The 60948-nt window shown below is 40.7% G+C and overlaps 2 protein-coding genes across 3 annotated transcripts; both read right to left on the bottom strand.

Annotated features, from left to right (window-relative positions):
• Positions 1 to 7807: 7807 nt before the first annotated feature.
• PSMD3 (proteasome 26S subunit, non-ATPase 3) lies at positions 7808 to 17992 on the bottom strand. The gene is made up of 12 exons (XM_063300666.1): positions 17741 to 17992; positions 15265 to 15455; positions 14888 to 15025; positions 13902 to 14038; positions 13610 to 13800; positions 12577 to 12680; positions 12201 to 12315; positions 11165 to 11284; positions 10766 to 10869; positions 10186 to 10341; positions 9362 to 9412; positions 7808 to 8523 (listed from the first exon to the last, which is right to left on the bottom strand). Exons 1-12 carry the CDS (start codon positions 17919 to 17921, stop codon positions 8446 to 8448), a joined length of 1566 nt encoding a protein of 521 aa, XP_063156736.1. The 5' UTR covers positions 17922 to 17992; the 3' UTR covers positions 7808 to 8445.
• Positions 17993 to 19636: 1644 nt separating this feature from the next.
• GSDMA (gasdermin A) lies at positions 19637 to 45410 on the bottom strand. Of its 2 annotated transcripts, XM_063300665.1 has the most exons (13): positions 45308 to 45410; positions 45023 to 45116; positions 40654 to 40890; positions 36432 to 36612; positions 35503 to 35668; positions 35299 to 35389; positions 31136 to 31174; positions 29730 to 29756; positions 29154 to 29189; positions 27839 to 27981; positions 25867 to 26017; positions 24295 to 24368; positions 19637 to 23738 (listed from the first exon to the last, which is right to left on the bottom strand). In XM_063300665.1, the coding sequence occupies exons 3-13, from the start codon at positions 40868 to 40870 to the stop codon at positions 23496 to 23498; spliced, it is 1368 nt and encodes a 455-aa protein (XP_063156735.1). In that variant the 5' UTR covers positions 40871 to 40890; positions 45023 to 45116; positions 45308 to 45410; the 3' UTR covers positions 19637 to 23495. The 2 variants fall into 2 exon arrangements, with proteins under 2 accessions (XP_063156735.1, XP_063156734.1); XM_063300664.1 differs by lacking the exons at positions 45023 to 45116; positions 45308 to 45410 and having other exon boundaries at positions 40654 to 41271.
• Between the last annotated feature and the right edge of the window lie 15538 nt (positions 45411 to 60948).

Genomic DNA, 60948 nt, shown 5'->3' with positions numbered 1-60948 from the left:
CCCTCCTTACAGCCTTTTGCGCAATAGCTAAATATAGCCCAAGCTGCACTGTATTTAAATTTGCCGTGTTCTGCTGCATCCGATGTAGAATGGCTAGATTAGGCAACCATTTTGTCCCCTGGGCTATTACTCTCCTGAACTCTTAATAATACCTTCTCACTCCGTGACTACACATGCTGGGTGTAGGACTGATATTTACTGGGGATAAAGATTGGAGGAATGGAATGGGTAAAGAATGTACGTTGCATATTGTAGTGGTTATGGTGTTCTTGTTTTTTTGCTTGAGCCAATGCAACAAAATCTCATTTTAATGTACACTTTGGTGTATAGTGAAATGACAATAAAAGTTTATCTATCTGTCTATCAATATGTATTTGCATTATGCTCTTGCACAGTTCTTATTCATATATGGAAGGGTTGTACAGGAAGATTTATCTCTTGGTTGTGTTTACATTTTCAGCAGAAATGCCTCAATTTCAGCAGTGAGCAGAGAGTGAAATGGCTCTGACTATATAATTTGCAGCGAATGAGATAAAAAGAATGCCCCCCTCCCCAAAGGTGTAGAAAATGCAGAGCTGGCTGATTAATTGTTTGATTCAGCACAAGGCGACTTCTTATATTCACACTTCAGTAGGTATACTAGTCTGTGATTATGTGTTTGAAATATGTCTAGGTTGCATGTTGAAGAGTATTTTTAATATCGTGCAATTTTGAAGAGGAGAAACCAACCTCTGCCCCCCTCCCTGTGCTATTTAAATAACTTCTGAAATGAAGCGCCACCTTGAGGACTGCTGTGAAAAGACTGGTGTGATAATCTGCGACAGTATTTGTTACACAGAAAGAGTGTCATCAGGAAAAGCCTTTTGGATGACTGAAACTACAGGCTGATTCCCTGAACATCCTGTGATCAGTCCAGATTGGGAAATCCTGGACAATCTCAAATTCCCCTCCTGGCCAGGATGTAGGGGGAGGGAAGCAACAAACCGATGTGAACCAATCCATCCTGAAAAGCTTTCATAATGAAATCACAGCTAGGATGATCAGATGTGTGTGAAGTCACAGGGAGCCTTCTAATGTACAGAATTAGCAAAACTTGGGAATGTTGGATAAACTTTAGGAAGATGGGAACTGCCACTATGATGTCAAGTGATAGCCTTTTGCGCAATAGCTATGTATAGCCCAAGGTGCACTGTATTTAAATGTGCCATGTTCATGCTTTCATTCACAACTAAATAGTCCCCTCTTATATTTGAATTAAGATCTTATAACTTAATAATAAACAAATATGTGATCCTGGTTTGTTATGGTGTTAATTAAATGTCATCCATCATAATTCCTAGTTCAGAACTAATGGGGAACTCTACCAAACTTTAACTAGGGTGTCTATTGGTTAAAGCCAGTGCCTAACAGAAAATACATATGATGAAAGTGTATAGATATGATCATACTTCAGAGAATTCTATTTTGGAGAGTTTCATTTCCAAATTCTTATTTAGCAAGCTAGTGTGACTTCCAAAAAATCACACAATATTTCTGATGTCATTAGTGGCTATTACGCCTTCTTCTCCAGCATTATTTGATCTCTGTATCTAGACAATATATGATGTCCATCCCGCATAAGTATGTAATTAAGGCTTCAGCTCAACCTTACCAAGACCAGCTGTGAGTTTTGTGCTTCATGGTTCCTGGAATTGGAGAGATTTCATCTTGGCTCTGGGCTCACTCAGATTCAGGGCACAATTTGGGGATCTTCCTGGGCTCATAGCTCCTGAAATTATGAAGGGGAACTTTGTACAACTTCATCTTGTGTGCCAATTGTGTCTGTTTTTGGATTGGGGGTGGGGGGCTTGCTCATGATTACTCACACCTTAGTCACTTCCCAGTGGGATTATTGCAACATGCTTTACATGGGGCTGCCTTTGAAGACCATCCAGAAGCTTCATCATTTGGTTCAGAATGCAGTAGAGTGGTAGTTATGGATGTTCCTCTTTATATCCTTGTTATGTCCATTTTGTTGTTGTTTATTCATTCAGTTGCTTCTGACTCTTCATGACTTCATGGAACGCCAGAGCTTCCTGTCAGTCGTCAACACCCCCAGCTCCCCCAGGGACGAGTCCGTCACCTCTAGAATATCATCCATCCATCTTGCCCTTGGTTGGCCCCTCTTCCTTTTGCCTTCCACTTTCCCTAGCATCATCTTCTTCTCCAGGGTGTCCTGTCTTCTCATTATGTGGCCAAAGTACTTCAGTTTTGCCTTTAATATCGTTCCCTCAAGTGAGCAGTCTGGCTTTATTTCCTGGAGTATGGACTGGTTTGATCTTCTTGCAGTCCAAGGCACTCTCAGAATTTTCCTCCAACACCACAGTTCAAAAGCATCGATCTTCCTTCGCTCAGCCTTCCTCATGGTCCAGCTCTCACAGCCATATGTTACTACTGGGAACACCATTGCTTTAACTATGCAGACCTTTGTTGTCAGTGTGATGTCTCTGCTCTTAACTATTTTATTGAGGTTTGTCATTGCTCTTCTCCCAAGGATTAAGCATCTTCTGATTTCCTGACTGCAGTCAGCATCTGCAGTAATCTTTGCACCTAGAAATACATGTTACACCTCTATTCTGTGGCCTGCATTGGCTTCCTGTAGGTTTTCAGGTGCAATTCAAGATGCTGGTTATTGCCTATGAAGTCCTGCATGGCATAGGACAGGGGTATTTGTGGGACCGCCTTCTCCCCAAATATCTGCCCATTCCACATGCTCCAATGGGGAGGTCATACTCCAGGTCCGTTCTCTAAAACAATGTCACCTTGTGGGACCCAAGAAACATGCCCCTAACCTCCCCAATACACGCTTGGACCTGACCCTGCATGCCTTTAGAAAGGCATTTAAGACCTGGCTCTTTCCCTGGGCATGGGGGCCAGGGCCAGTAGAATTCTCAGTTGGTGAGTTGTATTTTAGTCCCAATTGCCATTTAATTATTTTAGTTTGCTTCAATGCATGTGTGTTTTTTGTTTGCATTTTTAATGATTATGTATGCTGCCCAGAGTCACATCATTTGAGATGGGCGTCCATATACATGTTCTAAATAAATAAATAAAACTGTTTTTACAGAACAGAAATCAACATGATGGTTAGTTAACTGCCACTGAGTTGCTCCCAACCCCTAGTAACTGTATAGGCAAACATGATGCTTGGAATGATGTCCTGTCTCTGGTAATAATCCATTAGCATTTCCAAGAACATTCTAAGAATGTTTTAAGGTGGCATCTATCCACCTGATCTGCTGTCTTCCCCTTCTACTGCCTAAGTGTGGCCAACATAGTTGCCTGCTGATACTATTTAAAAGTGTAACAGCAGAAGTTAAGCTTTTTTTAAAAATGCGGCAATTTGTGCTTGTTTAGAAAGTTCAACATTACTCCACTGGAAGTCTTGATTTATGCACGATGAAGAACATTAAGATATACCTGTGACTTTCAAAATGCTTTTTGGAAATCCTGTATCAAATGCTCCACATCAGATGTGATCATAATGAAATAAGAAGACAGATCCTTTTTGGAGGAATTAAATTAAAAAACAGCAGCAACAACAGAAAGTAAGTAGGAATTAATATTCCCACAATGAAAGCAATGAGGTTCTCCGTGGACCTGCATAAGGATCAATATACAGTAAAATTCACAACTAATCTGGAGACAGGTTTGAGTAACGAGATGGACAAATCTGCCGATGATGCCAGTTGTTGCATCATCATGCAAGTAATGATAAAATACATATTAGCTGGGTACAGTGGTATTTATGCAATATAAACTAGGAATTGTTAACACTATGATGGTTCAACTTCTAAAGAGAAGGAAAGAAGAGTTTATATGAATGTTAAATATAATTTCTAGAATGTTAATAAACATAGAGATGTGGCCATAAGTATTGGTGCCACTTTTTCCTAAAGAATCCCAACTCGTCATGAAATACAAGTAGTCCTTACTTAACAACCATTCGTTTAGTGATGGTTCGGACTTGCGAAGGTGCTGAAAAAAAATGGCTTATGACCAGTCCTCACACTTACAACCATTGCAGTGTCCCTGAAGTCACATGATCACAATTTGGGTGCTTGGCAACTGGTTCACATTCATGACTGTCACAATGTCCTGTGGTCACGTGATTGCCATTTTCGACCTTCCCAGCCAGCTTCTGGCAAGCAAAATCAATGGGGAACCATGTGATTCACTTAATGACCATGTGGTTTGCTTAATGTCTGCAGTGATTCACTTAACGACCGCTGCAAAAAAGATCGTAAAATCGGGTTGGATCTGCTTGATGACCACTTCACTTAGCAACCAAAATTCCGATCCCAATTGTGGTTGTTAAGCAAGGATTACCTGTAAGTTGAAATTGACACAAGTAAATTACATCCACCATTCCATATTCCATAGTCCATAGAGCAGACACTTTGCTTTTATGACTTAACATATTCTTCTAAATAATAAAACAAATGAAAATGGTATGGACATAATTATTGGTACCCCTTAGAAGTTAAAAGACATTATTGGATTTTAGTGATCTCTCAAGCAGACTATCTACTTTAATTAGTATCACAGGTGTCTTCAACCTCATCTCACAGGGCTGTAGTGGTGGGGAAAATAGGAGGAGGAAGGAGTATTAAGTATGTTTGCCGCCTTGAGTTATTTATAAAAATAATAAAGGTGGGATAAAAATTAATTAAATAAATAAATAGTCAGTCTATTTGGATGGAGAAAAGTACTCAGGCATTTTGTGTCATTTTGTGCAGGAGAGTGAACATGGACAAGTGAAAGAAAAGCAGAGAGTTGTCTGAGGAGGGAAGGAAGAGGTCAATAGTCAAGCATAGTAGCAGTAAAGGCTACAAAACCATCCCCAAAGAGTTTCATGTTCCTGTGACCATGGTTGCAAATAATCAAGAGGTTTAAGGTCCATGGGACTGTAGACAACCTCCCTGGATGTGGCCACAAGAGGGAAATTGACTCCAGGTTGAACAGGAGAGTTTGAATGGTGGAGAAAGATCCAGGGAAAACTTCAAAACAGATCCTGGCTGACCTCCAAGGTCATGGTACAACAATATCAAGTTACACCATTCATCACTGTCTAACTGAAAGTGACCTCCATTGTAGAGGAACCAGGACCATCCCACTTTTGAAAGACAGACACAAAAAAGCCAAACTGAAGTTTGCTAAAATGCATGTTGAAAAGCCACAATCCTTCTGGGAGAACATCCTTTGGACAGATGAAACAAAATTAGAGCTTTTTGGTAAGTCACAGCAGTTCTATGTTCACAGAAGGACAACAATGCTCTTACCATCCCTACTGCGAAACATGGAACTGCTCCATAATGTTATGGGGTTGCTTTGCTGTCTCTGGCAGCAGATGCCTTGAATCTGTGCAGGACACAATGAAATCAGAAGATTATCAAGGTATTCTGGAGCAAAACATAATGCAGCTCTGTCTCAGTTGCAGGTCATGGGTTCTTCACCAAGATATATTTAAGAGGATCCGAGAATGGTAGAAAAGCAAACATTGGACTGTTCTGAAGTGGCCTGCTATGAGTCCTGTTCGGAATCCAATAACACATCTATGGAAAGAGCTGAAACTCACAGTTGGAAGAAGGAACCCATCAAACCCAAGGGAACGGGTGCAGTTTGCTCAACAAGAGTGGGACAAATTGCCAATTGAGAAGTGTAGAAGTCTTATTCAGAGCTACAGAAAGTAGTTGATTGCCTCAAAAGGGCATGGTACAAACTACCAGGTTAGGAGTAACCAATAATTCTGTTCATGCCATTGTCATTCGTTTTGTTATTTACAAGTGTATGTTAAGTGATACAACAAAATCAAAGTGTCTGCTCTATAGACTATGGAATAACAAATGACTTGTGTCAGGTTTAACTCATTTCACAGCAAATTGCGATTCTTTGGGAAAAAGTGGAGGGATGCCAATACTTTTGGCCGTGTCTGTAAGGTTACTTGAATTGTACAGTTAAAGCTAAGTATGGCATTGATAGACAATTGCAAAATGTGTTCAATTATTTTATAATATAAAAAAAGGTTTCTATCTTTGAGCTTAATGCTTAATACTAAGGTCTCAACTGTATTGTTATTTATTATTGTTTATTAACGTTAAAGGAAAAAAAGAAAAAGAAAGAAAAATGAGCTGCTTGGAAAAATAGGTATGTGATTTCTATCTTCCCTTTTCTTTATACTCTGACCAATTTGCAGTATTCATAAACATTTAGACCCCATATTGTAAATGTTCATATTTGCCTTGCTGTGTGATGTATTGGATATAGGGAAACCATTCTTGCTTGAATTTGGTTAAACTTCTGTTGTGGATATATACTGTCAGTTTTGCCATTGCTGCATATTTGCCAAGCTTAAATTCCAATCAGATATTGTTGGTATTGGTATCTTTCTTCCAATATGGGGCAGTGTTTATTCTTGCAGCCATGAGCATGCATCTCAGTAAATTATGATATTTCTTCTTAATATATTCTGGAATTATAGCTAGTTAAAATATGATTTCATTTCAAATGTAATTTCCAAAATTCTCTAGATGGCACTGTGTATCTTTCCAATACTTTTGCGATTTTTTGCGTTATCTACCACGTGGTAAAATGTTCCTTCTGTTCCATGGCATTTCCAACATTTGTTACTGTATGATTTATCCCTCTTGGAAATTATTGACTAAGTTGTGTAGCATACGTGAAACATTTTATACCAATTTTCTTCTAGATTATAACTTGAGAGTGAATTTTATGGATTTGGTCCATAGTTCTTCCCATTGTTGTATGTGACGGTTTCTTTAAATTTTGCATCCATTTTATCATGCAATTTTTAAATTTATTCTATCTCCATGTCATATCTGAGTAGGTATTTATATATGTGCCCTAACAGATGCTATTATTTTGTGTAAGCCTTTCAAATACTGTCAGTTTTCTTAATGTCCTTCCCTCATTCTTAAGATCAGATTTTATCCTTCCAGCAATTTCTAAGTACATCAATCATGGTATATTCTGACCTTCACTGAGTTAATTCTTGCTGTGTCTTTAATCTATTCATGGAGTCTGAATGAACCATATCTACATATGTAATTACATTTTTCTTATCGTAATTATCTCCAACATGGAAAGCATTTGAAGGAGAGGCTAATGACTGGCTTATTATCTTCCTTATGGAATTCCATGCTTTTATCAAACGTCGTCCTCTTCTATGTCTCTGTACTATAAATATTTATGGACTCCATTGGCTAGGCCAATGCCTTTCAGTACTGATGTTCTACTATTTGGGAATTTTTTCCACTCTGTTAACCATGAGGCAACTTCCTTTATGATAAAATTTAAAAGTGCAAGACCACCTCTGTCTTTTGAGTCTTGTAAAATTTTTAATTTAACTCTCTTTTCCCACTCCCATTGTAACTTTATTGATAATTTCTTGCCATCCTTGTAAGGTTTTCTGAGATTGGAACTGGCACCATTTGAAACAAGTAATTTATCTTGGGTAATGTATTTTGAATGAACAAATGAATGAATGAATTTTGATAATTGCAACTGATCCTAACCAATTTGGCTTTAAATGTCTCTACCTTTCAGGATCTCTTTTGATTTCTTGCCATAATTTGGCATAGTTTTTTTTAATGTATGTCTTGATTACTATCTGTCACATGCTGACCAAAGTATTTCACTGGTGTTCCAAGGTGAAATGTCTCCTGGTGTAAAGTATTTGTAATTATTTTTGTTGTTTGGATGGTTATTCAAGATAGCAGAAACTAGAGAAATGCAAGAAAAAGACCCATCACATTTCTCCACTTGTTTTTATTTTAAAAATCTTGTTTTCATTCATTAGCCGATTTGTTTCTGTAATGATTTCAACGGAAGCTAAGGCTGTATTCCACTGCCTCTAACACTGGCAATTTCTCATCAAAGAGCACGATATTTTTAGGCATACCAATATCAATCAGGGGAAAAAAAAATAGAGCTTGAATTCCCATGTTTCCAGTGACTCCACTGTTAGATCTGAGTAAACGTTAGTTCTACTTAATATTCCATACAAGAGGCATTTTATTTTCCTCAAACTTTTATTTAAAAGTCCTAAACAAAATTTGACAAGATCTGTCACTGAAATTACTATGTCAGCTGGAGCAGAACTCCAGGAAGGACAACACTGGATTAGTCTGGCCCTTTGTAGGGAACATTTATGACTGAAAAACCATGGTGACCTTTAGTTCAGAAGCAAGAATCAAGCCCCCTTGATCTGGGGTCCCGTTTTTCCTTCTGCAGCAGCTAGAGGATTTCTTTTTTGTACCGCCCGCAACATGCAGAATATAGAAAGAAGGGCAAGTTCTGGTTTTCAGCCAATAGGTAAGGTTTTGTATTGGAGAACAAAACAAACAAACAAACCCTCGCAAACAAATGTCCCCCCCCACCCAGAGATCAAGGGAAACCGTCGTCGTCATCCTCTGCCATTTCCTTGGCAAATTCTAGATCTTGCTGCTCGCGCTCCCGGCGCTCCTGCAAAGCGAAGGTTACAGTAGGGTTTAGTACCATTTAGTTGCTATATGGCAAAACTTAGTTTCTGTGCAAATTACAGCAAAGGCCACCTTCCCCACAAACAGCTAAAACTTTGTAATGCCAGTTTCAACAAGGCCCACAGAAAAGACTTTTTTTTTGTATTTCTCGTCTTTTTAAGTTGCTTATACGGCTGACAGACTGCAGAGAGAGAAATGCATTTTAAATGTTTCTGAGGTATTTAATTGAATGCTTGACATACGTATTTGAGGAATTACATTCCTCATGGTGCATACTCTGTTTTCTAAGTCTGAGAAAAGGGAGGGAGGGTGGCTGGTAAACCCAAGGACTTAAATGCGTCATAATGTTCGAGCAACAGCAGTGCCTCCTTTTGTCAGGAGTCTGTAGGAACACCATTGTGGTATGCTGGGCCCAAGGATATATGACCACAGCTTAAATTTCTGTGTCAGAAAAAGACGAATTCTGTAAAATAATAAATAAACTTCTGTAAATTAAGCTACATCGCCCCATTTAATTAACATTTTTTGTTATTTTGCAAGGGAATAGTCTAGTACAAGAGGCAGTAACATGATACCAGAGATACCTCTAGATGATATCAAAATTAAACATTAATTTTAAAAAGATGTTTGAAATCTCACAACTCAAGTTTATGAGATTTCAACAAGCCGTTTTGTATTTAAATCCTATAAGGTTTCAGCAATTTAATGTTCTAATGCCATCAAACAACAGGGCCTAGTTCATTAAGATTACCAGCCCATAATCTAGTGCAAAACGATGCCCCAACTAAGGAGCTTTCTGTGTGATTGCCAGGAAACCTCACCTCTGCAGACTCCAAGTCCTTGTTATAAGATTTTGGGGGGAACCTCATTGCCTAGGGATGGGAGAAAATGAAAAGAGCAAACACCAATAAGTTAAAGGTAAATTTCACGAAGAAAGCTCAGAGGAAGAATACCTGTGGAAATCTTCAATGGCAGAGGCAAAGGAACAGTTCAAAAGAGAAATGTTCTAGCTTTTCCACTTGAGACTGGTGGACAAATCCTATGTATATTTCCTTACTATGTCTTTGGTGAAAGGAACTGAATTCTCAGTCTGCTAGAATTTCTTCCCAGAATTGGAGAGTTCCCCACCTTCCCCAGATCTTGGTGGGAAAAAAACACTTAATACTTACATGGGCTTTTAGAGATCTTAAAGGGCTTCAAACATAGGTGATAACCCTTCAAGACTGCTTCACTATAGAGAAAACTACACATGGTATTAACTGGAGGATCAAAGCTCCCTTCTTTTCAACCTTGTGCAGACAACGAACACACTCAGAAACCCCCTGTGGAGTTCTGATGCACACTGGATCTTTCACCTCATACAGCCTGCAGGCAGCTCCCTGGCACCCCAAAACTGCATTTGCAGCAAAATGACCAAGTTCTGACCTTTGTGATTTTTGCCCTTTTTGAGGGTGTGGGGGCAGTTTGCCTCTGAGAGGCCTCCTACTCCATCCCCATCCTCAGCACACACTCCAGAAACTCCATCCTCAAAGTGTATGAGAAAAATTTGGCCTTCCCCCTCCAGTGATGTGACCACATCACTGGATGACCTGGGAGGCTGAAGTGTGGCTCCCAACTCCTTAAACACCGACCACCCGTGCCTTACCTTGACAGACATATTGTGAATGTCGAGGCAGAAGGAAATACGCTGGTGGAAGGCAAGCTGGGGCTCCCGTGTGGAATAGATGTCAGTCATCTCCTTTGACTGGACATACCCTTTCTCATGATTAATGCTAGCTTCAATCACACCATCTCGAATAGCCTGGAAATCAAGGCACAACAATGGTTAGGTAGCCCTCGGATGACTACTCAGGTGAGCAAGGCAAGAAGCAGATGTTCACAGCTTGTTTGGGAAAACAACTTTTAGAAAGAGCTTACTGAACCTAAGTCTTCTGAACAGTCCAGATACAGAGTTGCAGACTTATGCTGTTTGCTAATGGAAAGGAAGAAATGTTATCCAATTCTATGTTATTAATACCAAAGGCCTAATATGATGCTGGGTATTAAAAACAGACAAAGTTAAAACAATCAGCAGCGGCCTTTGAACACTTTATTTTGGAATTTTCCAAATAACCAAGGCCCAAAGTAAATTTCTCCATCACAAAGACTGGGACCTCGTGGCTTTCAAGTGCAACCCAGTTGCTCAGTACGTTTGGAAGAAGATTGTAAACCACACAGTCCCTCACCTTGGCAACAATGAACTCCGCATCCTCTGGGCTATCCAACTGCAACTTCTGAGCTATATCAGCTAAGGATATGCGTGAATACGAAAGGCTGATCATGCGAACACCTGCATAAGATGTAAAAGAAAATCAGTGCCAATATATATAGGATAGGAGCACAAAAGTCAAAAAAGAAGAGGGAAGACAAACTAGTAAATATGATTTTTTCTTTCTACTCAAAAGGGGCATTCATAAAAGCAGGAATTGGTTCAATCCTGAGATCCTCTTCAGAAAGACGGCAAGAAAGTAAAATGAGAGGATAAATTCAGTAGCAACTAGAAAAATTGATGCATCTCCAAGATAGAATTTTAAGCTGCATATTGCCACCAGAAGGAAAACTACAAGGAATTAACGGCTTCTTACCTGTTTTGATCACATTGTGTCTCAACCGGATGATGAGGGTGTAGGTTCCATCTGCTTGGAACTTGTCACCAAACTGATCGAGAACCTGGTTGAACTTGGCCAGATTTCCTGTTCGAACAGCTGTCAAAAGGATGCAAGAGAGGATTAAGCTGAAGAGCTCAGTGAGCATATGTGAAGAATGTTCATGCCTGTGGGTGAGCACCTGCAGCCTCAGAATTCTGATTTCTGTGTGTGTGTGTGTGTATTCCCTATATATAATATATTCCTTTCCTTGCTGATGCTTTGGGTCTACATGTAAACGAATGCAGAGGCTTTGCTGCACATTGGAAGCATGTTCACAAAACAAAATCTTCATTAAACAGGAGGCATCAAGTCTACATTTGTTCTTGAGGTTCCTTCAGATATTAATGTTTGTGATTTAATATCTGACTATTTACTCAAGAGTTCATGCATTGCATATAAATAATGTAATGAATAGTTACAACCATGAGAAACTTTGACGGAATAATCACATACTTTTGATCGCAGTAAATGTAATTCATGACATCACTTTTTTCAAACAATGCAGTTTTTTGGCAACTTTTTGAACCCAATAGATGTCAAAGTAAGGGGGGGAGTATATATGCATTCTACACCTCATATAGTTCTACACCATCTTTCCATGTAATTTGTGTAGAATCACTTGCAGGAGCTGGGAACAACAAGGCTTCCTCTCTTTCTGTCTCTGTTGCAGACTGCTAGTTTCCCATTGCCATTAACAGTGGGAAATAAGTAATCTTGAGCTCCAGAAATTGGTACCATCAGTACATTAGTCTGGGCAAACATATTTCTGATACCAATAGTGGCTACTGGCTGTCCAGTGGGAATTTCCATGCTTCCTGAGATCATCTGAGCAGGTTTGCCTACAGCTGTGAGCTTCTCCATCAGTGACTCAGAGTTTCATATTCTTCTGCTTGCGCTCCAATTTTTTGGAATGCACTCTCTGAAAGTCAAGGGCCCTAACATCTTTTCATAGGATTGTTACGATAATACTTACCCTGTGTCAAAAGGAAGTAGGGCATGAGTGATCTTTTCAGAGACGGCTGCCGAAACTGCAGTCTATCTGGAATCTCACCTAGTAGCAACTCCACCACAATCAGCAACTTATGAACCTAACCATGGGTGCAACACATCAGTTGGTCCAGTTAGTAAGCACAGAGTGCATGCAAATGACAAAATACTTGTCACCAGCTCATAGCACCATCTGGAGCAGTGTTTCTCAGCCTTGGCCACGGGAAGATGTATGGACTTCAACTCCCAGAATTCCCCAGCCAGCATGGGGCTGGCTGGGAAATTCTGGGAGCTGAAGTCCACACATCTTCCCGTGGCCAAGGTTGAGAAACACTGTTTTAGAAAATTCAACTCCCACTCACTGTCTGTTTGAAGCCAACAGCTGTATGCTGGGGTGCTTTCCGGAGCGCATTCGTCATGGTTCTCCGAGCTTCAGAATATTCTAACTGGATGGCTTTGATCCGGCCTGCAAAGAAGAACAACTAAGCGCTAGGAAGGATTAGTGCAAATGTTAACGCTAAGGCTGCCCTGAGATACGTTTCCCCCCTTCCCTCCATGATGTGAATTTGTGCTGCATTACTAAACTAGAAGAAGGAATCAAGAATAGCTGGGAGATTCCTCAAGGAAGAGGAATTCAATCAAATGGGGGCTACACTGTAATAATCCTAGGGGACTTTTTAGCACAAAGAGATCCTGCTAGTACATATTCTCAGTATAGCTTGAGGCAAGCAAGCAGGGGCTGTGAATATTGTACACTCCAATATTTGCACCTCTCTGAATTTTGTGATGCGATATTTTGATAAATAAATGTACATGAAGCACACATATACACACCCTGGAAATCAGGTCTGAATTTTCAATGAGATGTTTTACTTAAAAAAAATTATAAGCTGATGTAGAAACAAACTTGTATTAAAAAAAGTGAAGTTGTGGCTACTGAACAAGAATAATCCAGATTCATTACAGTTTTGCAATCTCTAGAGGTGGGCAAATTTAACTTTTTAGAGTGGCTAAGACCATGGTAGGTAGGGTGATATTTTATTTTAGGATGCATTCTGCAATTTCTCTATATTTCCCACTGCAAAATGGAAACGAATCATGCTGCCAGTTTACAGCCATTGTGGCCTGAATGTTTCCAGAAGCCAGAGAAAAGGCTCTAGTGGCAATACATAACCCAGGGGCCCAGGCTGTCTGTCCCTAATGCAGTGTCCAAGGTTCCCCATTCCTGTGCCAAAGAGGTGTTAATATTAACTTATTAACAATAAGTTAATATGCACAAGTCCTTGTGTTTTGCTTCTGTGGTCAAAAACAGTAAATAAGCCCACCCCTGCCAAACTATAATCAAGCACACTGTATAGTATTTTATATCAAAAAGGACCAACTGTTTCCTCTTACCAGTGTAGTAGAGGTACCTGGCCCATTCGTTATTGTTTGCCTGCTCAGGGAACACTGATTTGGAGACCAATTTTTCTGCCTGATCATAGAGGTCATAATGAAGGTAGTTCCTGAGCAGCAGATTTAGCAGAGTAGCCTGTCCATCTGCATCATGCCGGAGCGTTGCTGTCCTTAAACGGGCATGAAGGAAGCTTTAAAAGGAAAAGAAATGGAGAGAGGCTGTGTCACCAGGAAAGTACAAAGGAGGGGAAAAAAAAGAACTAGGGTAACATCCAGATGCTTCCAGATTTACCTCCTGACCACATCCAACTTATTCAAAAACTCATAGATACGAGCATGGTAATAGTAACACTTGGCCACGACCAGATCAAGGGCACGGCGATTTTGAGGGCTTATTTTTTGCATCAGATCATCTGAAACCTTCTGGGCCTGGAGCAAGGAAAGAGACAGTGTGAAAAGCATACAAGGCTCCAGAGGAGGTTTTACATAACACTACTAAGTGCTGATCAGTACGCAACTCTTACACTTCCTGTCTGGTCTGCAAAAAGCACCCGAGATTATCTTTTAAGTCCTTCCTAAGTCATTTTAGTAAAAAGCAATAACAACTTACTCATTTGGACACGAGGATCCTGTGCTGCATCTAAGTGAACTTCACTCATGTCCATTTTGAGTTTCTAATCCCTGCTATTGTAAAAATCCCGTACGGTGAGATATTAAATTATAGCATCCAGTCTACTCAATATGGCTCGATTTTTCTGGCTATGCATATATTAACATGTGTATAATAATTCCCACAAAATAGATAAATGTCAGGGTTGGGAAAAACAGTTCATATGGTACTTGAATGAAGAGGTGTGGTAGGGTACAACGTGTAAGAAGAGGGAATTGGACCAGTGCCAAAGGCCATTCTGCAAAATTATCACTAGTTATTTGATTATCTGACCACAATGTTACGGCTTATTAGAATCTGTAGAGGATATAATGTCCCTGTCATTGATACATTTCTCCCTTGCTAATACCATGGTTCATGGTTGTGCATTCAGCATCTCTCCTGTATATGAATGTCAGTCGGATATGTGTGGAATGTATTAGATAACAGCACCTAATTTTCCTGTTTTAATTCCCTGCTCTTTCTTCCACCCAGCATTCCTGGGAGTTGAAGTCCACACAGCTCAAAGTTGCCAAGGTTGAGAAACAGTGACCTAGGTCCATGCATGATCCCTGGCAAGTCTTTGCTTTCAATCAGGAAACAACACATATGGAATGTCAGGCCATTACCTCTTGGTAGCGTTTGCTATTCATCAGATAGATGACCAGGAGTAGCTGGAGATATGCTTCTACTTCTGGCAAGAGAGGAGTGGCAGCTGCCTTCCCTGTGCGGGGCCGGAACTGTAGGTCCACTTCTGTGTCCATGGGCTATTGAGCGACAGAAGATAGACAGATCGATCGATCAAGTCAATGGAAGGATGGAATTCCTGCCTCCTCCTCTTCTCATAAAAGCCTATACACCAATGGCTTAGGACCGCATGTTTCCCACTTCCATAATTCACCATTTAAGTGATCTTTAAATTGATCAGAGATGATACATGCCAGTCCTCCTAGAATTCAGTGGGAATACCCAGCCCACATCCCACCTCCACCTCCTCTGAACTTGCCTCCTCCAGGAAGCCGATGAGGAAGTCCCGCACAGCACTGTTAGATGTGAAAAAGCCATTGATGGCTTTCTGGAGCACGTTGGGGTTGAGGCGACGGGAAGTGGAGGGCAAAGCTCTGAGGGCACGCAGGACATAGCGTGGTTCCTTCCCTGATACAGCTTTCTCAAGTTGCTTCACATGTTCTTTGATGTCTGCAAGGCACAATAAAGGAAGGTAGCTCAACAAGGATAGCTTAACAGTATAGTGTGGGAGGAAGTGCCCACCACTGACTGGAGCAACTTAATATTCATACAGCAAAAACTTACACCAAGTCACCAAAATATAACAAAGTCCTATTGTTTTATTGTGTATGCTTTGGATTCTAAGTAATAATTCTGACGCTATTTTAAACCAATAGCGGACTTGCTCAAATTCCTGACTATCAAAGCTATTCATAATATGGAAAAACGTTTAGAGCAACTGTGAATTAAGCCACGACGGATACTGGCTTCTGGGTTAGGATGCAGATTTCAGTATCCTCTAAAGCAGTGTTTCTCAATCTCAGCAACTTTAAGATGTGTGGACTCCAACTCCCAGAATTCCACAGTCAGCCTGTTGGCTGGAAAATTCTGGGAGTTGGAGTCAACACTTCTTAAAGTTGCTGAGACCGAGAAACACTGCTCTAAAGCCTTCATACTAGCATTTCAGTTAACATATTACTACAGCTCAGTTTGAAGACTTTACCGCCATTGCTAGATGAATAATAATAATAAAATACAAGTGAGCAAATACCAACATTATGTTGAAGTGCGGGAGTCCCATGGGGTACCCATGGATGATGGAAACTGAATGCTGGCACTGCTGCAGATTGATCTGATAATGAAACATATTTTCAGGGATTGGACCTCAGTTGTGGACTGTTTTTCCAGAGAGACTTACCTAGTACAGGTAGTCTTTGCTTAAGGACCACAATTGGGACTGGAATTTCAGTTGCTAAGTGAAGCAGTCATTAAGTGAATCCAACCTGATTTTATAACCTTTTGTGGTGGTTGTTAAGCGAACCAAGTGGTCATTAAGTGAATAACACAGTTCCCCATTGATTTTGCTTGTCAAAAGCTGGCTGGGAAGGTTGAAAATGGCCATCACATGACCACGTGACACTGTGACGGTCATAAATGCAAACCAGTTGCCAAGCTCCCAAATTGTGATCATATGAACACAGGGATACCACAACAGTCGTAAGCGTGAGGACTGGTCACAAGTAGGTTTTTCCAGCATCGTGGTAAGTCAGAACAATCACTAAATGAATGATTATTAAGCAAGGACTACCTGTACTCATGTTGTGGTACTCTGGCATCAAATGGAAATGTTTTCCAGTTTTACAAGGTTTCAATCATTACTATTTTTAAAAAATATATAAAAAACAATTGCCTGTGATTCTTGCTTTTTTTAATCACTTGTGGCTTATTTTGATTTTATTCTATATCTATTTTTTTAGATTCCACTTTGTGAACCATCCACTGAGCTCTACTATTCCAATAAAAGAATCACTTCCATAAACATATACTAAGTTACAAAACTGGCCAATAACCAAGTCTCCACCACCTACCACACCCTTTAAATAAAATTCCTTTGAAAATACCTCAAAGCTGGGCTCTGGCAGGTTATTTTAGACTAGTGTTTTTCAACCTCAGCACCTTGAAGATGTGTGGACTTCAACTCCCAGAACTCCCATGCTGGCTGGGGAATTCTGGGAGTTGAAATCCACACATCTTCAAGTTGCTGAGGTTGAAAAACACTATCTTAGAGAATAAATTATACTATTATACTATGGAATCCAAACCTGTTCCTTTCTCGACCCAAGCTTATAAGAAGTCAGAATTTTGACCAAGACATCTACTGACTATATTTTTTATGTACTTCCTCTGTGAAGCTCACAACAATGGTTCAGCAGGTTTACACAAATGAAAGCCACATAAGGTAAGTGTGTGTGGATTTTTACAGGCCATATCTGGTAGCCCCAGAAAGACCCAGTGCCACCAGCATTCAAATCTAGGTAGTAAGTCTCCCTATGGCTGACAGGGGCTAAAAGCATAATGCATCCCGTGTGAACCCAAGCAATTATAGTGTATTAAACAAACTATGGTTGAGGAATCATGGCTTAACACTATCGTGCACCCCATCCTCCCTGGATAGGTACCCTTCTCCAAGCGCTTCTACATCTTAAGGACTTTTGTAATTTACTTTCTCTTTTTCAAGAAACAACCCCACCCCCTTAACCCCACTTTCCACACCGCAGCCGCCCCCAGAGCCGAATCCCCCAGAACTGACCAATCGGAGCCCCTGGAACTTTCGGTAGCCCCCCCCCCCTGCCACGCCCTAACCACAAAGGGAATGGAAACGGGGATATTCTAGTCCCCGCCCCTTTCCACTTCTCGGGCCGCTCCCGCTCTACCTTAGCTTTCACTCGCGGATGATGCTACTCCCCCCTCCCCACCTTCGAGCGTGACGGCGTCGAGCTCGCGCTGCGATTTCTCCGCCGAAGCAGGTTCGGCCGGAGCCGCCTCTTCCTGCATCTCCACATCGGCGGCCAGAGCGGGCGGTTGATGGGGCTCGGTGGGAGGCAGCTTGGCCTTTTCGGATCCGGCGCGGCGTCGCGACCCGCCTTCCTGCTTCATGGCTCCGTCTTCCACGCACCGGCTGCGACCGTGACAGAGCAACAATCGCGGGGCACGACGGGAAAGCGGGAGCAAGCTCGACCAGCCGATCGCCGAGGGGCGGGTCGAGGAAAGAACGCGGATGGATTTCTCTTCCTACCGTCCTCTGGGAAGGCGCGCCGTAGAAGTAGAACGGGAGGGAGGCGACTCTTTCCGCCACTTCCGCTCTGTTTGCGGCTGGCGCGTGTCTGCTCTGAGGCGTCGACATGAAGCGAGGGAGGACAGCAGCAATAGCACTTAAAATAAGTAGATGGATATGATCTTTGTCTTTGCGGGATCTCCTTATGGCAGTGTTTTTCAACCTTGGCAACTTAAAAATGTGTGGATTTCAACTCTCAGAATTCCCCAGCCAGCAATTTTGGGAATCGAAGTCCACGCATCATCAAGTTGCCAAGGCTGAGAATCACTTGTTGTTGTTGTTTATTCGTTTAGTCGCTTCCGACTCTTCGTGACTTCATGGACCAGCCCACGCCAGAGCTTCCTGAGAATCACTGCTTTATGGGAAATTCTTAAAGCCTCCTATGCAACGTCATCGTAGGGCCGGTTGTGTTGCTCACTCCCTTACATCTGCATTCCCTAGCGGGATCTGCAATACAGAGTCGATGGCAAGGGATTGAAATCCATCGCATCTGGGGGGCTTCCGGCTCATTGCAACCTTTGAAGCGCTTTTGAGGATCCTGTCATGTTTACGCCAAAATAAGATGCATTTTATTCGGGGCTGGGTGGGTATTCTAAGCTAAGTAACCGTGTATAGGATTGAAGCTTTACTGATCCACCAAAAAAATGACTACCCTAGTCGGTTTTGAATATATAATTCTAGAATTCTTCTTAAAACAGTTTTAGGAAATTAAGGGCTTTACAGGTTCACTTGTTTTCCAAAAAGCAAAGAATTCTAACCTAAAGACATGCTGTAATGATTGAGATGTATCCAGTTAACTGTGTTTCTTCAATCTGGCATACTGTGCTGTTTTTCTTTGTGACCTAGAGTCTCGACTTACCTAGTTTTCCAGTATTTTAAAACATATTATTGAAAAAAAACTCTCAAAAAATCAACAGATTATAATACATAAAACTATCAAACTAAATATTTGACCAGACTATTCTATAACTGTATTATTTGTACTAATAAAATTGATAAAAGAATGACATATATATCATATATCATAAAAATCTTTTGGGTGTGTGTAATGATTGCCTATTCTAACATACTCAGGTCCACAAGTAGGTTCTTTAGGAAAACTGATTTATTGAAAGAATAGTATGCAAATACAGAAAAAGCTGAGAATGAGAGAAAGCGCGCCAAATACAAACTAAAAACCCTCGCTCCAAACCCGATCCCGCCCCTCGCCCTGCCATAGCAACCACCCCCTCCCAGGTGTTGAGGAGCGTTAGCCATCAGCCTGGGAAAGTAACCTTGAACACGTCATAACCCAAACACACATTCCAGAACAACAGCAAAGAGATTACAGCCTGGCACGGCTGAAATACCCCTCCCAGCAAATGACAGACACGGATCAGGAAACTGACATGCGAAACGTTACGATGTACCCAGAACACTGGAACGATGAACATGACAGTGTGCATCTCAATTTGTATGTTTTATTTTTTCCCTCTTATATTTTATTTAACCATATGTCAAATGATGGAGGGTTGATTTCCAACATTAGGTTATGATCCCTATGACAGCCACCATCACAGTAATTGTCCCTTGGTTTATTCTGAATAATGTTCCCTCAAATTTCTACATACCTTGTGTGGAAAAAAAGTGTCTATTGTGAAGCTGTTCTCAAACCAAGTACAAATTGTGTGCTACAATACAAGTATTTATTTAATAGATTTATATAGCCACCCATCTCATGTAACACCACATGGCTTAGATTAAATGCATACAATATATAAAAAATAAAAACACATAGCATCATAAAGCAACCATTAACATAGCCAGGAGAAGGGCTTTGCAACACACCTGGGAACCCAGGCTTGGGCACAAAACCAAGTTTTCAGGGCCTTGCAGAAGACCAGGAGGGTCAGGGCTAGTCTGATACCCAAGGGAATAATGTTCCAAAGGGCTGGTGCCACAGCAGAAAATGCTCTCCCAGCACCCACCAGATGACACTCCTTAGCTGACGGCACCTGGAGCATGCCCCTCCTGCCTGATCAGGGAGAGAGAGTCCCATAAGTTACCTGACCCCAAGCCATAAAGGGCTTTAAAGGTGACTACCAGCACCTTGAATTGCACTCAGAAACACACTGGAAGCCAATGCAGCTCGTGGAGCAGTGGCATCACATGTGCTGACTAACCAGCACCAGTAAATGCCCGCACCACCACATTCTGCACCAGCTGAAGCTTCCGAATACTTTTCAAGGGCAGTCCCATGTAAAACACATTGCAATACAGGTAGTCTTCATTTAGCAACTACCACAGATAGTGACCATTCACAAATATGATGGTAATAAACAGTAGTAGATGGTAGTTAGCTAATCATTTTCCAACCAATGCGTGCAGTTACGCCCAAATTTCTGTCCCTGACAACAATGCATGCCAGAGTGAGAGTAAAGCTGGTGTTGCTGCACAAGAGAACTTTATCTAAATGAGACAGCAGCAACCAGAGATCTTCACAGCGTCTCTCTGTGTCATGTAGTTTGCTTAGCGACTGTGTTACTTAGTGACCATTTCACCAGAACCAATTGTGGTTGCTAAAGGAGGACCGCCTATAGTCTAGTCTGGAGATCACATGGGCATGAGTGACCGTGAGCAGGGCCCCCTGGTCCAGGAACAGGTGCAACTGATGCACACCTCCAGGTTGTACAAAGACCTTCCTAGCCATGGCTGCCACCTGCTCCTCAAGCAGGAGTTGCAAGTCCAGGAGGACCTCCAGATTGTGCACTGGGTCTGTCTGGGGCAGTGCCACCCCAACCAGAACCAAAAATGGAAGGTCCCTGGAACCGGGAGGTCCAAAACCCACAGCCACTCAAGTTTTGCTTGGGTTGAGCTGAAGCCTGTTACACTCCACTGAGGTCCCCACTGCCTCCAGGTGCTGAGAAAGTACCTCCTCAACATCACTCTGAAGACCTGGGATGAATATACAAAGTTCATCCGAAACCATTGGATATAAACTTCACCCCAAACCATCGGATGACCTCATCCAGCAGCTTCATGTAGATGTTAAATAGGGTGAAAGTGCTGAGCCCAGCAGCACCTCACAAAGGAGGGGCTGTGGGTGGGACCTTCCCCCCCATCAATATTGACTGGAAAGGACCCTGGAGGAAGGAGGAGAACCAGCATGACACCGTGCCACCCACCAGAGTAAATTGCAAATACATGTAACAGCAACATGTTAAAATGTTTACATATTTTTAGTTAGAAGTATAGAAACTGGAAGTATAATTGTATGCCACATACATGCTTAGAAGTTGTGCCTTCAAATCATTTTTTACTCCTGGTGACTCCCTGCTGCAGTTTCTTGGCAGCATTTTTGAGAAGCGGCTGGCCAGTTCCTTCTTCCCAGGGCTGAGAGAGAGTGACTGGCCCAAGATCACCCAGCTGGGCTGATCCATCAGCTCCTGGTTTGTAGCCTGGTCCCTTAACCACTACATCATACTGGATCTGCATATATACAGTATGCTTACAGATTATAATATAAACTTGCTAGTCACTGATAACTGAAATTGCAAACAGTATTTTGTAAGCATTTAAACTTTTTTTTGGAATTTGATACTGTAATGAAAGAAAAGCTAAGAAGAAATAAAAGCATTATACAAAAATCATTTAAATAGCTCCCCCTTTCATTCCCTTCCCTGCATTCTTTCTTCTCTATATGTATTCTGAACTTATTTTAACTTTAATTATTATTCATTTTAAAACTGATTTTTTTATAAAGTTAACAGTGATCATGGGCCTTGTGCAGCCCCAAACTCAACAGATATTAATTAAACCTTTTTTTGGGGAGAGGAGGGAAATGAATGAAATCTTTATGGAGGGAGGAGGGAAGCCCTCCTTGGTGCACAGGAGGCTCTGAGGTCCCAGAGATCAGGGATCTCCCCCAGTAAGCCTTGCAGCTGCAGTGGAGTTGACACAGGGAGTTTGTGATAATAAATTTAGGCACCATAAAATTCCAGGCTTGCAGTATATATTTTGGAGCAATATAATTTTGTGTGCAGACTTTTTAACGTGTGCACAGGTTTGATGAGTAGCGTGCACGCATGTGCACCTTAGAGGAAACATAGATTCTGACCCAGTTTTCTTTCTCTGTAAATTAGGGCTAACACTAAAGCTGAATTCACTGTTAGAATTTGGTAAGATTTATGCTTTTACATGGTAAATTCTGGCATAATTCAATCTGAAACACAGATTATAATATACAAGCCTGATTCTTGCACAACAATAAGCCAAAATACAATTGGTGTTGTTTTGTCTTGTGGGAACCCAACCAATTGAGGTTTATTCAATAAGCCTTGATTAAAGTAAAGCTTATCTCCACTTGTGGATCCAACAAGAAAGTCAAACCACAATATAACTAGTACATGACTGATCCATTCTTGCACTAAAAGAACATGTAGGGAGGGATTTTTTTGGTGACTTGCTTTGCAAACCCAACCAATGTAGTTTATTCAGTTAATCACAGCTTAGCTTGAGTAGGGCCAGTCTCCTTTTGTGTCAGAAGTGCTACGGTGAGGGTGCAGTAGGACTGTTCTGCAGAACCTCTGTAGGCTCTGGTCCCTGCTTCCTTGAGGCCCGTCTGAAATAATTTCTCACAATTTTAAAATGAAAATTTGTTTCTCCTCCATAGAATATGAAATATAATAGGGTTAGGAAACAAAACAAATGGGTAAGAAACTGGAGAAGCAGGGTTGAGGCTGGACAGTCTTTCCTCTCCTGCTCCAAGCCCTCTGGGTATACATCCACCCACTTATAGTGGGGCAGCAGCTAGAGAGTCACTGCTGCCTCAACCTATTGACAAATGCTAAAATGAAAAAAAGGATTTCATGGGAATGGATTTAAAATATGGTTCTTTATCCATTTCTGAAACGTCTTTTATATTCTAAAATGAGAAGATGGAGCAATATGCTTCCTTATGGTTTGGATTTAATAATACTCTGGTTTCTCTTCAGGTGGTATAAGACGTTTAAGGAGCACGTTAAGTTTATATTGAAATCATATAGATCTACTGAAATCGTATACTGTAGATCTATTTTTCCTTCGTTTGTTTTTCTTTTTCTCCTTAGGTTTCATTTAATCATGGTAATGGTTTCTGGATGGCCCTAACCTGAGTCTGAACAGTCCACGAAGCCAAGCTACAAACGCTTTAGAGTTTTTGAGAAGCTGCTTCTCTAAACTTCTCACTCCGTTAGAGAATGCAGTTATAGAGAAGTTGAAGGCAAGGAGTAGATACCTAATCTAAAATGGTATCATCGGGCAAACTCCCTTTCAAATGAGCATGTCGGATTACAAGCTTCATTTCCAATATATTAGGCTGCTGTATGTGAGCGCGTTTCTTTTCTAGCCTGAGACAGACTTGGGCTTAAAGGAATGGCTTAAGAACTTTTCTCAGACAGGAGATCAATTGCATATAGGGCAACATACACTGCAGAGAGGTCTGAGAAAGCAGGAGCGGGTACAGATCCACTAACAGTGGATGCGCTTCGTTGGATGGCGATTCCACTTATTTCTTCCATTAGCAGTCTAGTGATATTCCATCCCTCTTCGGTTAACAGCGGGACTTCTACAGTAAAATTCTCCTTCCTGTTCCAGGAATACTCGTCTAGGATGCTTCCAACCTTTGCAAGCAAGAAACAGACAAAACAGACAAAACAAAACACTTGATCAGTAACGTCCACATGTCGGAAACGAGCTGAGGCCAATATAAGATGCAGCGGGCGCGATGGAGTTATATTAGTGGTCAGAAGGTTTTTCAAGTTTGCAATGCTATAAATCTGTAACTGCCCCATTTCAGTCTGATCAGGAGCGACCCAGCGCTGCTCCACCCGCTCTGGGAGCGTTCTAAGCTTGGAACACCAGCGTGGGAGCATCAGAGCGATCTGTTTCAAGCTCAAAAGGGTTGGATTTGAAACAGTCTGCACACCAATGAAATGCATCACCTATAGCCAGAGCGTACACAGTACGCCTTGATGTTTTGCGACTTTATTGCGTTTTTATTAAGGCAGCCACCCCAAAGTTCAGTGAGCGTTGCTGGTATTCTGCAGTAAATAAGCAGAAGATGTAGTCGGGTACGTACTCAGTTCGGCTAGAGGAAACTCACGTGTGGCATCTTAATGCCTCAGAGGAGGAGGACTGTTAGCTAAAGCAAATTATTTGACTGAACTTCTCTCTTACCAGTTTCAGTTGCTGGGACACAATATTTCTTTCCACAGATTCTACCAACAGCATTATCTGGGACTCAGTCAGTTCTGGATTATATAGAAAACAAATGCAGTTAAGAAAATATGTCTCTTCTAGAAAACGTTACATCAAAAATAACTGCCCCAAATTTCCATAGCAGTAATTGTTTATTCTCACTTGGAAGGTATGATTTAGATTAATTTGAAATTAAGAGCCCTTATGTTATCTACAACTAATTCCAAGGTGAAATGCATCAGGAGTATGAATAAATGAAACTTGACCAAACCACACAGCAGTTCTGATTCCTTGCGTTTTGCCTTTCCGTGGTCAGTTGCAGCAGTATCATACTAAGCCATAACAAGGCGCCTGTGTTTCTAGCTTAATATAGTGTGTGCATTCAGCCATTATCTGACAAACCATTTAATAAACTTTGGCTTAAGTTATCAACCAAGTTTATTTGCCCTAAACCATGGTTTGCTTTAATCACGGCTTGTTGAATAAGCCACAGCTGTGTTCATACAATATGCAAAGCCATTATGAATTAGCACTGTGGGTGGACTCCAGCCATGACTAAATTTGCATTATCCCGTGTGCTCTGAATTATTTGTCGTTCAGTTTAATCCTAGATACAAATGTTACATTTATTTATAATCAAAATAGCCCTTTAAGAAACCTTTTGGGGGCAAGTTCTTCAGGTTTCTTTATGCTATGTATGAGCAGTCCCTGCCCAGCCAATGATGGGCCTACAGAAATGATGTATAGGTAGTCCTTGTTTAGCAACTGCCTCATTTAATGACCATTTTCTGTTACAAAGGTGATGAAAAAGTAACTTTGTGACCAATCCTCGCATTTATGACCTTTGCAAGTCTGTAAAGCAAAGGAAAGCTGAAATAAAATCGTAAGCACAGTTGTGGTTTCACTTAGTGACTGCTTTGCTTAATGACTGAGTTGCTGGCCCCAATTGGGGTCACTAAACGAGGACTACCTGTACTGACTGTTGCTTCAATAGAATCCAGCAGGTTCTGGCATGCCCATGCATTTCCAGGTGAAGATGTTGAACCTACTTGGGACATACCATCCTGATTATGTGCAGGGCTTATTTAAAACAGGGCCAAGGGTATTGGAACTCTGTCCCCTTCCCCACTCCACAGTGGCTGTAGCTCTGACTGGGCTATGGTACAATTGATTTTTAAGGTCTTCCTTCTATTTTGGTTAAAAAAGAATAGTAGTAGTAGCCTGTCAGCCTCTGCAAAGTTGGCTGGGGTACTGGTCAGGGAAGTGGTAGCCAGATAACGAATCGATCACCTGCTCACTCACTCACTCATTTATTTATTTGTCAAATTTCTCTGCCGCCCATCTCGTATACAAAGACTCTCTGATGTTAATAAGTTACGGCTCTATTTGTGGTCACTCAAACAACAGATGGGATATTTGTGCAAAAATACCTTACACATTTTGTAAAGATGTGCTTGTCTTCCAATTTTATTTGCTGTTTGGCCGAAAGGTTGGTTAGTGAAGTAAATAAATCACTAGCGATCACTGCAATTTGAAAGAGATGATTCTTACCCTCAAGAGCCTGAAGAAAATAGAGGATGGCCTCAGCAAGTTCAGAGATAATTCTTCCTTTGACATCTTGCAAGTTCTCCATCAGGTCCTTCAACTCTGGTTTGTCTGTATTCAGCCTGAATGGTTCAGGGTCTTCAAGAGCCTGTTCCAGCTGGGGGTTCAGGGTGGGGAAAAAGGCAGGAGCAACAATGTTTTACCAATGGATCTGGTGGCACACATGTACAGGGAGGGGTTACTGCCATATGAGATTTGAAGCACATTATAGCTTTACATCTAAATACAGCTGACCATGGGAATTTAAATGAATTCTTTAATATAAGGTAATGCTTAAGAACCATAGGGGCAAAATGCTCTTTTTAAGTTGTGGCAGTGGAAACACAGGATGTTTTCAAAATATCCTTTCAAAATCCTTTCTAATGCTGGGCAAAAAGGCTGTTGTGACTTTTGGTAATTGACAGATCAGCAGCCCCACAGTCTAGCTACTTCCTCAGATCCCCTTGAACTTCCCCCAAATGCTCTTTCGAGAGGAATAGTAATGGCTGACACCTGAGTTGGAAAACCTGGCAGCTGTTTAGGTCTCAGAACCCAATTATCCCAAAATTAAAGAAAGCTTTATTGCAACAGCAGATGGCAGTGGTGGCCAGGAGCGTGGTTAGCCCTTCAAGGTAGATTAGACGAGGAGACCAAAGTCGTGCATGCTAATGCTATTTTTATTATCAGGTTATAGTAACAGAAATAGTATTAACTTGCATGACCTTGGTTTCCTAGTCTAATGTACCTTGAAGGACTGATATCAATCTTGCAAATCTCAGTGTCTTCCCCTCCCCTCCCCTCCCCTCCCCTCCCTTCCATCTTCATGAGAACTCAGAACTCTTGTCTGAGACACTTACTCAGGTTACAGTTCTGTGCTGGACTCAGATTTCTTTTATCTGACTGTTGTCTTGGTTGTGGCTCTTCCTCCTGTTCCTCAAGGTTATTTTTTCGGTCCGTTACAGGGCCTTTGCAAAAGTTCATCTTGTGAGCCAATTGCGCTCATTCCTGAACTGGGAGGCCTTGATCACTCTTGCCTTAGTAACCCCCCCCCCCCATTGGATTACCGCAATGCACTCTACATGGGGCTGCCCTTGAAGACCATCCAGAAACTGGAACTGGTCCAGAATGCAGCACTGTGCACTGTTCTGGATGCCCTGTGGTTCACCTGAGTTACACCACTGCTGTGTTTACTGCACTAGCTCCTAGTTGTTTCTGGGTGCAATTCAAGTTGGTGGTTATCACCTTTAAAGCCCTACATGACTCAGGACCAGGTTATTTGCAGGACTGCTTCTCTCCAAGGGTATCTATCCATCCCAGTAGGTCAGATAAGCTGGGTGAGCTCCAGGTCCTCTCCCTTAAATGCTGTCCTCTGATGGGACCTTGGAGGCATGCCTTCTCCGTACCTGCCCCAGCCCTCTGGAATAGCCTCGCAGCTCAGATTTGAGGCGTCCCTACCCTTTTAGCCTTTCGGAAGGCCATGAAGCCTCGCTTCCCCCAGGCATTGGGCTAGGATGCGTGTTGGGTCAGGAGGCTAATAGTCTGTTTGGCCTGGTGCATGGTGGGAAGGATGGTTTTGTTTTTATTCTTGTTTTTACTGGTTGTTGTCAGCTCCCTAGGATCATTATATGACACAGGCAGCCATGTAAGTTATTTAAATAAGTAAGTAAGTAAGTAAGTAAATAACTTTGGTAATGGCAGCAGAAAAATCTTGGGACCTCTGTTATTAAATCATAATTGTTGATAGGAAGACAAGAATGGGGGAAGCCTAACAAGACAGCTCAGCTATTGACTTCTTCAGTGAGGGGAGGTCTTTGAAGAGGTCAGCAGCTGTATAGTCATATAGTCTTGTATAGGTCATATACTACAACTGCTACAGCTATGTAGAACTTTGAGAAGCAAAAGAAATGAGCCACAGCATTAGCAACTGAAACGTCTTTACCTGGAACTCCAGTTCTCCCAGAAGGTCATTCTTCTTCATTAGAACCACAACGTTAGTTAAAAATTTGCCACGGAGGTTTGAAGACATTGAAGATAATGGTGCAAATTCCTTCTCAACTTCCCTTGGAAGGTTTTCCCCATTGTCTTCCCAGAGACAAAAGTGTTAAAATCAGTGTTTGCTGCTCTTATCCTGGCTAATGCCAGAAAAAATAGTAATTCAAAATTTGCATATTATCTTGTGTTAACTGAGCACCAGCAATAAATGTTCCCAGCAGATAGCAATATTGCAGAGCCTTCTAAGTCCTGTGTTTCTTATAATTTGGTCTCTGAATTAATCGTCTTGAATGTTATTGATTTATATATTATCTAAAATACCTGCCTAATTCTGGTGAACATTCGTCCAACATTACAGAACTTCTGCTCATACAGTGCGACTCTCCCTTGATTTCTGCTTATCCTCCAAATGGAGAGCACCTCCATTGAGGAACTGGCCTTAAGAACTGAAGACACATGAGGGGAAAATGGTTTAACTTCTTTTAACTATTTTATGATTCTATACACTGGATGCTCCTGTGAGGACCACATTAAGAAAATTGATAGGCCTAAGCTATTGTTAGAACACTTCATCCCCACTTTGAATGAAGTTATGAGCAATCAGTCAAGCTCTATAAAGTCCCATGTTGTGGAACAGAATCTTCTTTTCTGGTTGTAATAAAGGAAAGATGCGAAGTACTTGGTAGTAACATTTATTATAATCACACTAGTACACTGTAGAAGCACTTTTTTCCCTGTAGATATCATAGGTATACCTCTGACTTTACCTCATGTTTTGTATTAAGATGGAGAGGCAAAGGAATGAAAAGTGTTGGGAAAATAAAACTAGAGTGAAGAAAGCATATTTTCAACCAATCTTCCCCTATCTGGAATCTTCAGCTGTGTTTGGACTTCCTTAAATCCTCGCCAACGTGGCTCTAAGTGGGCAGCGGATTGGCTTTTGTTAAAGGTAAAGTTTCAGAAGAAAAATCCCAAGGCTCTTGATTGCTCTGGTGCCTGCACTTGTGATTTTGGTCCTTTTGAAATGTTAATATAGCCTGCCCCCATTTTTGCACATGGATAATGACCAAAAATGTGTCATGACTTCTGCTAAGGAGTTGAGTGTCAAAGAAATTGCTAGCTCCTAGCACTGGGCTACCCACTTTTTCCCAACATTTTGTAAAACAGAAAATTGTTCCTTTTCCTTAAATTGTAATGATATATATATTTTTTTAAAAAATCCCACTCCACTCCACTCAATCTAAATGAAGAAATCAATGTACCTTTTACAATATTCTTGCACTGTGCTATTGATTTTCCTAAGAAAATACAAAAAGAAAAGAAAAAAGTTCACTAGTAATCAATGGAAACACTTCATATTAGGATGGCAAGATTTTTAACTGGGCAGTATCCATAATACTTCCCTAACTGACTTGCTATAAGTAGCTGCAAAAATTTAGAAGCATCTATTGGAGGCTTTTCATTTTGAATTTAGCAGTGTATTAGATTTCCTGTGATCACTTAATTAAGCTTAGATTCATATGGTCAATTTTCTCTGGAATTACACATAATGCATTCTGCTTTTGTTACCAGTTACAACAACTGATTTAATTATGCATATGGATGCTTATTGCACTTATACACCCACTTTTCTTTTCTTTTGTACAATCATCTGTTTTCATACACATACCTCAGTTTGTGTATGAAACTAAACAATTGCCTATCTCCATCCTATTTATTATTAATAATAATCACCAGTAACAATGACATGTTAACCATACATACTTGAGGAAAGAGAACTCTGGAATGAAGTATGGATGCAAGAGAGAGAAATGAAGGAGAGAAAAAAAAGATTTTACCTTCATCTGTAAAATAACCTGTTCTTTCTGAAATGCAAACGAATTACAGGAACAGGATGAGATGTTAAGAACATCAATCTGAGACCTGTCAGTTCAGCTGAGCTTCCCACTCCAGTAAAAGACACATTTTGAAAAGATCCTTATAAGTTCTTTCTTACCTACTTCTGCATATAAATAATACCTGTTGTCATGCCATAGTTTAGATTTAGAGCAATGATTTGCCAACCACAGCCCTTGAAACAAGTTCATGCCTACAAATTTACATATCCTATCGCTCACATATCCTAAAGCCGGGGGGGGGGCATGGAATATACCTTTCCGTATATCTATTGGTGGTCAATGAGTAGGCACTGAGGTTATGCCTTCAGTAAAGGCAGGATTAGACTTATTTAAGTGATTTTTTAAAATGTACAGCGTAACGCCTCATTCAGCCTTAACCCACCAAGTTTCCTTTTCTTTCCCGATAGGAATTTGTGCTCCTGTGGTTTGGCAGCTGGGCTGTTTTTTTCTTGTTGAAGTAAATTGGTAGTATCATTTTAAACATCTGGCTTCCTATTTTTGCTGTTGTCATGAGTGCAAAGTTGATAAATTCTTCATGTTTAGGGTTCAAGTCCTCCCTCAACCCTGACTTCATTTGGTGACTTTTGGCCAGCCATTTCTCAGGCCTGTCTACTGCAAAGGACTGCTACCATGACAACAACATTGGAAGAGGTGTGCTGCTTCATGCGCCTGGAAGCAAGATGGGATATAAGGCTAACAAGTATATAGACCCTAAACTATTTTAATGTATTTATCAAGGACAAAACAGGTGTCTTAAGACATTGTGGGAGTGTTTGAACATTATGTTTAGCCATAGGAAGCTGATAGCACAAACAAGATCTGGAGCAGTCAGAAGTTCTCAGCTCATAGTTCAAAAGCATCTGCAATCTATTATGCTACATTAATTCTCTGTTCTGTCCTACAACACCAGTCAAGTTCATTTTCTTATTCAGTTTTAGTGGTTAAATTATGGGATATTATAATTTAAATTCAAACCCTTTATTTTGTTGCTGTAGTTTCATTTAAGACGTTCCCCTGCCATCTGGGTCACGCCAAATACACTGGAGCTAAGGATGTGCAAAATGTATTGAATTCAAATCATTTTAAGTTTGAAACACTGCATCCTGAGAGTGGATAGGCTGTTTTAATCATTTTGGAAGTGTTTTGAGTTGTTCTGCACCCAAAATTGACTTTCGCAGACACTAGTTGGGAAAATTTCCAAAGCTGCTGGCTGGGAAGGCTGATTTGGAAGAATCCTTAGACTGGAAAATTATGTCTACTCTAGGAGCAGTAACTGAACAAAGAATTCAACTATATCATGATATATTCATTAAAACAATAAAACAAAATGGCTAAAATACACTTACCAAAAGTTCCTGTTTTGTCACTTGAGTAATGGGAAATACCTAAAGTAAACATTAGGAAAAATCAGTTGTTTACTTTAAGCTAGCTAATAATATCATATGCAAACTTTTGGAAGAAGAGCTTATCAATAAACTCAATGTATTTAAATACCTTGGGGTGGTCTTCCACTTGAAAGGTAGTTGGAATGCACACCAGAACTATGCAACGCAATCAGCCCTCAGGTCAACAAATGCCATTAAACTTTTTTTTTATACTGGCAGAGGACAATTAGTACCTGCGGCTTTAAAACTTTTTGAGGCCAAAACATTGGCTCAAATTCTTTACAGGTCACAAATAGAATTTATATGAAGAAGGTGCCGCAGGAAACAGTCCAAACAAAATTCCTGCGATTAATTTTGGCCGCACCCAATGGTACATCAAATGCCCACTTAAGGCTCGAGACAGGAATGCCGCCAATTCAAGTGAGGGCCTGGAAGCTGATGATAAATTATTGGCTAAAAATCCATTTTTTCCCAGTTGGTTTAACTCCTTTAGTCCTAGTAGATAATTTCTCTTCACCCTGGAAGCAGGCAGTAGAATATAAGCTGGCTTTGTATGGACTCTCTCCTCTATTCTTAGCATCATTAGGCTACGATCAAGCCAAACAAATAGTCATCCAAAGAATGAAGGATATGGAGTTCCAGAATGAACTTAATAGGCTCCCACAACATAACAGAATTTGGATAAACAGGGGCATATGGGAACCAGCAAGATATCTCCTAAATTTAACATTTCCTAAGTTGAGAATCGCATTCTTTAAAGCCAGATTCAATATTCTCCTATCTGCACTTCTCCAAGGCAGATATAACAAAGTCTCCATAGCTGAGCGAATCTGCCCATGTGGTGAAGAGGAAGTAGAAACCATTTTACATGCACTGCTACACTGTAAATTTTATAGGGATATCAGGTCAATTTACATTTTGCCCCTAATAGAAAAACTGCCTGGGTATCCAGATAATTTTTACGTGAACTATCTACTTCAGGATTTAAAACTTTATATATTACGTGTACAGTTGCCAAATTCTGTGTTGCTGCAATGAAAATAAGACAAATCCAGATAAAGAAATAACTCCCTATTTCAAAAAGTACTTTTAAATTTGAAATATTTTAATAGATAAATTGTCAGGGGATATATATTTTTACTTTCATTTTATAATTTCTTACTGTATAATTTCTAATGTTTTAGGCTCACCCCATAAGGTAACAAATGTATTAATACAGTAATGTAGAGTGAATGCTGTATCATTATGTGATATATTTTGTTAGTTCATCGTTTATTATTGTATTTCTTGATTGTACTTTTTTTTCTTTTAAATTTTGCTGGTCATTGACTGAATAAATATATATCTATCATCCCAGCAGGAAACATGGAATGGAAGAAGCGTGAACTTGGGAAAGCTGAATACAGTGAAGGATGAAATGAACTGACATGTTGACAGCTTAGGCATCAGTGAATTGAAACCAACTAGAATTGGACATTTTCAGCCAGAAGATCATACTGTTTATTACTCAGGACATGAAAAGCACAGAAGGAGCAGTGTCGCTCTCATAGTCAGAAAGGATATAGTACTTGCCTACAAGGCCGTCAATGGCCAAATAACATTCATTAAATTTCATGGACGACTCTTTAATATGACGGTTAGCCATGTTTATGCTCCGATTCTTGATACAGAAGAAACGATGTTGAGGAGTTTTATGGTCAAGATCAATCTGCAATTGACACAAACGAGCAAGCAAAATGTGCTGCTTGTGGTTGGAGACTGAACTGTCAAAGTTGGAAATAGCAAGGAGAAAAATGTAGCTGGATTTTTGAGAATATCATGGATAGCTGTGATGGACTGCAGCAACACAGCAGGTTCTGAGGAAGGAGGGAGCACATTCCAAAGAGTGGGGTGAGACAAGAGACAACACAGTCCTGAGTTGAGCAATGGGAAGAGGAAGAAATTTAGGACAGCCACTCCTTAGAATCTCCCAGGATATATCCATTAGGTTAGAGTAATGCAGGTTTAGTCTGGCAAGATTCTGTCTATACAATGAAAGGAAATAAAGAACTGAACTTTGGCTAGATTGCTCCTAGGTACTTGGGCTGGCCCTGACAACAGCCAAGGCAACAAACAAATGGATCACAGAACAAATAAATCCAGAGTTCTTTCTCACTTGATGTACAAATGACTTGGCTCAATTTCTCATGTTTTGGGTGTATTTCGCAAAGGCCCATCTCCCGAGAAAAGTCCATGATGCTGAGAAAGCTGGAAGGAAAGAGAAGTGGATAATGAGCAGCAAGGTGAGTGGACTCAATTACAACAGCAACAGTGCATCACTCAGAGACCTGAAGGGCCAGGATGGGAACAGTAACTTTTTTCCTGGAGAGAATCTATGTATGTGGTCAATTAGAGTTGACACCAAGTCGATGGTATGTAATCAGTCAAAACAGAGAAGGATCACTTTAATGTTTCAGAGTCTAATGGAATATTCATTACCACAAAATATTCTCTTTCTCAATTAAGTTCATGAAGTTTAATGAACTTCATGAATTAATTAATTCATGAAGTTCATTAAACTTCATGAAGAAGATGGATGGCATGATCCAAAGGTGTTTAAGGGCTTCAGGGCAATGCAAGTTCTCAAGAATTTTGCTCAATAGTATCTGTCTGGTCCTGTTTGTGCAGAGAGACACCCTTGAGTGAAATTCTTGAGAACTTGTATTGTTTACACAAAGGAAGAGTGGGTGGGATAGAAAGTATGACCCAAGAAGCTGCAGATTCTGATGGATTATGGATGATGAAGTGACTCCTTCCTGCTGAGGTTAGGAGGCATATAAGGCAGCCAATTTCCAAGGAGTGAGCAATGGAGTTAGCAGGTGTTTGCCAGTGGAGTTCAGTAAAGGAAGTTAAGCGGAAATCCCTTTTACATTTTCCAAATCAGCAGTGTGTACTTTGCTAAAGCCTGAGAAACAGGAAACAATAACAATCTTCTGGCGGTGATACCTTAAGGAGCAAACAAAGAAGACAGTTGGACGGTTCTCTGCAGTTATGAGTACATGAGAACAAACTGGCATATATTTGCAGCAAGTGCCAGCTTGTAGCAACGCTTGATGAAACAATTAGAGCAACAGAGGCCACACGTCAGCTTGATTTATCAGTTCAAACTCAAAATGTGCTCTAATAGTTAACAGAGGAAGCAAGACTGCATATGGAAAGTAAGCAAACGAAGGAGTGGATGATTAACAATCAGAAGCAAGAGAGGGAGAAGATATGTACACTACTGGAACTCAAGCAACTTTGCAAAATAAACAGCTGCTGAGCTTTCAGTGGTAGAAAAAGAAATCCTTCAGATCAGGAAATAAGATGGCGAAACCCTGTGGAGACAGAAAAAGTTTTAAAAATAGTAGGTGACTACACTGTTGACTCATGTTTGCTTTTTAGTATGGCTGGCTGGAAAAAAGGCAAGTGCAATTTTAGGTTGTATAAATAAAAGTGTACTTTCTTCATCATAGGAAAGAATACTTCAACTTTATTCTATGTTGGTCAAACATTATTTTGAGTATTGTGTCCAGTCAAAGCCACTACCTTTTCAGAAGGACCCAGACAGACTGAAATAGGTTCAGAGAAGGGTACGGTAGTGATGATCAGAGGATTAAAGGAATTAGGAATGTTTAATCTGAAGAGAAGACTGGGCAGGGATCAGATAGCTCTCTTCAAATACCTATAAGAAGTTACGTAGACGAAGGTCAAAACCTGTTCTCATTCATTCCAGAATCCAGGAATGGAATGATGACTTTAAATTGTAGGAAAAAAGATTTCAGTTGAATGATACAAAGAAAATTCTAACAGTAAAAGCAGTTTGATAGTGGAGAGTGGAGAGATGGGTGTGTGTGTGTAGGCAGCTTTAATTTGAATTCCTGCACTGAGCAGAAGGTTGAACTCAAATGTACCCACATCTGCCTTTCTTGAGAATTGGAAGAGCGTGAGGATTGAGCTGTATCAGATCAAGTATCTATCTAGCTTATTTCCACCTGTTACTAGCCAGATGCTAGAACTTTGAGACTTTAAGCTGGGCTGGGACACTAACATTTTCAGAATAGCAATCATAATTGACACAGGCCTCAGATGAAAAAGTCCCTTACCTAAGTTTTCTTCTGTCAACAGTTTCTTAGCTTTGAATGCCAAGATGCATCCCTTTGGGATAGTGACTGTTTTCGTCTTATCTCTGGCACCCTAAAACACGAAAGAAAACCTTGGGTCAGTTATATGGGATAAAATAATTTGGTAGGAGGAGATGCATGTTTTCATTCCTCCAATTTCATGATAAGTCACTATTCAGATCAGACCTTCAGTTTCAGTCTGATGTAGGCTTTATGAAAGAAGCTGCTTTCCACTTTGTTGGATTCCCCAAACTTTGTCTCTTCCACAGTTTCTGCTGCCTCAAGGATCACATATAGATTCCTCTGAAACTTCTTTGATTGTTTAATGAATTGGTGTTCATTGTTGATTTTCCTAAAAGAAAATACATGTACACCTCAATAAAGTAGACTGCAATTCAATCTATAATCATTTTTTGAAAAAAAAAAACCCAAATAAATATAGGTTCAGCTATAATATGTAGCCCTCTACATTTGGTTTCCTTTCCATTTATTGTGTAAGTTTCTGAGCTATGTTCTTGATCATGTTTGGATAATGTTTAGAAAGAGTTAAATGATTGTTGCAGTTGGAAATTTAGATCTGTCTAGAGGCATTAAATTAAATTTTAAATTACAATACATTAAATTACATTACATTTGGGGCCCAAAGACCTAGTTCTCTAGATAAATCTGTAATGCTGGGAAGGGTGGAAGGAAAGAGAAGAGGATGATTAGCAGCAAGGTGGGTAGACTCAATTGCAGGTGGTGATAAATGCACCTTTGGAAGACCTGAAGGACCAAGTTGGTTACAGATTCTCCTGGAGAAGTTCTATCTAGGTGGTTGCTAAGAACTGAAACCAACTTGATGCCAATTAATCTGAGGCATTAAGTACAGTACTGTATGTATGCAGGCCCACAACTAGGGTCTGTGTCACCTGGGGCAAACATAGATTCCACGCGCATTTTGGCACCCCCCCAGCGCTCATTTTGGCGCCCCCCAGCGCGGCACCCGGGGCACATGCCCCACTCCCCCTCCCGTTGCGGCCCTGTATGTATGTAAAAGAAAGGAGATCTTGAGCACAGAGAATGTTAAATGTGGTTGGAGTCAATTTTCATTTGGTTGTTTTTGTTACACTTACTTTTCTTTAAACAAAGCATCAAGGTCTTGGATGGGAACATGTATCTTTTTCACCTTCACAGACATTTCATGAGAAATGCTGAAAGAGCTAGCTACTTCAGTGTCAGTAATTCCACTAATATCCCCTTTCAGTGTTCCATCTGTAGTGTCCTCAAAGGCGAAAAACTCCGAATTCTGGCGAACTGCAGAACAAATATTGAGAAAAACTGTAATGTTAAAAGAAACACTAGAGAAACACATACAAATGGAGCAGCAGACAACTATTTTAATGTCGGGAAGGAAATCTGGCAGCAAAGGATTCTGTTGATATTGAATCAGACTGTTTGTAATCTAAATTAGCATTATCTAATTAAATACAGTTCATACTAAGAGTTCCCAGAAAGTGGGAAATACTTCCACTTGCAAGTTGGTATACCTTCAGTTTAAACCTCTGACGTGTCCTGAAAAGTGCCTTTGAAGGCTTAGGGTATGCTCTAGAAGAACCTTCTTCACCTTTCTCTATGAATAATGGACAGTTGTTTCACAACAGCTGTTTATATCTTCCCCTACCTTTAAGGGAACGTATAAACTCTACCTTGACAAAGAACTGCTGGACACAGGGAGGGGTTAAAACTTTGCATCCAGATACTCAAACAGTTCTGATGGCTGAAGGTAAGAGCAGATGTCAAGGGCTATGTGTCATCTTGTCATATTTATCACCAGGCCAAGACTGGGGTAATCAGGAAAATGGTCCAGAACTGGGTTATGAACTCATGGTAATTTTTTTTTTTGGTGCCTTCAAGTCAAGTATTGACTTGACTGCCTGGACTAGTCCCGATGACTGCCTTGACTTGTCCCTGCATTTTTCTTGGCTAGATTTTCAGAAGTGGTTTGTAATTTCCTTCTTCCTAGGGCTGAGAGAGAGTGACTGGCCCTAGGTCATCCAGCTGGCTTTGGGCTTAAGGTGGGACTAGAACTCACAGTCTCCCAGTTTCTAGCCTGGTGCCTTAACCACTACACCAAACTGCCTCTCCATGGTAAATTAACTCAAGGCAAGGCAGTTCCCCATGCAGTCCATTATGTTTTATGCAAGGTGGTTTGTTAAAGACTCCCCAACTTCCAAAATATATTCTGGAATTAGAGGTAAAGGGAGAATGGGAAGCTCACCTTTGATTAACTTTCTGATATTAACTTATTGTAGAATCAAAGCTGTATAATCATTTTTAACACTAGTTTTGATAAGAAAACAGCTTGTGAATTGAGAAATAGAATTACAGCATTCATACTTTAAATGTTTAGGTGAACAGCTAAGGTCCTAAGAGTGTGATGTATTTAGTTCTCCTGCATCCCTCAATGGCATTTGATGTAATCTTTCTGGGTTGCTTAGAAGAAGAAGACTGTGCAGGAATGCAGTATTACAGGAGTTTTAGTCTCATCCCAGTGAGACATATCCAGAAGGTCCAAAACCAAAATAATGGTGTTCACTTAAAGTCAAGGATACTAAATTGGTCCCTGGGGGTGGGGTGGGGTGGGGTGGGGGCACAGTTTAGATCAAGCAAACTGCTTTAAATAGCTTGGAATAATCTTCCGCACATTGGGGTAGGCGTGCCCCATAGAGCAGTGTTTCTCAACCTCAGCAACTCGTAAGATGTGTGGACTTCAACTCCCAGAATTCCCCAGCCAGTTGAAGTCCACACATCTTAGACTTGCCGAGGTTGAGAAACATCCCCTAGAGATTATGTGACAGAAAATGTACGTAGATCTGCATCAGCTACCCAGGATTTTTATCTTTTACCTTTCTTGGGGTGCCCAGTTTGTTCCTGCTGCAGTAAATAATAAGTAGACGTTCACAGGGAGAATGATAGTAGAATACAGTTATCTGGCCAGCTGAGGCAAGCAAAGGAGTGCTGTCTGCTGGTGTGAGAGTGATCTGCTCCAAACAGACTGACATCTTGGAACACGGGCCCTTTCCTTGCTTCGATAATACAGTTCCTTAAACAGACAAATTTCCATGGATGGAGCACAGAAAAATGGATGGGACTGCAATTATTTACAGGCTGTCCCCAGGCATGTTATAAACTCTATTCTCCGTTCTATTGACACAGCTCCAGGAACTGGCTATATGCACATTATCTTCTGGGGGGAGTGTTATTGGCAGGAACAGTGGCATTTGGCCATTGTTTTCTCTCCCTAGAGTGATACAAGGGTGTTTGTAAGCCTGCCAGCTATCTTAATCTGATCACTTTACCAAATACCAAAGAACTCTGATGTTTGTATACTCTAATGCCCTGCAAACTGTGTCCTGGAAGGGAGGTTTCAGAAAAACCCATTCTGAAATGAAGGACTTTGTCACTCTAAATCCAGAGCCACTGAAACAACAGCCTATGTGCTCCTTTATTATCAAGTCTACCCAGATCCGTGACACAAATTTATCACAACTTCATTAGCTCAGTATCTGGACATTGACTCTTTTTATCTCAATTATCTTTAAGTTAATTAGTCTAGAACGTATAAAGGTACTTCGAATCTTTGTTGGAAATGTGAACAACATGAAGGGATGTTTTACCATGTTTGGTGGACATTTAAAAAAGCTAAAAAAGTTTGGATGCAAATACATATGTTAATCCAGAAGATTTTAAAGGTTCAAGTACAACTGAAAACAGGGACTTTCCTTTTGGGATTACTGTAATGGACAGGCAATTAGAAAAAAGTCATGGAACTCTGTTTTTATATATGATAACTGCAGCAGGACTATTATATGCTCAATACTACGCACAATGGAGGAATGGCTGGTGAAGATGATGGAACTTGTGAAGATGGCCAAATTAACTTCTTTGATTAGAGAAAAAAAAAGTATCACATTTATGGTTGACTGGAAACCCCTTATAGACTTTTTGCATGAAACGGAACACAGTGCACTTATGATTTGTGGTTTTGATGATTAGGAAAAAAACCCTGGATAATAGAAAAAGTGAGTTTTTTGTTGTAATCATAGAGTGAGAGTTAATTTTGTAATTGTAATTATATTTGCTGCAGAAGAAATTGGAAGCTTCTTCTATTTCTTTCTGTTCCTTCTTTTTGCACTTTTTTCTTTCTTTTTTCCCTCTCTTTGTTCTTTCTACTCTTTATTAGTTTGTGTTAGTTTTTATGTTCTTTGTAAAACTTCTAATAAAACATACATATATATACATACATACATACATACATATATATATATATATATGCATAAGTTTTATAATGACATCTATACCATGTCTGATTGGATTCAACCCTAGCCTGGCATCACAATTGCTCAAGCTACCAGTGATCACTCTGCAATTGCTCTGAATACACTGGTAAGTTACAGCCTATGACCCAGCTCAGAGAACACAGAAACCATTCTCCCTGAAGAACCAGGTATGTAGCCTGGAGATACATCAAGACCAGGAGTTCACAACCTTTTAGTTTGTGAACATACCTGGAATTTTGAATGCTTGGGTTGGGCCATAGGATCGCCATGGAGAGGGCATGCTTATTGATAGAATGATTTCCATACTGGGCATTGCTAGCCACAATCAAGCAGTAAATCAGGAAAGCAGAAAACACTAACGGAGATGTCTGCTGACACACTGGCATTCATGGGCACCGTCTAGAGGACAGGTGTTACGTAGGAAGAGTGCCTTTGATCAGCTTTAACTGATATGCTAGTGGTGTTTCTATCTGGAGAAAGTAGCCCTTGACTACTTTCTCCAAAACTTAAAGTATCAGTTTTGGTCCTTAACTGCCCCTCCAGGGGAAAAATGAGTTCCAACTTTCCAACCTTAACCCCTCATGTGACATCATGTCATTAGCCTTACAGACCTTTAGTAGAACACAAACCCCATAGGTAGCCTTTAGGTCAAAAATGGTTGCTTACTCTGTTTAGGTAGCATAAACAGATTCTGGATAATCTATTTTTTCAAATTTGCTATTTATTCCAGTTTTCATAAACAGGAGATCAAGGACCCTGAAAGCTTACCATCAACCACTGAATATTACCCTATCCTTCAGCCTTCAGAAATCTCAGAAAAAAATGTTTGCACATTTTCAGTACATACTTGGAACCACAGGCAATACAAAGGTTTAGTGTTGAAAAGCTATAAAGGCCAAGAAACTGAATTCTGCTCCCTATGCTATATTCTGCATTTTTCTGTGCTTTTCACAAAACGCAACACATACACAGTCCTGTAAATAATGTGTGAATGAAACAGACTCTTGAAGATTACCTAGCTGCGAAATGTCGTCTTCTGGTAACAGTATGTCATATAACTTGTATCCGGTTTTGTGATAAGGACAGCTCTGCCACCATGGAGTCTTCATCTTCTTCTGCAGCAGGCAGAGGGGCCTAAAATGGTCATGGTCTATCACGCTGGGTACTGAGATCCAATCTCTCGGTGAGTCCATCCGTTTGGCCAACAATTTAGTCACATTATGGAATGACATTTCTGAAGGAACAATCTCGTCTAAAAGAAGCAGCGAGGAAAGAAACAAAATCATAATTGAGTCCACACATCCTGCTAAGCCATGGTTTTAACTAGCGACATAGAAGCATGACTGGTTTATAATTTTTGATGTAAGAGCAATGCTGCTGATTACTTTATATTTTGGGAGTGGTAAGAAAGTTAAAATAGCTGGAAAAGCTAAACTGAGATGGGAACATTAGCAATAGCAGTTGAATAAAATGTCTTAAAAATATATATACCCTACTTGAAAGTCTCTGGAATTCCCTGTGAAAAAAACCATCTGCCTCTACTCCATTAAGTATGTGGGCAGGCAAGCCTGCTTTAGTTTTATGAACTTCCTGCAAAGTTTAAGCTCTGCTAGTGATCGCAGCACTTTTGGCTTCTGAGACACCTGAGATACTAGAACAACTTGTTAAATCCTTTAAGACTAAAAAAACCTGCTATTAGTTTTTATAGATATTTATTATCAATAAATCAATTTAATATGCAGAGGCTAAGACATGAATGGAATAAAGAATTAGAGGTTCCTATATTCCCTACTTCAGCAAAGGATCGTTACCTTGTCGTGGTGCTGGAGCCTGAGCACCTCGGTGATGCCATGAGCTAAACCGTGAAGGGCCATCCAAGACAGGAAGGTCATGACAGAGAGGTCAGACTAAATGCGATCCCTGGGGAAGGTAATGGCAACCCACCCCAGTATTCTTGCCGTGAAAACTAAATGGATCAGTACAACCAGAGATATGTCGGTATACCATCGGAAGATGAGACCCCCAGGTCGGAAGATGGTCAAAATGCTACTGGGGAGGAACAGAGGATGAGTTCAACTAGCCCCAGACGTGATGACACAGCTAGCTCAAAGCCGAAAGGTCGGCTAGCGGCTGACGGTGCTGGTGGTGAACGGCGAATCCGATGTTCTAAGGATCAACACACCATTGGAACCTGGAATGTAAGATCTATGAGCCAGGGCAAATTGGATGTGGTTATTGGGGAGATGTCAAGATTAAAGATAGACATTCTGGGCATCAGTGAACTGAAATGGACTGGAATGGGCCACTTCACATCAAATGACCACCAGATCTACTACTGTGGACAAGAGGACCACAGAAGAAATGGAGTAGCCTTCATAATTAATAGTAAAGTGGCTAAGGCAGTGCTCGGATACAATCCAAAAAAATGATAGAATGATCTCAATTCGAATTCAGGGCAAGCCACCTAACATCACAGTGATCCGAATATACGCCCCAACCACAGATGCTGAAGAAGCTGAAGTAGAGCAGTTCTATGAGGATCTGCAGCATCTACTGGACAACACGCCTAAAAGAGATGTTATTTTCATCCTGGGAGACTGGAATGTTAAGGTGGACAGTCAAAAGACACCTGGAATTACAGGTAAGCATGGCCTGAGAGAACAAAACAAAGCAGGACATAGGCTGATAGAATTTTGTCAAGACAACTCACTCTGCATAACAAACACTCTCTTCCAACAACCTAAGAGACGGCTTTATACATGGACTTCACCAGATGGACAACACCGAAATCAGACTGACTACATCCTTTGCAGCCAAAGGTGGTGGACATCTGTACAGTCGGTAAAAACAAGACCTGGAGCTGACTGTAGTTCAGATCACGAACTTCTTCTTGCACAATTTAGGATCAGACTAAAGAGATTAGGGAAGACCCACAGATCAGTTAGATATGAGCTCACTAATATTCCTAAGGAATATGCAGTGGAGGTGAAGAATAGATTTAAGGGACTGGACTTAGTAGATAGGGTCCCGGAAGAACTATGGACAGAAGTCCACAACATTGTTCAGGAGGCAGCAACAAAATACATCCCAAAGAAAGAGAAAACCAAGAAGGCAAAATGGCTGTCTGCTGAGACACTAGAAGTAGCCCAAGAAAGAAGGAAAGCAAAAGGTAACAGTGATAGGGGGAGATATGCCCAATTAAATGCAAAATTCCAGAGGTTAGCCAGAAGAGATAAGGAATTATTTTTAAACAAGCAATGCGTGGAAGTGGAAGACAATAGAATAGGAAGGACAAGAGACCTCTTCCAGAAAATTAGAAACATCGGAGGTAAATTCCAGGCAAAAATGGTATGATCAAAAACAAAGATGGCAAGGACCTAACAGAAGAAGAAGAGATCAAGAAAAGGTGTCAAGAATATACAGAAGACCTGTATAGGAAGGATAACAATATCGGGGATAGCTTTGACAGTGTGGTCAGTGAGCTAGAGCCAGACATCCTGAAGAGTGAGGTTGAATGGGCCTTAAGAAGCATTGCTAATACCAAGGCAGCAGGAGACGATGGCATCCCAGCTGAACTGTTCAAAATCTTGCAAGATGATGCTGTCAAGGTAATGCATGCTATATGCCAGCAAATTTGGAAAACACAAGAATGGCCATCAGACTGGAAAAAATCAACTTATATCCCCATACCAAAAAAGGGAAACACTAAAGAATGTTCAAACTATCGAACAGTGGCACTCATTTCACATGCCAGTAAGGTAGACTGCTCACTTGAGGGAATGATATTAAAGGCAAAACTGAAATACTTTGGCCACATAATGAGAAGACAGGACACCCTGGAGAAGGTGCTGATGCTAGGGAGAGTGGAGGGCAAAAGGAAGAGGGGCCGACCAAGGGCAAGGTGGGTGGATGATATTCTAGAGGTGACGGACTCGTCCCTGGGGGAGCTGGGGGTGGTGACCACCGACAGGAAGCTCTGGCGTGGGCTGGTTGTCACGAAGTCACGAAGAGTCAGAAGCGACTAAATGAATAAACAACAGCAAATATTCCCTAGACAATGGGAGTGCATTTTAACTTCTATAGCAAGCGTGTCAATGGACCTCAAGCAAAGACTTATACAACAAAAATAATATTTAGAATTTATTGGACTCCATTACGTTCGTATAGAAAAGGATTGTCTAAGACAACATGCTTTCAGAGATGTAACAAGGACAATGCTTCTTTACGTGTTCTTCCAATGCGATATACTTACTAAGTTTGGGGAGAAAGTAGTGGATCATATAAATGCCACTGTGCAACAAAAGCTACAATTTTCAGAGGACAATATTCTTCTGAATTATATACCTAGTATAAGGAATTTGAAAACAGGACAATGTAAATGGATTCTCCATGCCCTTACTATGGCCAAAGGACTGATACTGCAACATTGGAAAGATAAATGTACGGCCTTACTTACTCAATGGATTGAAGACCAGGTTACACTTGCCACCTATGAGAGGATTGCCTACAGACACAGACTTTTTCAAATACAATGAAATATGGGACTCAGTTTTACAAAATATAATAGTTTAGGGAAAAGCAAGTTGGTTATTTAATTGTATTTTACATATATATATATATACACACACACACACAATACTTGCATCATATTTGCTTTAAATAAATATATATATAGAATTGTAATTGTTTATTGTTGCAATGACACATTATATATTATATTTTTATTTTACTTCTTCCAGTTATATTTTTCTATTTTTTAAACACTTGTTATGTATTTTTAAAACGTATGTATCTTTGTGTATTTTTTGTTTTTTTCCTTTTTCTGTCATTTTAAAAAGCAAGCAAGCAATAAATAAATGCTCTGCTGCCCATCGTAAACAGTATGATAAGATGCAGATCGAGAAAGGAAGCCGATGACTGCTTCTGACTTCATGAGTGATTGCTTTGGCCCGAATTGGAATTGGATTAAAACAACAGCAACATCTGGTTATTGTCAGAGTCCCCGGCTGGGGAAGGTGGGTTTCTGTGTCAGAAGACTACATCAACCACGTTTACAGCATGAAGTCTAAGTGTTGCGTTTTACATCCCTTGCCATACAAAGAGACGATCTTGTTTTTGAAAGATTAAAATCTATATTGTATACACGAAGGTCCGCGTTACAAACCCTGGTTACTCTCTTTAGTTCCATACTTTGTTTTGCTTCCTCTTTTTCGGGTTGAGTTAGTTTCAAACACAGGAGCAGTTTACAATTTCTACGGAAAAAGAACCCCGCTAACATTCCCGCCCCTGGGAATCACTGAAGGTCGCTTAATCGGAAGGACGATATTCAACAGTCTGCCGCCCAGCGAGCTCCCTTTAAGTTGAAAAGGCGTAATTCTTCTTACCTTCGCCTACGCTTAAATCACGCTCCGTACAACTCCCGAGCTGTAAAGGAGATCTATAGCGAAACTCAGTCTTTAACTTGTAAGGATGCAGGAACTGAAAGGAGAAACAACAGAGTTTCCTGTAAATTCCGCGTGCCTCGTAATGGTTTTATTTCGCTTTCTTTTTCTTCGTTTAAAGAAGTAGCCAGTTAAATGTCATAGATATTTCTCCGTTCTTGCAAAATATCGAGCTAGTCTCCCCTACGCTCACGTGGAAGTAAGGTCCGCTGAATTTAACAGGCTTACTTTTGAGCAGACGCGCACAGGAGAACGCTTGTGCCCTATCTGATCAAGCGAACGGGGAGGCTGGAAGTGTGGGAGTGATTTTATGGGACAGTCGGGACGTGTTAGAAAAGGGCCCGTTCCTTCCTACGGTAATACCGTTTCGTAAACAGAATTTCCATGGGTGGAGCATCGAAAACTGGGGCTATTGCAATGATCTACAGGCTTTTCCCAAGGGCATGACTAACCCTTTCCCTATCACGTTGACACAGCAAGGAGTTGGCTATATGTGCTCCTTTGTTTTTTTGCTGCCTTCTGGGCAGCAACAGCAGTAAACCATAGGGCAATTGGTAATTCCCCCTCCCCCACTCCCTAGGGTGACACAAAGCCTGTCCAAGTAAGCACATTTACAGGAATCATTTACATCAGTGTTTTTCGACCTTGGCAACTTTGAGCTGTGTGGACTTCAGGGCCCAGAATTCCTCAGCCAGCATTGCAGACTTGAGTGAATAGAAAATGTAACAGCTGAAATGAAATTGTGCTGTTTTTAGTTGCGTCTCAGACTGGCCAGCCAGGCAAATCTGCTAACCTTGGTTGGGGACCCATGCAACTTAGCATTTTGCCTGGGATGTCAGTTACTGATATGGAGCCTGAATTTTCCTTTATGTTGCCCCTGTCAGTGATTTTGTTCTTTTCCCTACTTTCTTACTGACAATATCCAGGAAAGGAAATAGTTCCTCACTGAGAACAGTTGTGGTTACTTCCAGCATAGCTCCAGCTATAGATGTGCTTTTAACAGATACAGTCGGTCCAACTTTACGTCGAGAAAAGAAAGCTGTACTGTAACGAGGGTGAGATATTTGTCTTCACAGGGCCATAGGTGGCATAATAGGGCTATTGCTGTTTTTAATACAGACCAGGAAGTCACATTTTGGGGCTCGTTTATGTTTCAAACTCAGTTGCACCTAAAGTTGTTCCAGTCACATCCTGGTTCAGCCCAATAAAGGTTATGGAACTTGTTTGGCACTTAGAAACAACCATTCTGTTTTGGTTCATGAGAAAAATCACATTTTAAGGCAAGTTATTTACAAGAGGGATGAACAATCTTTTTGTAGATGGGCCCAAACTTATTTCTTGACAGCAGAAAGATTGTGGTGGGTGGGGCCAAGAAGTTTCCATTTTCTCTTGTTTTCTGGGGGAGTTTTAGAGACTTTCTTTGGTTTTTAAAACTACTGTAAACCTTTCATGTGTGTCCCATCTCAAAACTCTGGGAAATGATATTTGGCCAGAAACAATCATGAAATTAAAGAAAAAAGGATGTGTACATCAAAGACAATAATGGCTACATCACAGCCGTAAATCAAAGATTTCTGTAATAGAATTTAAGCCAAAAAACAAACAAACCAGGACTTTTTAAAAAAAGAGCATGTGACTAAAATGTTATACTCAAGTGCATTGACCTTCTGACTGCATGGCTGTCTTGAGCTTATTAGAATGAAGGGAGAAGAGGAGGATTCTTGCATACAAATAGTGTTGGAATTGTAAGATATGGAAAAATACAATTTGTAAAAAAATAATGAAGATCTATATATATACAGCCATATAAGGCAATAACATATAGATCATGGCTGGAGATTTTAAAGTGTAAATACTAATATTAGGTAATAGCAAAGAAGCAATATGTGTAAAAAGTTTAAGCTAGTAAGTAACACAATGTTAAATAATTAAACTAACACGAAGACAGAAAGAGATAGTAGGGAAAGCTCACCAAATGATAAGAACTAAGATTTAAATGTGTAAAAGCCTTGGGATAATGAGGTGGAAACTGGCAGGCTTACAAATAAGGTAACAACTTAGAATGCTTTCAAAAGGAACAAAGGGAAGAAATGGGCCTAATTAAAAGCTTAGCATTCAGATGTCTTGTAGCCTAACACTGACCAACAGAGGAGACATATGCCAGATGTGTGATAAGAACAACTTCAAACGAAGGCTCCAGGATGTGCTAAGCAAGGAGATAGAGTAAATGTCACCATATGAGAAATTGGCCTATAAAGACTTCAATGTGTGAAAACCTTGGAATGTTTTAAATGTTTCAAAATGAGGCTTTTACAAGCGTAAGCAAAATAAGATAGAGGGGTCCAGGGGATGAGGCGAAGATTGTACGTCTGAGAGTACCCAGCCAATGGGGAAACAGGCCAGAAAAGGGGGGGTGAGGGCTGGACAGGGAAAGGTATAAGAAAGTGTGTATTTGTAATTTTGGGTGTGGCATCTCTCCTTTTGATCAGTCTCTGCGTAGCCTGGTCAAGGTGGCCACCGCGCTTTGCAAACCGCTCAAATAAAGTAAGTTCCTTTTCAGAGATCTCTGGTCTGGGTTTTCATTATTTTTATATCTAACAGATTTGCACAGAATAAATAGTAATTGTGCATGGATTTTATAGTGGAAAAGCAGAGTATAGCCTTTGTTTTATTATAATCCAAATTTATTATAATTTGTTCTGCAAATTGGTTCAAAGGCTACAAATGTACATTATTTCTTTATTCCCTTGTATGGGACACTTCCTTTACTTCCCATTCTCTTATCCAAATTTGTGGCAGGGATGCTTCTGGGTGCGCTTTGAGATGATGATAATTTTCTCTTAACATGATTTCCAAAATTTGGATAGCAGTCCAGAAGTTGCTGAACTCCCAGATCCCGTCTTTGGTCATGCTGGCTGGACTGCTGGGATTAATAGCTTAGCAATATTTAGAGATCCACACAGTGCCTACCCCTAATTTACGGGAGTGTAAGAGTTGTGCTGCAACCTCATTTAAAATCCAAAACAGGCTTCAGTTATACATCCAGAGCTGATCAGCGTAATGCTGATATTATCTATATTTGCTATATTAAAATACCAAACCACAAATTAGACTGTGATATTTTAGCTGGTGTGTTTATTTTGTGATTCAGAGCATCATGTGCACCCAGAATTAACCCAATTAATTAAGCCAATTGGACTATTTAAATAAGGCATGGGCAAATGTGTTTTGTAAACCCAGCCTATGTGAAAATGCCTTTAAACACAGTTTGGGAACTTTGATTTGTACAAAATGTAGCTGACAGGACATCACAGTACTGTAAACCAGAATTTTCAAGAAATTGCTTACTGAGAATAAATCAACAATGCCAGCACACACAAAGTTAAAGTGCTCCCACTTGGCTGCTTCTGTCAGCAAAAGTGCCCTGCCACATTTACCAAGCCTCTGCTGCTTTACATACCCTTGCCCATTACACAATACCCATTGCATAGTGCTGATCAAAACAAGTAAATTGTAATGAAAAGCTCCTATCTATTCTTTGAAAACCACCATTTTTATTTCTCTCTTGCTTGTTGAAGGGAATGCCCATTTCAGCACATTTCCCCTGGTGGTGTTTTTCCACTGCCATGCCATAACTCATGGCACATCTCATTCCCAGCCTGGGAAAAAGCCCTAATGTATTTTGATTGCTCGCAAGATCATTACCATAGTTCAGGTTTTCAACAGCACACCAAGTTTGCTGATTTATCACCAAAGTGGAAGAAAGGGTTTTGGGGCTCCTTTGCATTTGGGAGCAGTTTCGAAGTCAACTTCCCCTTGCAACTCATCCCATAGCAGCCGAAGAGGAGAAATGCTTGTGCAAACCTCCAGACCAATACAGGTAGCCCTCAGTTAACAACCACACGTTCAGTGACTGTTTGAAATTACAACGGCACTGAATGAATGGTACTTACGGCCGGTCCTCAAAGTTCTGATGCCCAAGCTCCCCCGCAGTCATGTGACTGCACTCCAGGTCCTTGGCAACTAGCTTGCACTTAACAACATTGCAACATCCTGTGTCATGTGATCACCATTTGCAACCTTCCCTGCCGGCTTCCCACAAGCAAAGTCAATGGGGAAGCCAGCAGGGAAGGTCGCAAGTTGCTCTGGTAAGCCACTCGCATTCCTGCAGCTTTGTTCCCTGAGGGAGCTGGCTATGGCACCCACAGCACCCCCCCTCCCGTCCACGGCAGCCACCTGTGCACCCTTGTGCACCCGGCAGCAACCACCCGCGGCCCCACTGTGCTCGTGCCATGGCTTGACGGCCACCCGCACACCCTCCCCCACCCAGCATCAGCCAATCCTGGCTCCGCCACACTCAATGGCTACCTGCGCACGCTCCCCCATCTGGCAGCAGCCATTTACCTGCCTGCCAGCCTGCTTGTGAGCTGCCTGGGGCTAGTGACTTCCTGCCAGCTTCCCCATTGACTTTGCTCGTTGGAAGCCAGCAGAAAGTTGAGAGGAGGTTGCTTAATGATGGCAATGGGGAATGCCGGGATTGCTGTTGCTAAGTGATGCGGTCACATGAAGTCACACTTTATGACTGCATCACTTAGCAATGGAAATTCCGGTCCCAATTGCCATGGTAACCTGAAGACTACCTATAAATGCAACCGCACCATCCAAATTTGTGGTGAATTCAGTGATTGACGAGTCTGAAGCAGAGAGAATGAGTGCTGATTGGGTGCTCAGTGCTCAGTTATTGGCTGTCTCAAACCAAGCAGTGATTGGGTGAAGTGTGATGACAGCTCCAGGATCACCACACTGAATGTGCCTTCAATCTGCAGAAGATGAGGATGAAGTGTGCAAAATGGGGCACTGGGAGTGAATTGCAAATGTAAAGGAATTGCAGAGATCACTCTAAGCTTCAACCTTCAAGAAATTAGATGGTAGTCCACAAATACATTTTTGTTTGCTATGCACATTTTCAAATGACCCCAACTAATACTGAGGAAGAAAAAAGTTTCTACAATGTTACAGTCAGCGTGCTATAAGCTAACACGACCAGAGTACACACTACAACAGCACCATGAAAATATTTTGCAATTGCATTTTCATGTACAAATATGTCATGCAACAGGAAGCAAATACTTCCACATTTTTGTTTTCAGAAAGCAGTTCTTCAATTATAGAAGTATAGACTCAAAGAATGTATATTCAATTATTACACAAATAATGAGTTTTATACCAAGCATGCAAAGATCTTATTGAAACAATTATTGCACTTTGGTTTTGGGTGTGTTCAGGTTGGAAAATTATGCCTCTTTCCTTTGGATGCCTAGAAAAATAAATCATAAACAAAAAAGGGGAAGGGCTGGAGAGAAACCCATACCATAAAAATATCATGTCTGATATAAAAATGTGAATGTAAAACTAAGTAATCTGAAAATGCTGAATCTATAAATGTCTGCAAAATAATGTTTCAGTGTATCTTGTTTCCTACAGAAAGTTATTTGGAGCAGGATTCCAACCACTGAAAACTTATGAGAATGAACAGTTTTCATTGGGCTACTTTTCATCTCCCATCAAGCAATATTTTCTACTTCTGCAAGCATATTCACATGTTCTTTTAAGTTTTGGGGCTATGGTTCTGGCAGCATTTGCCAACAATTTAGAGTGACTGAAAAACTGAAGTTCACCAACAATGGTAAGGACAATCATTTATTTTTCTAACCAATTCGTGGCATGCAAAAATGTGACTTCTAGTATCAGCTTAGTTACTCTTGTTTTCTAAATTAGTTAGTTTTAAAAGAGGTTGTTCTCATCTTTAAGGAAACAAGAAAATATTTTCACTGCTGGGCAGCAACCCCTGGTAAATAAATGCCAGATGATAATCACACCTCCTCCTTCACCAATATGATACTAAGAGAGTGCTATCTGCAAGCCCATGGCCTGTAGCGATAATTAATATTGATGGAAGATGACATCACAAAGGAAAATTTAGCCAAGCAATTCACTGTAATGAATGTGATTCAGTGCAGTGTGACAGAAGTTGCATTCCTATATAACATTTATGGACTAATTTTAAGTGCCACTGTTCAACGGAGAAGATTCCCATACTACGGAGCAAACGTCATTTGACTCAATGGAGTTTAGGTTTCTGTACAGAAGACTGGGTTACAAAAGAACAAGAATCAAGAAAATGCAATATAAATAACAGGATTGTGGTAAAAGATAATTCTAAGTTAATGGCATGGAAGTGAATTCGTAGGTTTAATTATGAATGATAGGGCTAAAATGTATGTCAAAAGCATAAGTTGGCGTCATCTAGATAGGTGTGGATTTGCATGAAAGTAGGAATTCATAATATGGTGGTGATGTGCTTTGGTAATAATGAAAGAACTTAGGATGTTTTTTTGGGGAAAACATTTTAAGTAAAAACGATCTGGGAGAAAATTATTCTGAATGGATGGATATGAGGTGGGTATGAGATGAGAGTGTACACAAAAATATTGGGCCATTCAGAGACCCAAGAGTGAATTACTATCTGCTTAGAAATAGTTTGTTTGAATACTTTATTTAAACTTAAGGCTGCTGATAATATGTACATATGGCAAAGGAATTAATGTAAAAGCATGATTCATTTGTTTATTATGAAAGACAGAGAAAATCAATGGTTCTGAATGTGGGACAGCCCATCTTACTACAAAAGTAAGTCCATCTTACCACACTGTAGGGAGAGAAAGTATGAGTTCGGTAGGGAAAACTATTAGAAGATAGACTAATCTCCCAACAGAAAAAATGGAAAGTAAGGAATCGTTTTTTGAAAGCTGATTAGTACAGAGTGAAAAGAGTTGATACAAAGTGCCAGAGAAGTGTGTGGAGCTATGCTAAGGGGAAATATGAAAAAAGATGCTTCATGGAATGATGGAGTAGAAGAAACTGTGGATGAGAAAAAACATATGAAAATGATTGCTGCAAAAAATTAGGATGAGAGAAAGTGTGTATAATATTGTGGTCAGTGACCAATCACATGTGACAAAAAGAGATAAAACAACATTAAAAGCATTTTTACATAATTGTAAAAACCTAAAATTACGAAAATATTTTTTCTACATAAAGCAATTGAGCTGTAAACAATATTGTGTCTCTTCTGGAGATGTTACAGTTCCAGTTTGATAATATAAAGCAACGCAAGCCAGTTTGGTGTAGTGGTTAAGGCACCAGGCTAGGCACCAGAAGACTGTGAGTTCTAGTCTGCTTAGGCAGGAAGCCAGCTGGGTGACTTAGGGCCAGTCACTCTATCTCAGCCCTGGGAAGAAGGAATCCACTTCTGAAAATACTGCCAAGTGTGGTGATGAAAGGTACCCCTAAGTGCACATATGAGTTGCATTCACTATCAAATCTATGAGATGCCCCCCCCCCCAATACATGTGAACTGCTTCAAGTGCCCTTGTAAGAAAACATTCACAGCAAGCTGAATTGAAGGGATAACTGATGAGATGGTCACCCAGATGGGTTTAACTAAAACTTTTCAATGTCACGTTGTAATATATGTACACTGTGTCTGCCTTTGTCTTTTTCTTTGTCTTATCTTATGTATTGGCCAAAGGTCTAAAAGCTGTGGTTCTGCTTTTGCTCAGGGCTGCTCAACAAGCTGCCAATACTTTACTGGGAGTTTGATGTACACTGTTTTATTGCTTGCACGCCTAATAAAATTATGTTGTATCTTCAGAGTGATTTGGTTGGTTTAGGTGAGTCACGTTGTGGCCCCAACACAAGAAAATTGCAGAGACTAGTCTAGGTCATCACCAGGAGACAAGACTGACTCAAAGGCATGCACACACATACACACAAAGCAAAGGTTTATGCTGTTAAGCAAGTGGAATGACAAGGGTAGAATGTAAATTGCTCTAGAAATGTTGGCAAAGGAACATGTGAACTTCATCCCAACTAACAAGGATGAGTTTGTTCTGTAAACTTTCCTTCCAACATCACAGATGGCATAACGTTAAAGCAGGCCAAAGAGAGAGTGGTGTGTTGGATTGGTAATACTGAATAGATAATTTGTTGGGGGGAAGGGTTTCCTGTTTATAACCTGCCAGTATTGGTTACCTAGCTGATCTACTAAGAGAGTTGTATTGAACCTGACACCAATAGCCCCAAGGCCAGCAAAGCTTGATGCAAGAGCTGCACTGGCATAGTTCATTCTGGATTCTAGTTTTCCAGGAAGAGGAAAAAATCTCAGCAAGAGTCATGGTGGGCAGTGAATCCCTGGAAAAGTGAACCTTAAACCGGAAGTGGATCTTTGACACCAGCAGGAACATCTCGGTTTCTAAGCGGGTTGCTGCATTCAAAACACAGCAAGATACTCAAAATAGTGCTCTTAGGAATCTGGACTGCATCATATCTAATGGCTTTAAGTTCTTATATGCACAGACCTGAGAGCTGTGTAATGTCTGAGAGGCAGATTTGGTTTTAAAGTGTTCTTTGGCAGCAGGTCTGTACTGGTATTCCTTTAGAATGAAAGAAAACCAGTATGGTTTTAGCACTATTGTTGGCAGTATTTATTTATTTATTCTTCAAACTTCTGTTACCGCCCATCTCCCCCAAGAAAGGGGGACTCTGGGTGGTTTACAATAAAACCAAGATTTATTTATTTATTTAAGTATGGTAAATAAATTTAATTTGTGCCAGATTCCAGAAGATTGGGATACTACGCCAAGATATTTGAAGGATGAAACCTGCTCTATATTACTATTGTGTATCTGCCATTGATACTTACTGCATCTGAGTCCCTTTGGGGGGGTGGGGGGGGGGAAACTTGATTTGGTCTGGAATAGTTTGTGGTGAGTTTTTCCTCCTGCATTAGTCTTCTACGTCCAAAGATTCCTTCTCAGGCCAACCTGAGTTAACAAGAGAATACCTGCATTGTCAGCCTAAAGGGCAGTGGAAGGTGTTTTAAGGGGGTAGAATAACGCTTTAGTTAAACTGGTAACCTACTTTCTCTGATTACAAAACAATTATGTACTAGCTTATTAGCCAAAAACCTATAATCAGGATTTCTAAAACAAAAAAGGTTTATTAAATATAATAAGGATGAAGAGAACATGAATAGAACTTTTTCTTAGTTTTCTTTAAGCATCAGGACTCTAGGTTATTGATGGCATGTTTCATCAACGTTTGACTTTTGTCACCTATCTATCTATATCTATCTACTGTATCTATCTTCCATCCATCCATCCTTCTTAGTAAAGCTTTCCCTCCAATCTTTTCTTTACAAGATTAGATCAGCCCTCAGGAGGATGGAAGTCTTAGTCCTTCTTAAATTTTGTTAAATGCTTTTAATTTCTTTCAGGGGTGTCTGTGGAGGGGGTAGGATAGGGTGTGGCATCAGAAAAGTCAAGATGGAGGTCACGGCCCTGTGATTGAATCCCTGCCCTTTTTTTAATGTGTCACAATGTACTTATTTCCTAAACTTTGTAAGAAGTCCAGTGCTGCTGAAAATAACTCTATTGAATTAAACAGAGGGGTTTTTTTGCGTAATACTTACTCAAATGGGCTTGTACTTCCTCTTTTCCATCCTCCATCTTGGATTTAATCTGTTTGCAGATCACTTTTGCAAGTCCATTTAATCACCCAATCTAGGATCTTTCTGCACAACTAAATTGGTATCTACCTGTCTTAAACTAGAAGGAAATCATACTAGAATAAAATTCATTATCTCCATGCTGATCCCTACCCTCTCCCCTCTCCCCCTCTCACACACACACATACACACAATTTATTGAATTTATATAACTGCCCATCTCAACCTTGTGATTCCAGGTGGCTCACTATACAAAAAGCATAAAAACACAGGATATCCTTAAAACAATATTACAATGTAGCCAAGGCCTCTAAAAATCCATCTCACAATTCAAATCTCATTCGTGTTCGACTCCACTAGCAGCCTGGTCCCAGTGCTTGAGGAAAAAGCCAGGTCCTCAAGCTTTCTGGGATCTCTGTAGACTGTTCTAGCTTTCTGCCAGAAGGTGGTGCAATGGTGTTATCTAGCCAGTTTGGTCAGGTTTGTTAAACTAGAGCTGAGCCAAAGCCTCCCATTTCCGGAATCTTTCTGGACAAACTGACCAGAAGGAGAAAGGAAAACCCCACAGCACAGTCTGACAGAGATGCAGCTGTGCACGTGCAGGCAAAGCCAGAGTCCTGATGGGACCACTCTTGGCTTTATGTGGATGAGAAGGTTGGTAGAGAAGATAAGATCCTAGGGGAGGGGAGTGCCCACACCAGTGTGAAAGTGGCCAATGGGCTGTCCCCACCCCTCAGGGATCACTGCCCTGTTGACATAATAGTTGATGAAACACATTGCATTGTATGTTGACATTGCCAGAGGATGCTGCTGCCTTAAGGGGGAAAGTCCTACTTTAAAACTGAAACAGTTCAAGGTAGTTTAAGCCTGTCTCACTCATGGGCTGAGAATGAGATGAAGGCAATGTCATGGGGACAGGGCAGAATAAAGAAGGTGCTGGGACATTACTACTGTATACCCAAAATTCCTAGCTCCCAACTTTAGTTTGGTAACAAGCTTGGTGTTAGTTTGGTTTTAATTTAGTGCAATAAATGAACCATGGTGTATGGATTAGTGTTCTGTGTCAACTAGGTCATAATAGTTTCTTCAATTAAAACAAACTATGGCTTATAGCAATGTAGAAATCCAGCCTAAGTCCCAGAGTCTAACACAGAGAGAGTACAGCAGGTTGCAGAAAACTGATTTATACAGTTTCTCTCTGCATCTTCAAGAGAAGGCCCAGGCACTCAAACACTTCTTAAGCTGCTATTTCAGTATATAATAGTATGCATTTATTTCACATGCATAATTATTAACACAGCTTATAAGTGAGAACCTACTGTATATATAGCAATTAGTTATCCAAATGGTAGAGTGGAAGCAATATTGGTCTTTCATGCTGGTTGGGGAATTCTGGGAGTTGAATGCACACATCTTAAAATGGCTGAGAAACAATGATCTACAGCCCTAGTTCACACATATGTGGGGCTGAGATTGGAGGGTAATTTCAATAGCCCTCCGCAACTGATCAATTTAGAAGTTGGCAAAAGGGATCTGTCACATCCCCCTCTCCCATAGGCAACTGGCAAGGGAAGAAAATGGCAAGGACGGATGTTCACCCTGAATGAGTTCTGTCTCTGGTCCTGCCCCTGCATCCTTATCTCAAGGGAATGCAGCCTTCAGCAAAGATTCTCCACTCTTTTTCTACAGGTTGAAAAAAATCACTGGGTGTTATTTGCGGTTTTTTTTAAATAGTATTTGGCACTATTTTTGGATCTGAGAGATGGAGCACTGAGGAGGCATCTCTAATGAGCATGGGGGAGGACAAAAAGCTGGGAGGACTTTTGTGGAGTCTTTCCAAGACATTAGTGACAAAGCTTAAAAATTAAAGACCAGCTATGTACAAAAGATATCTTATTTGTCCCTCCTCCTAACTAAATATAATTTAGTTTCTTCCTGGCTTTGCTTAATTTTTTAAATTTCAATGTCTGAAAAAACTTAATGGTGTTAAGGAATACTTAGGATTGTGGAGCCAATGGGAAAATTTAGGTATACAGTGCCTTAAGCTTTGAGTAGAACACTTGAAAAGTCTGTCTTTGGATATCAGTCACTGAAAAGCTAATCCTGTTTACTTGACAGTAAACAGTATTTCTGCCAAGATTAAAAAAGGAAAATAAAAATGCAGCCTTATACAGTGCATACATGTCTACACAGACATGCTTTATTGCTTTCAATGGAACTAAATCTCAAGTCCAAATGTGCGTATAAAGTTGGGATCTAGTTAATTTTTGCTCCACAGTATGTGGTTAGATTTGCACTGAATTCTGTATTTCCTCATATTTTTATTATCATTACTCTGATAGCAATCCACTGAATTTTTATCAATGAATTCCTTATGTGTTTTTGGCTATATATGAATCTGGTTGCACTAAACAATCAACATACAGTAGCTAGAACATGGAAAAACAGTCCCCAGAGGATATAACAGAGGGAATATATGAATCACTAAGGATGGGAAGCTTTTTGGTTTTTAACCACTGGATTTTATTATACTTCCAAAATGAAGAATCAACAAATATTGGTGTGTTTTTTCTCCTCAGCAAATTTAAAATAGTGTTTAATGCAGTGTTTCTCAACCTTGGCAACCTAGAGATGTGTGGACCAACTCCTAGAATTGCCTGGCCAGCACTGAAGTTCACATACCTTAAAATTGCCACGGTTGAGAAACACTGGTTTAATACAATCCAACACTGTTTCCACACCTCAGAGCAGCCTTTCTCAACTTTTTGACCCTGGAGAAACCCTTGAAATACTTTTCAGGTCCTGGGGAACCCCTGTAAATTCAGGCTCAAATTAGGCCAGAAATTACAAAATTATTATATTCACTTCATGGGTAGGCCTGTATATATGCATTAACAGTGTTCTTAAACTAAACATAAAGAATGAAACTTACCTCTTTAATGTGAAATTGCTGGAATTTGACATAATTTTTAAAGTAAATCATCATCTCCTAGGGAACCCCTAGTGACCTCTCGCAGAACCTTAGGGTTGCGTGGAACCCTGGTTGAGAAACCGTGTCCCAGAGGATCCCATGTTTATGTCTGCAGACTAATTCAACATTTCATCTAAGAGTCTAATCTGGTGTAGATGGGTCTTAAAGATTAGGGGTTTTTCTCCACCCTCCAATCTTTTTAGGAAATATGCATATTTTAGAAACCTTCAATTGGCAAGGCTAAGAACATGGCCTATACAGACTGGCAGAACGACCCATCATCAATCTCAAAGAAAGTAAGTTTAAGCACCGGCAGTCCAAAGTACAAATGGAACTATGGGAAATGCAGGACGAGTGGTGTCAGAGAAAGGCTGAGCAGGTGGAGACATGCATGCCACCAGAGTTCTTCAGCACCATAAAGTCAGTTTATGGTCCTTCTAAATCAGGGTGCTCCCCCCTGCTGTCATCTGATCAAAGACCAGGAAGGACTGAAAAACCACTGGACCGAACACTTTTCCAACCTACTCAACAGGCTGTCCACAGTTGACCATGATGTCTTACAGCAGATTCTTCAGCTGCCAGTCTTGGAGGACCTGGACCTGCCTCCCTCTGCTGATGAGATCCAGAAAGCGATCTTGCAGATGAACTCAAATAAAGCAACAGGGCAGGATGGTATTCCTGCTGAGATCTACAAAGCACTAGACCAAAATGCCTTACAGGTGTTCCAAGACATCTTGGAAGACATTTGGTCAACAGAGATGTCTGATGACTTCTGCGATGCCTTCATTGTGGCTGTCTACAAAAATAAAGGAAGCAAATCAGACTATGGAAACTACAGGGGTATTTCACTGCTGTTCACTGCCTGCATTCTCCTGAACAGACTTGTCACTGTCTTGGAAAGGAACCTCCCAGAGGCGCAGTGTGGCTTTCGGCCAGAATGCAGTACAGCAGACATGATATTTGCTGTGAGGCAGGTCCAGGAGAAGTACATCAAGCAGAACAAGCCTCTTTACTCTGTCTTCATTGATCTGACAAAGGCATTTGACACTGTAAACAGGGAGGCTCTCTGGATCATCCTGAGACATTATGGATGCCTGAAGAAATTTGTGAAGTTGATTCAGCTACTCCACAATGGAATAACAGGACAGGTTCTTTACAATGGTGATACCTCAGCTGCATTTGCCATTTCCAGTGTGGTAAAACAGGATTGTGTGCTAGCCCCAGTCCTGTTCAATCTGTCCTTTGCTCGCATGTTGTCCAGGGTCTGAAGGAGGGAGTGTACATCAGGTATTGATTGGATGACTCTTTGACCTTTGCCACTTGAACGCACGGACTAAATGCCTCTATACAGTCATCCAAAAAACCCTCTTTGCTGATGACTGTGCGTTCCTGGCCCATGAAGACAATGATCTACAGTTGATGCTGAACAAATTTTCAGACACTGCCATGCTCTTTAGCCTGTCTATCAGCCTGAACAAGACTGAAGCACTTTACCAGCTCATGCTAAATACCAACAACATAGAACCAAAAATCACTGTTAATGACACCCAGCTGACAAATGTAAACAGCTTCAAATACTTGGGAAGCATCATCTTGAGCGATGGGTCTTTGGACAAAGACATTGACTCCAGGATCAGCAAGGCCAGCCAGGCTGGGGTGTGCTCAATCAACACAACATCCGTATCCCCACAAAGCTGTAAGTCTATAGAGCTGTGGTTATCCCTTCTCTCCTATATGTATGTGAGTCCTGGACTCTGTACCAATGGCACTGGAGAAATTTCACATGTGTGCTCTCCATTCCATCCTCAGCATTCATTGGCAAGATCACGTCTCTAACCTGGAGGTCTTGGATCATGCAGAGTCCACCAGCACTGGTTCTGATTATCAGAGCCCAGATGTGGTGTGTGGGACACGTCATCAGAATGGATGACCACCATATGCCTTGCCAGTTGCTCTATGATGTACTGAAGTCTGGGAAGAGACCTTGAGGGAGACCACGCAAGCACTACAAGACACTGTGAAGGAAACCCTAAGCCACTGTGACATCCAGCCAAGGGAACTAGAAGCTACGGATGCTGATGGAACCTGCTGGCAAGCCCTGGGCTATGAAGCCTCCACCGGCTTTGAAGACAGGCACCGCCAAAAACTGATAGAAAACCCTGAGTGGCACCACAGAATAACACCCACAGTTACTACAGAAATGGACTTCCAGTGCCCCCATTGTGCTAGACTCTATGCTTCCAGACTGGGACTGCAGAGCCACCTCCGTGTCCGCAGATGAACTGAACAGTGTATCTTCTTAGAACCTGAAAGACTACCATACAATTGGCAAAATATTGCTTTAATATGGTTATATTTATTTTAAAGGGAAAGAATGATGATAAAAAAGAGATCTTTAATGTCCCCTCCCACCCATTGCCAAAAACCCCATTGCAACAGTTCTCCACTGGTTCAGGTAAAATTTTTTAGTCTGGACATAAAGTCTATATGAAGCATGGTATCGGATGGCAAAATTTCATTCATTTCAAATTATGGGAAGGTAGCCTTTCTATTGGAGTACCTCCTGCCTTGACATTTGTTCCTAAACTGATAGCACAACTGCAGTCCCCAGATTAGAAAAGAAATGTAACACCTTTTAACTGCTTCTTCTTTAAAATCTTATTGTTCAGTAGAGGAGAACCATATTTATTTACAAGTGCCTTTATGCTGCTTCAATGACAGTTAATCTAAGCGGCTTATAATCCTTTATACACTATTCACACTATTTAGATCTTGCATTTTGCATCTTGAGCTTTTTTCTTTTTTAATAGGTTTTTTTTCCCACTTCTTCTAGAATTCCGTGTGTGTGTGTGTGTGTGTCTACCCCTTGCAACTGCTTGGACAAGTCCCTGCAGTTTTCTCAACAACTGGCTAGAAACTGGGAGACCGTGAGTTCTAGTCCAGTCTTAGGCACAAAGCCAGCTGGGTGACCTTGGGCCAGTCACTCACTCTCAGCCCTGGGAAGGAGGCAATGGCAAACCACTTCTGAAAATCTTGCCAAGAAAACTGCAGGGACTTGTCCAGGCAATTACCAGCAGTCACTGACCCAAAGGCACCCCCCACCCCAAACCCCAATTCCTTGGACTTTTGGTTTGAATAGAACCTCTAAATGCACTTGGAAATTTTGCTTCTAGAAAATTCTGTAAGAACATAGGCTCATGTTCCTTGATTTCCAATCTTGAGGCATTCTATTAATTGTACCAACAGTCTGTTATTCTCTCAGAATTGCTTAGATATTCAGCTTCCATCTCAAGAGGACCCTCTTCATTCATCCTAAATAGTACTCTAAAG

The sequence above is a fragment of the Candoia aspera genome, chromosome 4, assembly GCF_035149785.1.
Source record: "Candoia aspera isolate rCanAsp1 chromosome 4, rCanAsp1.hap2, whole genome shotgun sequence".
In the NCBI taxonomy this organism is placed as follows: domain Eukaryota; kingdom Metazoa; phylum Chordata; class Lepidosauria; order Squamata; family Boidae; genus Candoia; species Candoia aspera.
Note: the sequence above shows the minus strand (reverse complement) of the source record. Positions and strands in the feature narration are given on the sequence as shown.

Bases quoted from the DNA above. Each gene is read 5' to 3' on its own strand.
- PSMD3 (XM_063300666.1), bottom strand. From the start codon at position 17,921: ATGAAGCAGGAAGGCGGGTCGCGACGCCGCGCCGGATCCGAAAAGGCC. The intron at 10,870-11,164 runs GTAAGAAGCCGT...CATCTTATGCAG, and splicing joins ACACAATGTGATCAAAACAG to GTGTTCGCATGATCAGCCTT. The intron at 8,524-9,361 runs GTGAGGTTTCCT...TTCGCTTTGCAG, and splicing joins AGGACTTGGAGTCTGCAGAG to GAGCGCCGGGAGCGCGAGCA.
- GSDMA (XM_063300664.1), bottom strand. From the start codon at position 40,924: ATGATTTTGTTTCTTTCCTCGCTGCTTCTTTTAGACGAGATTGTTCCT. The intron at 35,390-35,502 runs GTCTGATCTGAA...TTCGTGTTTTAG, and splicing joins ACATCAGACTGAAACTGAAG to GGTGCCAGAGATAAGACGAA. The intron at 23,739-24,294 runs GTAAGAGAGAAG...TTGCTTGCAAAG, and splicing joins TGTCCCAGCAACTGAAACTG to GTTGGAAGCATCCTAGACGA.